Source organism: Triplophysa dalaica, chromosome 4, assembly GCF_015846415.1.
Source record: "Triplophysa dalaica isolate WHDGS20190420 chromosome 4, ASM1584641v1, whole genome shotgun sequence".
NCBI lineage: Eukaryota > Metazoa > Chordata > Actinopteri > Cypriniformes > Nemacheilidae > Triplophysa > Triplophysa dalaica.
The window spans coordinates 14,823,339-14,884,286 of NC_079545.1; the positions used below are offsets into that span (position 1 = coordinate 14,823,339).

At 39.0% G+C, this 60,948-nt stretch overlaps 1 protein-coding gene across 1 annotated transcript; it reads right to left on the reverse strand.

Annotated features, from left to right (window-relative positions):
* Positions 1-28,898: 28,898 nt before the first annotated feature.
* LOC130419534 (calcium-binding protein 7) lies at positions 28,899-60,522 on the reverse strand. The gene is made up of 5 exons (XM_056746354.1): positions 59,690-60,522; positions 39,722-39,865; positions 37,951-38,063; positions 36,608-36,758; positions 28,899-32,912 (listed from the first exon to the last, which is right to left on the reverse strand). Exons 1-5 carry the CDS (start codon positions 59,796-59,798, stop codon positions 32,782-32,784), a joined length of 648 nt encoding a protein of 215 aa, XP_056602332.1. The 5' UTR covers positions 59,799-60,522; the 3' UTR covers positions 28,899-32,781.
* Between the last annotated feature and the right edge of the window lie 426 nt (positions 60,523-60,948).

Here is a 60,948-nt window from a genome sequence, read left to right on the forward strand (position 1 = left end):
ATAAAAAAATGAAAACATATAATGTTTGTGCGGTATTAGTTTAAGCAGACTGTGTTTCTCTATTGTTGTGACTTAGATGAAGATCAGAACACATTTTATGACCAATTTATGAAGAAATCCAAGTAAGCCCAAAGGGTTCACATACTTTTTCTTTCAACTGTACATTAGATGTTCATAATTATGCAGGTACTTCTAAAAGCTGTGAATATATGTTTTCTATTTGTTCCACACAGTGAACCCAATAGAGTTATGGATCTTTCATTGAGATCTTTGGTAACCGTTTTAACCAAGGGTGTGAAAAATGTGTTGAACAAATGAAAAAGTGAAAAAGGCATTTGCAAGAGAAGACACATGCTGTTCTAAGAATGTGATGATGAAGACCAAGAGGATCCTAGTTTCATGTAATGTGATTCATGTTCATCGTAGGTCTTTTCCTACATTTTGCAGTCACACCATAGGACAAATTTGCATATTAATCAGTCAAGTTCCCATACACAACTGTTTTATTTTTCACTTTGTTTATTGATTTAATCATTAAATACAGCGTATCATTGCCATGTTTTATTAAAATAAGTTAAAACAGCCAACAGGAAATAAAAATAAAATATCTGTAGAGTCTGCATACTGAGATGCAACTCTTATTTTGACAACGGAGCAACTAAGGTTTATGCGTCTACACGCAATTACACCTCCATGCATCTAACGTCTGTACGCGTTACGTCTAAAGACATTTTTGATAAAACGGCATTTCATGGTTACAATACTGTCATGGTTCCACCTCTCCTTGTCAGGTATTTCTTGGTTTAGAGGTGGAATCATACAGAATCCTCTGTTTCATGTGAGGAGAGATATTTTTGACCCTTGCGGTCTTCCATACTCTCCTCAAGTCGCGTCATTGCCCAACCCTCCTGTTTCCTAGTTTGTGTTAATTACCTTCCCTATAAAGAGTCCTCATGTTTCTTTGTCGAGTTCCTCGTGCATTGTTTGAGGTACATGTTCTTGTACTCGTTCCTGTTAATGTTATGCCAAGTTGTTGTTCCTGTTTCCTGTTTCCAACGTGTCTTAGTAAGTGTTAGTTTATTGTGTCAAGTCTTTGTTTTCTTAGTTGAGTTAGTCCGTGTTCTTGTGTTGTTTTAGTTTACCCAGTCTTGTTTTCCCCATAGTGGGTTTTGCTTTGCCTTTTTGTCTTTGTTAAATAAATACATTTGTTAACCCCTTCATCCGCCTTGTCGTCTGCCTGCACTTGGGTTCTCACGCCATGTTTCACACCAGAGTTCATGACAGAATGCACGAGCCAGACAGAACCCAGCAGGCAGAGAGTTCCACCTCCTTGGCGGCTCTATGTTGCCGCCAAGCGCACGTACTATACGGCCTCCGGCAGAAGGGGTCCGACATAAGGGACTTTGCCTGGGAGTTCCTAGCCTCTGCGGGCAATTCAGGGTTCACCGAGGCGGAACTCAAAGTCATTTTCAACAGCTGCCTCGATGAACCCCTCAAGCCCTCAGAGGTAAGCATGCTGCGGCCCTTGGGTTTCACTGACCTTCTCCGGTACGCGATGCACCATGAGGAGAGCCGGGACCCTATCTCGCCGAGCACTTCACCACCCCTGGTTTCCACCCCGGAGGACCAGGTCCTGCGGATGGGGTTCGTGGGTCTCTCCTTGCCTCCGGTAGCCACTCAACCGCCCAACAGCCCTGCTGGCAAGTGGGGGAGAAAAAAGAGGCGACGTGTGGTTCCTAGTCCGGTGGTCCCGAGTCCGGTGGTCCCGAGTCCGGTGGTCCCGAGTCCGGTGGTCCCGAATCCAGAGGTGTCAAACCCCAAATATTTTTGGGGGGGGCGCCGTGGGGAGGTGACGGTCCGAGCGTCCAGCTCGGCCGCAGATTACTCCCAGGAGCCGGAACCAAGCCCGGTCCAGGAGCCGGAACCAAGCCCGGTCCAGGAGCCGGAACCAAGCCCGGTCCAGGAGCTGGAACCAAGCCCGGTCCAGGAGCCGGAACCAACCCCGGTCCAGGAGCCGGAACCAAGCCTGGTCCAGGAGCCGGAACCAAGTTTCCACCCCGGAGGACCAGGTCCTGCGGATGGGGTTCGTGGGTCTCTCCTTGCCTCCGGTAGCCACTCAACCGCCCAACAGCCCTGCTGGCAAGTGGGGGAGAAAAAAGAGGCGACGTGTGGTTCCGAGTCCGGTGGTCCCAAGTCCGGTGGTCCCGAGTCCGGTGGTCCCGAATCCAGAGGTGGCAAACCCCAAATATTTTTTGGGCGGGCGCCGTGGGGAGGTGACGGTCCGAGCGTCCAGCTCGGCCGCAGATTACTCCCAGGAGCCGGAACCAAGCCCGGTCCAGGAGCCGGAACCAACCCCGGTCCAGGAGCCGGAACCAAGCCCGGTCCAGGAGCCGGAACCAAGCCCGGTCCAGGAGCCGGAACCAAGCCCGGTCCAGGAGCCGGAACCAAGCCCGGTCCAGGAGCCGGAATCAAGCCCGGTCCAGGAGCCGGAACCAAGCCCGGCTGCCCAGCCGCCGCCGTCAAGCCCGGCTGCCCAGCCGCAGCCGTCAAGCCCGGCTGCCCAGCCGCCGCCGTCAAGCCCGGCTGCCCAGCCGCCGCCGTCAAGCCCGGCTGCCCAGCCGCCGTCAAGTCCGGCTGCCCAGCCGCCGTCAAGTCCGGCTGCCCAGTCACCCTAATCCCCTGATTGTTCTTGCCTGTCTGCCCCTAGTCTTGTTCTCCATGTTTTGTTTGGTCTTGTCTTTGTCCCAGTCTGCCTTGTCTTGTTCGTGCCTTTGAGGAGCATCAGGGTGCTGCTCCTTAAGGCGGGGGTTCTGTCATGGTTCCACCTCTCCTTGTCAGGTATTTCTTGGTTTAGAGGTGGAATCATACAGAATCCTCTGTTTCATGTGAGGAGAGATATTTTTGACCCTTGCGGTCTTCCATACTCTCCTCAAGTCGCGTCATTGCCCAACCCTCCTGTTTCCTAGTTTGTGTTAATTACCTTCCCTATAAAGAGTCCTCATGTTTCTTTGTCTCGTTGCTCGTGCATTGTTTGAGGTACATGTTCTTGTACTCGTTCCTGTTAATGTTATGCCAAGTTGTTGTTCCTGTTTCCTGTTTCCAACGTGTCTTAGTAAGTGTTAGTTTATTGTGTCAAGTCTTTGTTTTCTTAGTAGAGTCCGTGTTCTTGTGTTGTTTTAGTTTACCCAGTCTTGTTTTCCCCATAGTGGGTTTTGCTTTGCCTTTTTGTCTTTGTTAAATAAATACATTTGTTAACTCCTTCATCCGCCTTGTCGTCTGCCTGCACTTGGGTTCTCACGCCATGTCTCACACCAGAGTTCATGACAAATACGTGTTAGCAAAAATGAAAACAAATAACTTCACTGCCTCACGTGAATGACGTGTGATCTGCATGGACGCTTCACTGCCGCACGTGAATTACGCGACGTCTCATCTTCGTCTTGAATTCAATGCAATAAATAGCAGAATACAATAACAGTAAACACGTGGAGTGAGACGTTCAGTGAGACGAGTGTGTGCTGCAAAGTCTTTTTATTGGACCCTTCGGAACGCCATAGGATTGTGCTATCTGGGACGCAATCGAGAGCTAATAATAAAGACGTCACTTTCAGTGCAGACGTAATGACGCAATATTTAAGATACACAAGAACCAATGCGCTCTCAAAATCGCAGCTGACCTATCATTTTGTCGGGCGGTCATTTTTAAGGGTGCTTCCCAATATGCATCCTCGTTTACTCGCCCGGCGAGGATCGAGCATCCTGAAGGGATGGAGCAAAGACGCGAGGAAAGGAAACGTCTTGGTTACGTATTTAACCTCAGTTCCCTGATGGAGGGAACGAGACGTTGTGTCGAGAACGACAGATGGGGTTCGCCCTTGAGAACCAATCAACTCTGACAACTATAGAAAAGGCCAATGAAATTTGGCGAATTAAATTTGCATGCCGGGCTCCGCCGCCGGATATCCGGTATAATAGGAAGCCGGCGTGCAGCATTCATTTACCTCTTGTTCTGAAGAGCTTGAGAGCCTCTCACGACTGCAGCAGAATACGATACGTGTCTGTTGCATAAGGGACACAACGTCTCATTCCCTCCATTCAGGGAACTGAGGTTACATACGTAACAAAGACGTTCCCTTTCTGTCGGTCTCTCGACGTTGTGTCGAGAACGACAGATGGGGTTGCCTATGAAAAAAGCCACAACGCTGTATCGCGTCACAATCTCAGCGAACGCCCAGGTAACAAGCCTGGGCGTGTCAGCTCAAAGCTTTGTGAAACTGTAACCTTTCAGTGTGGTGGTCGGGGGGTCCCAGAGCTTTCTTGGAGAAAGATGGGTACAGTCCTGACCGGTAACTTTTCACAAACGGGGCCTTAGCTCTCTACTGACGAGAGGCCGTCCGGCTCGGGTTTACACCGGGTGAGCGCAACTCTTAATCAGAGAAGCCCTGCAGAGGCCACCTCCTACCCGTGGGGAGGAATATGGTGGATATAAGTATGGTCTCGTCCTTGGAGGAGAACGCATGGAACGTGCGGACTGGGTAGTTATTGCGAGGTGGAGGTCCACCTGGGGAAGCTCATGGGTTACCATGTGTGGGAACCATTATCATGAGGGTATAGAAGACGGAACAGCCCACGGGGGGGTGTTACTGGGTCTGATAGCACCAGGCCGGTTAGAACTATCTGTGATAGGTCCTATGGTGTCCCGGCCTAAGGGGGAAGGCTGCTCTGCCCAGCCAACCCCCAGGGGGTGCTTGCTTAGTGATGGATGGAATGCCTGTTCTTAACCACTGTCTGGGTAAGAAGGAAGGTTGGTGAGGTACCAATTTTCTTAGCCATGTGTTTGGGTAAGAAGAAAAGGTAGATAGCACACTGACACAACCTCTTGGAGGGTGGGAGGTGCTTTCGCAGGCATACGCCCCCCCGGATACCAGTCCTACATGTCGCCACGCAGGACGTGGGCTAACACCGGGTTTCCGCGAAGGTTGTTAACCCTTGCAAAGGTGTTTGGGCGTAGCCCAACCCGCAGTTCTACAGATGTCGAAGACACCAGGACGAGAAGAGGCACCGTCTAGAGGCGTGTAACCGGGTGGGTGTTCCAGAGGTCTGATCTGGGATGCCAGAACGTGTCCTTCCCCTGAGAGAGCAGGTCCTCTGTCAGGGGAAGGGTTCAGGGGGAGTCGCTGTCCACAGCATCAACTCTGAAGCCAACTGTGGTTAAACCAGTGCAGTGTAACCAAAAACCTTTGGTGCTCCTCTTCCCTGACCTGCAATGAGGCTCCTGGGGGGGAAGGTGTGGTTCCGCCCGTCAGCTGAGCGCCAGGGCATCCGTGCCGAGGTGGGCCTCGGTCAGGGAGTACCAAAGCAGACAATGGGTGGTGTTGCGGGAGGCAAAGAGGTCTATCTGTGCCTGTACGAACAGCACCCAAATGAGCTGGACCGGGGGTGGAGTCGCCACTCTCCGCAAGGCGTATACTGACGAGAGAGCGGGTCTGCTGTCTGGTTCAGTCTGCCTGGGATGTGTGTGGCCCGCAGGCTAACTCTACAGGAGGATGCGTCGGGCAAGTTGTGTTAGCTGCCGTGAGCGTGCGCAACTCTGGCAATGTACGCGACGGCTGTCGTGTTGTCCCTGAGGACCAACACTTGCTGGCCCTGCACTAGAGGCCAGAGCCTTCTCAGCGCAAGCCGCACAGCCCACAACTCTAGGCAATTGCATGCCAGCGCAGACGGGGGCCCGTCCAGCGCCCCGCTACTGCGTGCCCATTGCACATTGCACCCCACCCCTGCAGCGAAGCGTCCGTCGTCACCACGACGTGCCTCGTAACCTGCCCGAGGGGAACCCCGCCCGGAGGAAGGTCATGGAAGACCAAGGGGTTAGGGTGCGTCGGCAGCAGGGCGACATCACCATGCGCCTGCTGTCGGTGTGCCACACTGTCCTCGGAACTCGTCTCTGTAGCCAGTGCTGAAGCGGTCTCATGTGCATCAACCCGAGGGGTATTACCCCCGCGGAGGATGCCATGTGTCCCAAGAGCCTCCAGTTCAACACTGACTGGCCCGCGGCATCGCAAGCCTTCGACACCAGTGATGCCGAAGTCTTACGCGCTTTGGGCGGTAGGCGTGGCTGATTTCCTCCAGGTGGTAGCCGTCCGCGCCACGGCACGGCACCGCGGCCAGACGTTCCAACCGGGGGATCTCGACGTAGTCCTTGGCTGCCCCACCATCGAGGGAAGTAAGGGAGCCGGAGCTGGTTTCACTTGAACGGTCCGTAAGTGGAGCGTTCCAAGTTTTACACAGCTCCTCATGTACCTCCGGGAAAAACATGGCACCCGGGGTGGGCGCGGTTTGCACCGCGCTCTGACCTCATGAACCATACATCCCCGGGTTAGCATGGATGACATCACTTCTGCTTCCTCCTGAACTCGACCGTTGGGGGTGGAGCTTGGATTCGTCAGAGTCGGATGCCAGTCTCCCTCCGATGCTGCGAGCGACATCTCATCTACGTCACACATCGTTTCCGAGTGTGTGCGTGAGAATCCAAACGGTACGCCGGTTGGGGAACGTTCAGAAGAGCGAATCGGGGTGCGATCGGCCCGTGAGCACTTGGCTGGCGTGTTTACGTTCGCAGAGTTCCCATATCACTAACGCTGCTAACGTGGGTGGTCATCGGGGCCGTAGCCACAGATATCACAGCCCAGGTAGCAGACAAAATGGTGGCTGGTTCCCGTAGTGCGGGCAGATGTTTTAACGAACGCTGCTTCAGCGTGCTGGACACCCAGACGCCTAACGCAGCAATCGTGTCCATCCCCCACCTCGATGAGGGTGCCGCACCCAAGATGCCGCGCCGCACCAAAGACATGACGCGCTGGAGAATGCTCAGTCAGTCCTGAAAAAAATCTCTAACACCTCCGGAACCGCCGAAACACCCAGGGGAAGGTCGCTGCAGGTAGGGACAATCTGCTGCAAGACGTCATAGATCCCGCAATGTAGAAGAAGAAGAATTCATTGAATTCGTTCTGTTCGTAGTCATGAGCGAAGGCTCTGAAGAACAAAAGGTAAATGAATGCTGCACGCCGGCTTCGTTTTATACCGGATATCTGGGGGCGGAGCCCGGCATGCAAATTTCATTCGCCAAATTTCATTGGCCTTTTCTATAGTAGTCACAGTTGATTGTTTCTCAAGGGCGAACCCCATCTGTCGTTCTCGACACAACGTCGAGAGGCCGACAGAAAGATAACTAGGATGCTCAAATAAGAATTGAAAAGCACCTTAAATGAATGTTAAACCCGAAAGATCACATGACGTGAAGATTCACTGCAGATGGTGCTCATTTCAGTGTATTTTTCTGATAAAAATCGATCGTTTGACCTCTGTACACTTGCAATATTTTTACTTTTTGAAAAACATTTGTGTTTTAAATGCTGTGGATTATGTTATACAACAAAATAAATGGGTAACGTTGCTTGCTCTAAATTCTTGAATGGTGTAATTTGTAATGTAAATGCAGTTCTTTCTTTTTTTTCTTACTTACTGACTATTTTCAAGACTTAAGTTTAAAAAAAAGGATACTCTTCAGAGGATGTCAAAGTTCAATTTGACCCCAAACATAACAGGAGGGTAAAACACCTATTATTTTATTGGGAATTTTCACAAAATTGAGTTACAAAAATGTGTCATGTCTCTCCTATCACACTGCCATCTCACTTCGTTTAATACCATCATAGCTCAAATCAATAATTCATGTCCATTTATTTATTTGGTAAATCGCCATATAATGAGTGAGATAATGTTCAGCCAGCCGGTTAATAGCGCAAAATAAACCCTTTCAGTCTGAAACAAGACAGCATAGCTTCTCTTCAAGGTTTATTTTATGATTATGACCATCCGATTGCACAATATCCCGCCGAGATAATGACTGGACACCAATACCTTAATATATGATGCGGTAAAGAGGTCAATGTGACGAAAAAAATAAACCACCCACATTTCCAGCCATTCCAAGCATATTCACAGATCCACATAGTACAACAAAATCTGACTGAATTTAAACAAGCTATTGTCACAGTGGAGTAAAGCAGTCCCATTCCATTCTAAAGCGAAGGGAGCTCATCTCTGGCATTAGAATTGAGTCTCATTTAGCTATAGCTGCATCCACACATCCACTCTGCCCAGACACCAATTGAGAAAATCACATTTTCAATTTGTCTGGCCATTTGTGTCACCGGCAATTGTGAAAGAATCGAGCCCTAGAGGTGGTATAAGCGGCTGCTCTGGACGTTGATGAATTTGGCTTACCGGGGGTTTGTGTTTAATCTGGAGATTTTGTGACAGCCATGAGCGCTGGGCCTGTTAGTGAGCTTGCGCCACGGTTAATGACTTCAGCCTCACTCTTGACAAGCAGCTGAATAAAGACTGCATCTGACGCTCACTACAAGATGAGAAATGTTCCGGAAGCGTTCAGATGTCAATAAGAAACTTATTAGACTGAAAATGAGCGACACCAAATCTAAATGCATGATAATAATTTTAGCCATATCATTTGTCTCTCTGTCTGCCTGTCTCTGTCTGTCTGCATGTCTATCTATCTGTCTATCTACCAATCTCTGTGTCTGTCTGTCTGTGTCTGTCTTTATGTCTATCTATCTGTCTATCTACCAATCTCTTTGTGTGTCTGTCTGTGTATCTGACTGTCTGTAGGTCTATATATCTGTACATTCATCTACCAATCTCTGTCTGTCTGCCTGTCCACCAATCTCTTTGTCTTTATGCCTGTCCGTCCGTCTATTTAGTGAGATGGTGGTCTAGTGGGTTAAACCACTGAACTGGTAAATCAAAGGTTGCTGGTTTGATCCCAGAAGCCACCACCAGTGTGTCCTTGAGCAAGACACTTTACTCCATGTTGCTCCAGGGGGATTGTCCCTGTAATAAGTGCACTGTAAGTCGCTTTGGATAAAAGCGTCTGCCAAATGACTAAATTATTTATGTATCTGTCTATCCATATGTCTATCTATCAATCTCTTTGCCTGTCTGTCTGTTTGTCTATTCATGTATCGGTCAGTCTATTTATGTATCTATCTGTCTGTCTGTCTGTCTGTCTGTCTATCTACCAATCTCTTTGTATGCTTGTCTGTCTGTCTATTTATGTATCCGTCTGTCTATCTCTCTATCAATCAATCTCTCTGTCTGTCTGTCTACAATTTCATCCAACCAACCTTCCTTCTCAATATCCATCTATCTCCTGTTACAAGAACGAGTCAATTTTTCAACCTTAAAATAATCACTCTTAACTGGATGACTTTCACTGCCGCTGCTACCTAAGCAGCCCTCTATTTGGTGAAATCACACTTGTAACTTTGGTGTGCGGGCAAGTTCACAAGCCCATTTCACCACCTGCTTTACAGCATACGTCATGTTTTACTCATACCTTGGGTGACGTTTGCCAACATCTTACAATAAGACGAAACGATGTAGTTCAACACAAGTCTCCAAACCATCACCGTGACAGAGCCAGCAAATAAAACAAAGAGGAAAAGAGAGAGAGGGCTCGGACACAAGCCTGAACATGAATCAATATCTGACGGACTTACACTCGGTGACACGAGCTGCAAGAGGCAATGGGTTGCAAAATGGGTGGAGACCTAACGTTAGCTTTCCAGCTACTGGATTTGAAAGTCTTATAGGCCTATGTATTTTTTTTTCTTACTGTCCTTTACTTTTGAGCGTATTAGTAATTTGTCTGTGCTAAGGTTGTTTATTGGTTTAACGTTACTGGTTCACAATTTATAACCGTAAGGTAGACTACAGATAATCTAATGTTGCCGTGTCTCAACAGCTTACATGATCTTGCCTTATCATAAATTTAGTGTTATGCCTGTAGAATACCCTGCGGGAGCCAAAATAGTGTTTTAGAAATGCACAGTTTATGAAGTGACATGATGTAACAGTGGGCTCTGCCTAGTCAACAAATTAACATATATTGCGCTGCCCACATTTGGAATCTTATACAGGGACAGTATTCACTACATTGATAACAGACAATTGCGCTTATCAACCACATGGGGGAACCATACACCAAAACGGCTCGTTGTTGCTTTAAAGTTTGACATACACATATTTTCAAAAAGTAGGTCATATGCTAGGAACAATTCAACTAATATCTGTTTTCGGACATGTTAATGCAGGTTCTTGATTTACTCAACCGGTCCGAGACACACAACTGCAGGCAATTACTCACAGTTATAGCTTTATAACAAATGTTAAACAATGCCCAAATTTCTTAGTTAGTACACATGCATTACCAACAGGACATTATTTTAATGCCATATACTCCACTAACCAAATCTGCATAATACTAATCTTAGTTTACATAGACAAACTCCCAAGACAAAACACACGATATGTGTTGCACATAAATGAGCAGGTCTCTTCCCGGCGGTAAGGTTAGAGAGATGATTTTCAGTTCTAAGTATGCATCATATCAGTGCTGCAGTTTTAAGCTTAGATGGCCTAGATACTACAGATAAAAAAGATAATCTTGAATGCTGGGGATGAAACCTTTACACGCGTACAGAAGAAACTGTGTTTCATTCACAAAACAAATGCAGAACATGTTCAATGTTCAACATATACACACAAGCAAAACATTTTGGAAAATAGCACAATTTGATATTACGTAGTCAAATTGTGACACAATCTAATATATTAATACTTTAGTCTGTGAAAACAAGAAAATAAATTAGTAATGTTATGATATGATATGATAAATGATATGAAAAGTTAATGTATTCATTTAAATTAAATCAAATTAAATTACAGTTTATAGGAAGTAATTCATATTATTAATTAAATAAAAACATTTTTGACACAGGGCATGACATGCTGGCCGCTATTGTTTACAAATAGCAGCCGAACGCCATGACTTCAGATGCAGCGTCTGTGCAAATAGGCAGCCCAGTGAAACAGATAGGCAGCGTAACAGAAGTCTAATTGAATTATAAACAGAGAGCGTATTTGCAACAACTGATCACATATTTAGTGGTGCTTTGAAAATGCATCAGTATTATTGTTGTGCATACTTATTCTTCTGCTTCTTCTTCTTCTTTTTCTGCAAAAAATTCGGCACGCTACATGTCCCCTAGCTTTTGTCGTAGGCCCACAGCTGAGGGCTCAAAACGACTGGCCTGTATGGGCTACGACTCTTATATGCGATTGGGCAGAAGGTCTTCGATAAGGGGGCAAAAAAAATCTCTTTGATTTAACATGCCGTCCAACTTTAACAGGTCGTAGTTCCGAGCGAGAATTTCATAGTAACATGAGGAGCACATTTGAGGAGCCTATCATCCTCTGTAAGAACTTTGGAACTTTCATTGGTGTGTAAGTTGTTCCCCTGGGGTGTAAGATCCCCCAAAAGTTACCCATTGCCTTAACATGGGGCAGGAAACATGCCCGTATAAGTCGTCACAACTGTCATAACTGTCCCGTGTTGAATATCTTCGCAGTAGAACCACTTAGAGACAAGGGGGGGGTTAATTGACTCAGGCAACCAATCAGTATCACATGGTCAGTATGACGCAATGATGCCACGCCCCTAGGAACCATTTACAGAAACTTAGCAACCGCTCATAGACTCCCATTATAAAAGACCGAGGTGGATATCTCTGCAGCACAGTGCCGTAGAGACAAGGGGATTGGCTGAACTGACTTAGACAACCAATAGCAACCAAACAGGTTAGCCTATCAACCATTTAACAATACCTATATCTTTGCATCAGAATATCGTAGAGACTTGGGGGTTAGTTTATTTCACTCGTGGCTTGAAGCATCATCAATTGGCATCTGCCAGGCCATGCCGCTAGCAACCAAACAGGTTAGCATAGCAATCGTTTAGCAATTCCTATATCTAAGCATCAGAACATCGTAGAGACATGGGGGTTGGTTCATTTCACTCATAGCCTAGAGTATCTTTACTGGCTGATCCTAAGCCACGCCCCTAGCAATCAAACAGGTTAGCCTAGCAACCGTTTAGCAATACCTATATCTAAGCATCAGAACATTGTAGAGACATGGCATTTGGATAAACTCTTTTTTACGGTTTTCGGCGGTTTCCCACGAAGAACCACTCATATCTTCTTTAGAAAATGTACATTTCTAGTTTAAAACTATAATACTAATTTCTCGCTAGAAATGCAATCAAAAGTTATTGAAAGTGAAAGTTCATCTTACATTTATACAAAACTATGCTCCAACTGGCGTTTCAGCCGCCATTTTGTTTTTCGAGCTTGATCCTCCTCAACCAATCACCTCCCTTACATGCCGTTAAGGAAACGACACACTATTCGGTTGTCATTGGTTAGTTTTCCTCCATAGGATTAAAATGTAGCGACGCTAGCTGCTTCGAAACATGAAAAATGAAATTGCAAGTTAGGTTTACGTTAATGACGTCAAACAACTTTCTGTAAAATAGTACCTGACAGCTCAACTTTATTATTATTATAAACTTTTTGTTGCAAGTCAGAGTAAAACAGAACAATAATTTTTTTCATATACTTTATTTAAAAGAAATATAAAGATTGCGTTAACAAGTCAAATGTAAACTAGATTTAGAAGAAAATGATTCCACGATTTAACCAAATACTCAGTGATGTCAAACCTGTCAGGCAAGCAGCTTAATCTCTTCACACGACAAGCTCGTGTAATCTTGATACAAAGGAAGTGATGTGAGAGAGGCCAGAGGTGCTTTAATGCCACTGTGGCATCATATGTAATTAAACCTTTCTAGTTCCCTACAGCACCTGCCAACTCCTCACCTTCAGGCCAGAAGGAATCTAATTCGACACCCTTTTCTAGACACACCGGGGAGTTTGTTTTCTAAGTAGCTCTCAGCCCATACAGGAGCACTCGGAGAACTGTGACAATAGTTCAGAGGTCAGCCGAACAGGGAAATAAAGTAGGAAATCATTGAAAAGTTACATTCCTAATGTCAGATTGTCTTTCTCTCACACACTTTGATCTTTAAGCCCGGCTTTCTCATTTGTGACTAATTACATTTAGTAAAGAATACTATTCTTTAAATAGAAAAAAACATAGATTCATAAAAAGAAACAACGTAATAGCTTAAATTTTGTTTGCATGTTAACTTTAATTGCCAAACCTTAAAGTGGTATAAGTCAATGCTAAATGTTAGAACATACAGTAAGTCACGTTGATTGTCGCCGTTCCCCAAGCGTGTATATTTTAAACTATAATCGCACGGACATGTTTTTCTCCTTCCGTAATAAGTCAAATAAGTCACATCATGGATACGCCGAGCAGAATTAATTATAAAAGCTGGTTGCCTGGCCCAGCAGAAGAAACTAATTGAGTCATGGTAAGAATTGGAGAGGTCCTGTATGAATAATTAATGAGGGCTAGAGCCTGATTTCTTGCCATACGGTTGGCTTATTATCAATGCTGATGTGAGCCACATCCATTTATACGGAAAGTGAGAAAGGATGTACTCTTAAAGTCATTATGCACAACCTGAAGTCATGAAGTAAGAATGTGTCCCTTACCATCTGACCCTATAAGAAAATTAATCACTTAGCAGCTTACTTAGTTTATATTTATATCTTTCCATCCATCCATATATATACAATTGAAGAGTTTGGTTCCAAAACGCTATTAATCAAATTGGAATAATTTGGGTTAAAATGTGTTTTGTTTACAAAGAAAGTGGCAAGATGAAACCCACTATTTTCTATTTTCAAAGTTTCACATAGCATATTTAGGTTATAGTAATATAAAAAATTCAAATCCAGATTTAGATTTTAAAAGATTTATTATAAAAACAGTTCCCCTCCAAAATGCAATAAATTCATGACAATTTTTGGTCAAACTTTATTTTACAGTGACCGTGGTACAGTGTTATTATACATTTAGGTACTGAGTAATAATAATAACTACATGTACTTACTATAGGATTAAGATAATGTAGTTACATATAATTTTGCATATTGTATAGTAAATACTATAGTAAATACATGAACCTGCGTAACAAGGGCACTGTAAAATATATTGACATGAGTCAAATATCCAGAAATGCTGAAAAAGCAAAGATTGTGGAGGACCTGGGTGTTTTGAAGATCAGTGGACAGTCTAAAGACTCATGACAAACAAGAAACCCTTAAACAACTATGACTAAACATAAAAACTGGCATTCATTGTTTAGGAAACATCATACAGTATTAAGAATCAGGGATTTGTAAACTTTTGCCCTGGGATATTTTTAGAAATTCTGTTATTATTCTTCAGGGTGAACGTTATGTTAATATTTCTTTAGTGAAATAACTTGCTCAAGGCAGGATTAAATTAAAAATAAACCTTTGTTCCCAAAAATGCTTCAAAAAAATACTATTTTTCCAAATGTTTCAGCTTTTTACCGATTCTTTACCGGGTATGCACTTTTGAGCAAAACCTTACATATATACACATAGAGTTGGTTCCAAAATTAGATAACTCATGATAACTCATGTTTTTTTATTGTGCATTCCAATTAATTTCAATCGAACTGCAGTTGCTTTGTTTTGTGAAGCTGACGTCACACCCTTTGTTGCGGTGGCGCAGCCATCTTGGGCTAATGCTCCACTGCTATTATTGTTTTGATTTGTACCGTTACTTGTTTTTTCCTGAACGAATATGCGTAATGCTACTGCAGTTTTTAACACAGCAAGACCGACCTACCATAGTTCCCCTTCTGTCTGTCTCTCGACGTTGTGTCGAGAACGACAGATGGGGTTCGCCCTTGAGAACCAATCAACTCTGACTTCTATAAAAAAGGCAAATTAAATTTGGCGAATTAAATTTGCATGCCGGTCTCCGCCCCCGGATGTCCGGTATAAAAGGAAGCCGGCGTACAGCATTCATTTACCTTTAATTCTTCAGAGCCTTCGCTCATGACTACAAACAAAACGAATTCAACAAATTCTTCTTCTACATTGCTGGATCTACGATGTAGAGCAGCGGATCGCCCTACCTGTAGCGACCTTCCCCTGGGCGTCTCGGCGGTTCCGGAAGTGTTAGAGATTTTTTCTAAAAAGGTCCTTTTCAGGACTGAGCATTCTCCAGCGCGGCGTGTCCCTCTATTCTCTTGGGTGCGGTTCTCTCATCAAGGAGGGGGATGGACACGATAGCTGTGTCGTGTGTCTGGGCGTCGAGCACACTGAGGCAGCTTTCGTTGACACATCTTGCCCGCACTGCGGGCAGATGATCATACAGAAGTTGCAGTCACGGGTGGCTGTCCGCCAGCCCAAGGCGTTGAGAGAGCTCCACGAGGGTAAGGGTATAATGAAGGATCTCCGTGCTCCATGCTCACTCCTGGTAACCCAAGATCTTCCCCAGGTGGACCTCCATCTCGCGGTTAACTACTCGGCCCGCACGTTCCATGCGTTCTCCACCAAACTGGAAGGTTACAGTTTCGCGAAAGCTTCGAGATGACACGTCGAGGCCTGTTACCGTTGCTTCGCTAGAGATTGTGACGCGATACAGCGTTGTGGCGTTTTCCATAGGTAACCCCATCTGTCGTTCTCGACACAACGTCGAGAGACCGACAGAAAGGGAACGTCTTGGTTACGTCTGTAACCTCAGTTCCCTGATGGAGGGAACGAGACGTTGTGTCCCTTATGCCACAAACATGTATCGTATTCTGCTGCAGTCGTGAGAGGCTCTCAGGCTCTTCAGAACAATAGATAAATGAATGTTGCACGCCGGCTTCCTTTTAATTCCTTTTAAGTCTGTATCCACTGCGATCCACTGTAAAATGTTGAATGAATCCACATGTCATCACACAGTCTATTGACTAAACAAAAGTGTACCTAGAAGCTCTCCGTTTTTCAGACACTTCAGTATTTTTATTGCTAATTTAAAACACCTCGACGGTAGTGGTACCCCTCGGGTTGATGCACTTGAAACCGCTCCAAACACTGGCTACAGAGTAGAGTTCAGAGGAAAGCGTGGCACACTGGCAGTAGGCGGATGGTGATTACGCCTCTCTGCGGACGCACCCTAACCCCTTGGTCTTAAGCGGCACGCTCACCACCCGCCCGCGGGGGTGCAACCCCACCTGAAGGAAACTAGTCTCCACGCAGCCTCCTTGAGACCTTTTTCTCGGGAAGACATGTCGACAGACAACTTCCTGCAGGGTTGAGGGTGCAGTGTGCAATGGGAACACAGTGTCAAGGCGAGGACAGGGCCCCGCCTGTGCTGGCATATCAGTACCTAGAGTTGAACAAACGCTGGTCCGGTAGACAGTGGAGGAGACTTGGTTCACGGAGCCAAAGCTCTTGACAACAACTCTCCCCTGAGCGATTCCCCTGATGAAAGACCTGCTTTCTCAGTGGAAGGGCACATTATGGCATCCCAGTCCCCATGTCTGGCCCCTGGACAGGACGAGGAGATCCTGAGTTGGCTATCCCCCCTCCCTGTGGTGGAGACCATTACTCAGGCATTGGCCCCAGCAACCGGGCGGCTATACGCCTATAAGTGGCGCCCCTTCTTGTCCCTGTACTCTTTTTGGAGAGAAGACCCACGGAGGTGCTCGATCGGAACATGCTGTTCCTAAGGGACTGGAGACTAACCTCTCCCCCTCCACAGTGAAAGTGTTTGTAGCGTCCGTTCATCGCAACTCAGTGATGGAAAGTCTGTAGGGCAGCACGATCGCGCACCGTCCCCTCGTGGCGGGCCTTCCAGGCCCTTCGAGCCCTCAGAGCGGCCGCTCTTCCTCCTCAACACGATGAAGACGCTTCTCCTGTTGGAGCTCGTCTTCAAGAGGGTAGGAGACTTACAAGCATTTTCCGTGTCGCCTGATTGCCTAGAATTGGGGTCCGGTAAGTCTCACGCTAGCCTGAGACCCCGACCTGGCCACGCGCCCAAGGTTCCCACCACCTCATGTTGTCTCCAGCACGCCAGCTGTGCCTCTACTTGGACCGCACGAAGAGCTTAAGAGCTCTGATCAGCTCTTTGTCTGTTTCGGAGGGCACCAGGGAGGACTGTCTCCAAAACCATATCCTCATGAAATGGTTCCCACTCCTGGTAACCCAAGATCTTCCCCAGGTGGACCTCCACCTCATGGTTAACTACTCAGTCCGCACGTTCCATGCTTTCTCCACCAAAGACGAGACCATACCTATGTCCACCGTATTCCTCCACACGGGTAGGAGGTGGCCTCTGCAGCGCATCCCTAATTAAGGAAGTTGCGCTTACCCGGTGTAAATCCGAGCCGGACGGCCTCTCGCCAGTAGAGAGCTAAGGCCTCCGTCCGTGAAAGGTTACCGGTCAGGGCTGTACCCATCTTTCTCCAAGAAAGCTCTGGAACCCCTCAACCACCACACTGGAAGGTTACAGTTTCGCGAAAGCTTCGAGATGACACGTCCAGGCCTGTTACCGTTGCTCCCCTAGAGATTGTGACACGATACAGCATAGTGGCGTTCTCCACGGTAACCCCATATGTCGGTTCGACACAATGTCGAGAGTCCGACAGAAAGGGAACTTCTTGGTTACGTCTGTAACCTCAGTTCCCTGATGGAGGGGACGAGACGTTGTGTCTCTTATGCCACAACGCGTATCGCCCTCTGCAGCAGTTGTGAGAGGTTCACAGGCTCCTTATAACACAAGGTGAATGAATGAAGCAAGCCGGCTTCCCAAAGAGAAATTAACATTAACCACAAACTCTTTTTTCTTTACTGAAAAAACACTTAAAATAACACTACATTTCGAATTTGACTGCCTAAATGCAGTCTTATGCAAAGCATGCAGGGAACTGAAAATCCCCCTCAACCAATCATGTTGAATGAACCTGTTTATATTAAGAAAACTCGACAATAGGTCCAATATTATAGGGTTTTGCATTCTACTCAACAATGTTAAGTTGACCAGAAAAATTTGTAAAGTAAAGGTGACAGATCTAAACTTTTTGTATAAATAACATAGCTAACTTGGGTTAATTCAGTTACTTGCATTCTTTATGTTCTGTGAATAAGGACGGGTTTAGTAAAACTAACAGCTGTAACAGTTCATTTTTTGAGTGTGACACGCAAAGCGAAACGCGCACTTGACTGATCAAAAAGTGAAGCTTCATTTCTCACAGTCACACGATTTCTCCGTTAACAACATAGGCTTTGAATCAAGGCTTCATCTAGCATGCCCACATGCTCTGAAGCCGTGGTTCAAATGTCACATCACTGGATTTTAATATTAATTTGTATACTATTGCCCAAGGGATGTATATCCCTGTTTTGAAAATTGTTCTGGTTCCCCATGTGGGGGATATTATTGCTGCACTCCTGATCTGTCCGTCCAAGTCTGCATGGACAGGCAGAGAGTTTGCCAAGAACAGTTTCCTTCAACCTGCTATCGTTTAAATCTTTTGACGGTAGTGGTCCTGACAGAAATATATACAGTATATATACATACCCAAAGGTCTATATATTTATACTATATGTGTAAACTAATTTCTAAGAATTTATTAATTCTCGTTAATAATAACAATATTTAAACAACAACTTAGCAACCACAGAGCAACCCATTTAACACTTGGAGAGGGAATATGCTTATTTGAGCGCGATCAGTGATTTTTGTTTACGGTGGATAAATCATCAGTCATACCTTTTGTGGAGTCCAGATGGTGGTATCGGCTTATTTCATTGTGGCCAGGTGAGCCTTTGAGGGACATGGGGAGTTAAAATGTAATCTAGATGTAATTTGGAGTATGAGAAATGAAATTGTTCAATGCTCCTGGGGCCTTTCGTGCCAGTTGGACTTGACAGATTTGCACGCACACGCACACGCACACATAGTCCTGTTTAAAATGGGAAACATCTCCTCTACATAGCAAAATGCATCCAGAAACCTGAAAGAGAGAGAGAGAGTTTATAATGGCATAGAAGATTCCATAATTGCACCTCAGCGCATTATCAAATATTAATCAAATCTTGGCATCTCCTTCACAAATGCTATCTACATTCAAATCAGATGAACTTACTTGAGAAACGTCGTGCAGATGGATAATCTCTTCTTCATTTGTCGCACGTTTGTGACGGGCCGCTGATTGCTGCTTTCCTTGACAATGTCACAATGTCTCCTGTCTCATTCATGTGATTAAAAACTTTTGAATTGGGGAAGAAGGAAGGTTAGAGTTTGAGAAATGGACAAAAATTGGTAAACAGTCACAAGCCCAGTTAATCCATCGTCAACTGTAGAGATAAAATTCAAACGCATGAAACTATATCAAGACGTTAAATACAAGATGATTCAATATTATCATTGGAAACAGATGAGTGAATTCATTGACATCATGACCTGATAGATATTACAACTCCATTGTTTTTATTTTACATCTTTATTTAAGTATTTACTGAAGTATAATTATAGAGATGTTAAACAAAAGATGTTGAACTGTCAATGTTTATTTCTGCAGGGAATGAACAGAGTTTGCATTAAGTACGAGGGTCCTTATTACATCGTAACCTTCCGAGCCATTGTTTTAAATAATATTCAAAGAGTTTTTGTATTTAGTGTTTTGAAAAGGGTGAAGATTTGATATGATCATAACTTATTTTAAATTAAAAGGTTGAATCTTCTATAACTAGTGTATTCTCTAAAAAATAAAGATGCTAAAGAAAAGGTGTATTGTATTTAGAAAATGTCATCAGTTTAATGTTCAAATTTAATAGTCATTACATGAATTAAAGAATTAAATAAAAATATATATCAATAAAAAATATTAAGTAATTTTCAGAATTAGTATGGGTATTCACAGATATCACCCTGAATAGTCAGGTATCGGTACCATTTGAGAAATTCAGTATGGGTGCATCTCAATTACAACTTTTTTACTGCCTTTAAGAAGAAACACTGATGATGTCTCAAAAAAATTACAGGAAAATTACAAATTACAGAAAATTGCAGTTTATTTTTAAAAAATTGCCAAAAACTGTTTAATTACAGAAAAAGACAGTAAATTAACAAGAAAAATGGGAAAACTATTAAATATATATCCTGTATCCTGCACAGTATATTTTTGTCAATAAAGCTGACAGAAAATGTTAGTTTTTTTACATAATTAATTTTAAAGTGATCGTGAAATTACAATAATTGTGTGTACATTTCGTGTATAAGGATAAAATATTATTTGGTTACCTGCCTCAGGAATTGTTAATCTCAGATGTGTAGAGACCCCTTACGCATCAAACTAAAAAAAGACTCTTTCTATACCACAGAGAGCAAGAGAGATCAGGTGTTAACCCCACATGGATTTCTCCATCCATGTTAGCAAGAGCAAATAACCATTTGCAGAGACACAAGTCGAGTCCTCGCGGACGAGGAGAGTTCATGTTCTTCTTGACGTGTGCACCGACAGAACAACCCTTCTTCCGAGCATTTTGAACTGCATAGCTGAGTATCCTGAAGATGCTGACTTTGTCTTTGAAGGGTATTTATGTCAGGTTCAAATCTTAGACTGAAGAGGCAACATGGCCTTCCATGTGAAGGGGAACACATGAGTAGGATCAAGACTTTAAAATATTCCAACATGTTAAGAATTCTGATGACATATTTGTCTGTTACTCTTTCCATTGAATTTTATATAAACAACATATTCACTGTATGTGTATTTACTGACAATTTCCGTAACAACACCCATTGAGGCTTAATAGTAAGGATGGGTATTGTTAAGATTTTATCGATATCGATACCGGTACTTATCATTACTGTTAGCGATACTACGCTCTATAATTTGATGTGTAAAGATGTTAAACACTTTAAGTTTCTTTATTACAGCTGCTTTAGAACTTGCTTCTGATCAAACATGACAAAACGTATGTGTTCCTTAGCATACCACTTACGGCATTTAGCATGTGCATAACAGCACATCATAATGTAATTCAACATATTTAATATTTTTTTTAATTATATGTACAATTTTTTTATAATTTTACTAGCACATTTACTTCAATTTACTAACGTAAGTAGATATAATTATATAAAAAACTTGTTCTCAAATAAAGGACTTTTATTTTGATCGGTTGCTGCAAAGGGGTGTTTGACGGAAGCTTCATCGTTGTGAAATCATGCCACTCTTTCACTCATAAACACGCAAAACAAGCAGATTACAAATACATCGCGGAAGTCATAATGACAGGCAGCAGCCTCTAATTCGCCATTTAACACCCGAATACACAGAGATGAAACAACACAAGTATCGATAATAGTATCGTTTGTCATGAAGCTTATCGATACTCTGGTATCGACCCAATGATGTACCGGTCCAAAAAAGTAACGATTCTCGGTACCCATCCCTACTTATTAGTTCTTTAATGAACATGTACCATTCGTTTATGCTGCTTTGTACCCAACTTTAATTTTGATTTCTAAATCCAGTTTACCTACAAAAGCCTTCTGGGTCACACTGGGTTGCCATGTTTTTGTAACAAAACCCGACCAATGGTCAGTCAAAACTAGCCCAAACACCAACCTAAATTATGCAACTCTCATACACAATATACAGTGTATATGTATTTTACAGAAACTGTTATGCATTTGAAACTTCAATCAATAAAATAACTGTACAGTAGTAATCAATGAAATAGCATATTGACATGAATAAAATCAACATCTTACCCCAATTTACAGGTGATGAACAAAATACTTTAGGAAAGTGGTTATTCAAGTTTCTATAACTATTTTAATTAACTATTTACAGACTTACACTTATGACACAGAAGAACTATTTTTGGTTCCACAAAGACCCATTTCTCTCTTACGATTAAAAAAAATCTGAAGAACCTTTTTCGCCACACTTTTTTAAGGTACTTTATGGAACCATTTAGAAACAAAGGTTCTTCTTCGGCATTGTGAAGCACCTTTATTTTTAAGTTCTGTTTGACAATTTCTTCTAAAATTAACATATTATCAGGCTCCTACGTTTAGGTTCAGTGATTTCATTTTAATGCAATGAATATGTCCTCTTTGCCATCAATTTTTCTATTAAAAGTAATTTTACTTTAAAGCCTGATAAGAAAAATCTCAGACAGCAGAGGCTATTGTATCTAAAGTCTTTATATATACACTCACCTAAAGGATTATTAGGAACACCATACTAATACTGTGTTTGACCCCCTTTCGCCTTCAGAACTGCCTTAATTCTACGTGGCATTGATTCAACAAGGTGCTGAAAGCATTCTTTAGAAATGTTTGCCCATATTGATAGGATAGCATCTTCCAGTTGATGGAGATTTGTGGGATGCACGAAGCTCCCGTTCCACCACATCCCAAAGATGCTCTATTGGGTGGAGATCTGGTGACTGTGGGTGCCATTTTAGTACAGTGAAGTCATTGTCATGTTCGAGAAACCAATTTGAAATGATTCGAGCTTTGTGACATGGTGCATTATCTTGCTGGAAGTAGCCATCAGAGGATGGGTAAATGGTGGTCATTAAGGGATGGACATGGTCAGAAACAATGCTCAGGTAGGCCGTTGCATTTAAACGATGCCCAATTGGCACTAAGGGGCCTAAAGTGTGCCAAGAAAACATCCCCCACACCATTACACCACCACCATAATTGCATTAATGAGAAATTGAATAGGTGTTCCTAATAATCCTTTAGGTGAGTGTACGTATATTGTTTGTATACTTACATATATGTTATCTACTTGTTTATTTTATTCATACAAACCCCTGTATTGTATATAGTTAATGTTTGTCGTTCATGTTTTATGATAAATAATCATTATTAAAAATGATGCCACGTGTAGACATAATGTGGAATGGGGCTTTGGATTCTCAAAGTTCAAGTCCTGGCTTGTGGTCCTTTTAACATTTTATCAACTTTTATCATATTTTTTTACAAGCCATCTCCATGCACAGGCAGTAAACCGTAAGAGAGAGTTCCAGACACTGCACACATACTGTCAATGATGTACTGTAATGGTTTGTTGATTGTGCTCATAAATTTTCATTTAAAGCAAGTTTGAAGTCTGATGATGGATGACATGCCTACATGTCCTCAAGAATTCTTAAATCACAGAGAAAGACATATCCTACAATATTTAATAGTCCATACCCAGTGCTGCAATTGGAGAAAGTGGTATATATTTTAAAGGGCCAATTCTATTCAATTCTTCAAATTCTTATGCCTAATCGCTTATTGCCCTACCATGTTATATGTGAAAATTAGTATGTGGAGTTAGCATGTAAATTACTTCAGCATGCAAAATAAACTAAAATAACATGCAAGAAATCAGATGGTCTACTGCTTCTGTCAAGATTGTTCTGTATGCAATGAATTGACTCTTTTCTATCCCATAAGGCCACGGGAGCTGAGGAAACTTTAGATAATGAATACAGGAAAAATGTGAACAAAGGGATTTGGGAACCAATACATTTTCTTCAATTTTATTTGTCATTTGTTATTTGTTATTTTGCAGTATTACACAAACTTAATATCTTTATATGTTGTTTTTATTATTTCAAATGTTACATTTTTAATGCCCAGCTTTGTTTGGTTTCTGAAGTGCTGAATTTGGTCATTTTGGTCAAGATATACATTGGTGTATATCTTTTATATATTTCTTTAGAGTTCTTGTCTTCCTCGATTTACTGTTTATTCCCCTTCCTGTATCCATCCATTACATGTTACCATTTCCCATTTCTCTGTCTTTCTTCCTTAGCAATGTGTTCCTCTTGAAAATATGGATTTGCCTATTTCTATTTCTCCCCAGCTTCTGCACACGGGTCCTACCAAATGGATTTTGAAGTATTTCCACTTATCTGTTCCTGACATTGAGTTTGCTTGCAACTTCATGTTCGACTAGAGGGAACATTTCTGATGTTACTCTTGGATATTAAGAATGGAAAAATGTGTCAGTATTACCTGCGGCCGCTACTTCACCTTACAGCAGATGCGATTGACACTGGCCCGAGGCGTATAACAAAGTACATATAAGCATCCAACTAATTTCCAATGCATAAAAAACCCCTGATTGCTTTTTTGTGATTGTTTCAAGTCACAGACTGTATACACTGCTATGTCATACATAATTATTGTTGTTTTTTTGTACTGCTTTAGCTTTTTGTAAACAGCCGCATCTCTTATTGATTGACAAAATAAATTATTAATATAAACGATAGCTTTTCTTGTTAGATTTGTTCCTGTCCTGTCACACAAACTGCAGAAACAGGCACCAACCTCATTGCTATTCTTCACGCTAACTCTGCCACCTTTTTATTTATTTCCTTTTGAATTCTTTGATTTAATTTTTGTATTGTTTTGTTACTTGTCTGGCGAACCTCGGCTCAGGAGCTTTAAATGAACAAACCACGTGAATTAGAAAACATTTACAGCCTTGACGTCTGTTTTATGTCTCAACTTTTCCAAATCCCTGAAGATCAATTCAGAGCATTTCTGGCAAAAAAATCTCAGGATTTGAAAAAAGTATAAGCCTGAATGGGGCATGAAAATAATTTTTTTTTATTGTCTTCTCTTCAGGTCCACTTTTAATGCTAGTCGAGGTTTCTTTCACTCAAAAGTTTTATCAAATGTCTTTTCGAATCCTACGGGTTCTTTCTGGATTTCTTAAATAAGTGAAACATAAAAGAAGTTACGTATTTTAAAAAATATCTCAGTGGTTTTGTGTCCATATAATGAAAGTCCCTGGGGGGCAATATTTTTTTGGGTATCAACGTTCTTTAGAATATCTCTTTTGTGTTTAGCAGAAAAAAGTCATACAGATTTAGAATGGCATGGGGGTGAATAAATGATGAAAGAATTTTCATTTTTCATCCCTTCAACGCATACCTAACCAAAAATGCCTCTCCTAAAACATTGAAAGTATATCAGAAACAAAAGTCACACATTCAAATACAATTTCCAGACCTTCACTGACAGATGACAAAAAGGAAATATCATTCTGGGAAAAGGAAACATGCAGGAAGATCAGCACGGCATAGCCTGAGGGACGGTGTGGCACAACACCAGAATGTCAATTGGTACTATTTAGTATTAAAAGTACAATACACGTCTTGGCAATGTTGTAAATTGTTGTTAACAGTCCTAATGCAAATACATTTTCTTGTCTTTTCATTGAATGCACATAGGGATTAAAACTATTTTGGCTTATAAATTTTAAATTGATAAATTCCATATACCACAAAAACAAAATCTACAACCGAATGGGATAAGATAAACAGCTTTGTCTTCCAGATTCGCCCTGAGCTGCATGATTTGATTCCTCATGATGCATTTGTCTCCTGTATGCCGCAGAAATAATCTGGCAGCTCAGGTGCTTTGTTGGAAGAGCAGCTGGCACTGAAAACAAAAAAAGTATATTTTTCAAGACCGCAACTCAGCAGACACAATGTAATCAAATGTTCACTAATACTGTTTGAGTAGCATTCACCTGCTGTTTTTCTCATCCTGGAGGGTCTCTAGTGTATATCTGTCCTTTATTACAGAGGCATTTGAAATATTTCAGAGAACATCCTCTGTTGTTTCAAGAAAAAGATGATTTTTTCATCGGCACATACCTTAGCGTCCTAATGATATCTGAATTGCCATAGCCTGAAATTAAGCAAAATGTAAAGCAAATTTTGAAGCAGCAAGAACACAACACCATCAGATGAGATTATTTTTATATCTCAATTAATTCTCTGAGATTAAAGGGAGAACAAATGGAAATTTTTGTATAAATCTCATCTGTGTCTGAAATATTTCTCCTGAGAAAATTGAATCAAAAATCTCATAAATGTCTCCATTAGAGTTTTATAAGACATCTCAACAATGTTTACAAACTGAGCTTAGATTTGCCAAGTCTGCAATGGGCTTTTTTCTCGTTTCTGGGTTTCTCAGCAGCGTAAATCATCATAGTTGGATAAACATCTATTGCGGTGAATGGTAGACTACCACAAATTTATTTTTTGAATTCTCATTTGCTCAAATAGCAAAAGAAAGACTCAACAAAATGACAAAAACAGAGGGAGTCTGCTAATACGGCAGTCAAAAGAGAGAATGATGTCATATTTACGGTAGACGCTGCATGAGAAACACCCTCTCATTACATTACCTGTAGTTTTTTGTAATTTGATGCAAAGGTAATGTGATACAAAGTATAGAGTTGTAAACATAAAAATAAAAAAATCGCTGAATGCGCAATCACAGGCTTGTAAAAAAGGTCCATATCAATTACATTGAAAAATAATTAAATTATATATTCACTAATGGTTCAGTTATTTCCAGTTTAAGAGGGTTTTGGGGAAAAAAACATTTCCCAAAAACTTATCATGATCATAATGCAGAATTAAAAAAACATTATCAATTAAATAAATTTTTATAATGAATTCAAAAAGCAAAAAATATGATATGTTGTTTAGTGTAAACTGGAACAGTTACGCATTGTGTACGACAAGATTGATTATGAGAATAATGGGGCCTTTTGATTACTATTTAGCCCCCAAACCATTCAAGATAACAATGATTTATGTTACAGTGCAGAAAATATGTGTTTTCTATAGCCTGCAGGAGAGAAATGAGACAAGAAAGGAACCCCATGGAGGATTAATATCATTTCTACACCAGTCTGCCCCAGTCTCTAATCTGAAATCTAACTGTGGCTGAAAAAAACACCAGACATGAATGGATTCTTACTAGCCTGCAGTAATAAAACCAGATGCCCGTGATATCCCATCAGGTTTATTTATTTACAGTAGTTTACAGTTTCAATAGCTCATGGCTGAGCTTCTGATGGTTTGCTCTCAGTATCAGTGGAATGAATGATGTTCTAGCTAGCACCTGCGAGGAAAACGCATGCAGTCATTTTTACCCATCTTGCAACAGGGCCGTTCTGGTTCACAGAGAATATTGTACAAGACATTTCCAAGCTACTTTCGCCTAACAGAGAAATATTACTAGCATCATTAAGATTTTATCATCAGAAATGTCTACCAATGGCTTCCGTGGATGGAGGTATTGATTTTTTCAAACCTTTATAGTTGTAATCCCAAACTACCTCATCAGAGGAAGAAATGAGAGCAATATTATAATTCTGGCCGTACTGAAGGTGCGTCCCAGTATTTGGGGTCAGAACACACAGATCCATAGCTATTCCACTGGAGATCTGTGGAAGTCTCTGATGAAGATCTCTGTTATTGTTTAATAGTATTCTTCAGCAGTGTTTTTTCATGTTTGATAGATTACTGGATGTCATGAGCATTTGTGTGATGCATAGTAAATTACGTCCATCAATTAAAGCAACAAAAAAATTATATTGAACATTGCCATTGTTCATCATGCTAAAAACACTAAAAACATTGTTAAGCCAACGCACACCAACCAGTAGCTTGCGCAAGCATCCATCACACTAAGGGTAAAAATCTGAATTTGAAAGTCAGATTTTTGCATTAAGCCATTTAGAAAGTTGCCACCCTTGAGAATGACAGTGAGGAAACAAGAACGAAAAGACTGCTTCCTCCTTTAACTGCCTTTGATATTGATGCTTCTGTTCATTTGTTGTTTATCACAATGGACTTTACAGCAGGATTGATTCAGGAGCTTCTCTAAAGCTTTACAAACTGACAGAAGCATCTTAATTGTGGACGGATCACAGCTAGTTATAAGAAACTAATTTGTTCCATGTAAACCTTTGTCTAATCTTTCAGATTAAAGTTATTGCGGCCTCAATTTGTTTGTCCTGATATTTAATTGTCGGTTTGTTCTCCATGATCAGACAGGCAGCAAATAAGATGCCTAATGCTACGAATTCTATTGTAATCCTCCGTTCTTTTCAAAAGCATTAGTTATTTTGTGTATTATTATGTTTATGTTTAAACCGTTTAAAATTTGGGAATCAAATTATGTACTCTATGGAGAGGAATAACATATACTGTATATACATATGTACTGTATATATATATATATATATATATATTTAAATATATGAAGAGTTTGGTTCCAAAATAAGTTATCATGTTTTTCTTGTGTTTTCATGTGTTAGTTAGCTGTATTTTTGGAGTAATTATGGCTTAAATCAAAACAAACCAACTGCAGTTTGACTTATATTAATCGGAATGCCCAATAAATAGAGAGAGAGAGAGAAAGAGACAAAATGAAAAAAGTGCGGTCTGATATTTTTCTTGTAAAATAATTATTTTTAACAGGCTTTGATCTTTATATTAAAAGTTATTTCTCTTTAATAGCAAGAAGAATGTATTCACTATTATTAAGGGGAAATGACTGAAACATTACAATGATAAATTATGATCATCTACATAGCTATTTATACAGTATATCTTTGTTAATTCCAAAGACATAGGAAATAAAAAGCTGCTACATAATAGTATTGATTTGAAAGGATTTTCATTGTCTACCTACATTGCTGCTTTAGTCGATTTTGATTTATATATTTCAGCACTGACTGCACCGTTTTACTTGAGTGAATGGCAAATGAATACAATTCGATTGCAATACCTCAGACAGACACTTTCAACATATCACACATAACCTGATGACTGTTCTGACAAATCACCGTCTTAATGGAGTCCTGCTTCATTCCAGACCAGACCTTCACTTCTAGAACATCAAAACCTATTTTTATTGACATCGACTTTTTCAATTGATCAATCTTTCAGAAGGGTCGAGTCACAGAGAAAAGAGTGAGCAAGTGAGATACATACATCGAATGCACAAAGGGAATGGAAATACTGTGGGGTCTGACTCTTGGTTTGGAGTATGCTAGGAAGCTAGAATTAAGAAAGTAATAACATTTTATATCTAGAATCCCCCCTCTCTCAAAATTTGCAGTAAACATTATGTCACACTGTTTGTTTGCAAATGTGTGGTTTGGTATTATCTTTATTAATCTGAAACACAGTATGATGTCACAGAAGGATACATACATTTTGTGCACTCAGTAAATCACAGTTCAAGATGTAAAATGAAAGTGTGACGTCGCATTGATAAACATACGTATATGGCACATTGATTATTCACAATCAAAAATACTTTATCTCGAACAGCAGTTTATATTCAGACCTGATTGCAATATCTTAGAAATGTCAGTACTGTAAACAATATTTCATGATCTTTAAAAAAACAGTAAGATAAAGTAAAAAATGTCACAGAGCAACATTCAAAATACACACACGTCGATCGTAAACAGGCCAAATACTCAGTTACGTAAGAGAGAATGTTTTGTGCATGTTTTTTTAGAAATGCTCAAAAACGCTGCTCACATCTTTCCATTCCATTTTCTACCGCTATGTTATATGTTATATATTGCCATCTCTTTAACAAAAATAATAATGCTCTACATGTATCGATTCAGTCGTACAAACATAAACATCTTAATAATTCATGTCATACAAAAAAGTCCGGCTCTGATAAAAATGACTTGAATGTGAAATTAGGAAAAATCTATTTTAAAGTGCTCTATACACATATTAAATTAATAAATAGGAATAAATAACTCTTTGCACTTCACAATCTTGAACAAACCAGCGCTCTCTTTAAAATTCACAGTTATATATTATCAACACAGATTTTCTAGTTCTTTCATGTATTGCTTTAATGTTTACACAACATTACCCTTCGTAAGGAAGAGGATGCAAACAACACACCTCATAAAAAAGTTTTTTTCATGTTGTAATGTTACATACTAATATATATATATTTATATATGTGTGTTTGTGTGTTTTAAAACATTTACAATGTATATGAACCCTTGCTTTAATGTTCCATTAAAAATGGGACTTTAGATTCATAAACCACTGTCCCCATCTAACAGGCATTGATGACTACACATAATTTGCACTTTTGATGTAAAATGTCTCATAAAGAAGTTGGTTTTAAACAAAATATACATGCTCTGGAGACATCATGCAAAGCTACATCGGGAAGGCATCTGTTTGCATTCATTGTCTTGGTTCATTTGCCAGCTTCTCAAAAAAGAAACAAGTTTTGTGCATACACTTTGCTAAACTTTTATGCAAAGAAAAAACTTATTGATAAACCCAAAACTTGAGCAATCCTCATTTTCTGTTGTGTTTCTTTAAACTTTATACAGGATGATGAATAAGACTTATAAATCTCTCTGGGTGTTGTGCTACTTCTTCGATGTTTGTTGTTTAACTCAGTGACCTTCCTGTGGCCCTAGGACATATGATTAACGTTCCCATTAATAGTAATAGTAACTTACCCCTATGTAATGGGGAAACCTGCACACCGTTGTCCTGTGACTCTTCTTGGGGTGATTAATCGATTGTAGTGGATGTTCTTTTGTCCATTGCATATTTCATATATTTCACCCACACATTCAAAAATAAGTTCTCATGATGCCATACCTAACATCTACTGTAAATCAATTCAGGCTGTGGGCAGAGTCTTAAAATTAATATTACCCTTTAAAATGGCATTTTTACAGAATGGCACACCTGTTAAATATTCAAACCCTCACATTCATTTCTCATTTTGTAAAAAATTATTCACAGTTATTTATGCAATCATCAAGTTAAATGGTTTACTCATTAATTTTCTGGTGCGTAGGACCGATCTGAAAATTGGGGGGACACATACAACCGCAGAAAAAATATTAAGTGACCACTCCAAAACTGTTTCAGTTTTTTTCTGAATTAACTAACTAAAGTGTTTAAAGGGATGGTTCAACCAAAAATGAAAATTCTGATAAAATTCTGTAAAAAAATATTATTATTATTATTTATTTATACAGGTTTGGAACAACTAAAGGGTAAGTGAATGATGACAGACATTTTTATTTTCGGTTAAAACATCCCTAATCATTTTTGTTTGACTGTGGGAACTAGAGACTTCTTTTCTTACAAATTCCAAATGACAAAAGTTTTTAATTTGGATTATTTTGCATAAAATTAAATCAGGATGAACTGGAAAAATGAACATAAAGATGCACTGTTTGCAGATCTTGAAAACCGCATATTTAAATGACACAATTCTAATGTTTTTACACGTATTTTAGGATTATAAATATATACAAAATGTGATATATAATTTTTTTGTACATGAATGAATGCTCTCATTCTTCTATGTGTTTTTGTTCAAATTTAACAGACACTGGACTTGCCACAGTAGATGCAGAAACGCATTTGAAAGGCAAAACTGGAGTGGTCTCTTAATTTTTTCTTGATGTTTTTTCGATCATCTCATGAATATGTAACATTCAGCAGTTCTTGCTCAAGGGCAGGTAAATTTACCATTTGCAGCACCATTTAGTTCACCATGTAGGTTTCTGTGTGTTATGAATCTTGTCAATTTTTAATTTAAACACTTAAAAGTCAGGCTACATTTATTTCATAACAGTGTTTGAGAAAGGGGCGGATTCAGATAACTCCATAAGTGTCCCCCTCAGTTCCAAAGGTTGCTACGCCTCTGTATTTTTCCCAGTAAAATCACAAAATCATATTTTCACAAATCCAACATTTGTTATGAAAGAAAGACACAATTTTAAAACAGAATTGATGTAGCCACAGTGTTTGCTTACAGGCTACATGAGTATGCATACTCCTTACACTGCAAACAAATGAAAACCACATTATCATCCAGTTAGGTTTGGCGATAAGCATAAACAAATATCGATTTGGTTTTGAAAGTAACCATTAAAGCTGAAGTGTGGAATTTTGTTCTTAAATCACAATTTCTGCTATCCGAGCTTAAAATGAAGAGAAAGATGCAATGTATTTATAGGCTGATATTCAAGACAAGTACAACAGTGCAATGCAACACACTTGCACCCAATGAGTTTGGACTGGGACTGTAGGTTTGGGCTGATTCAGTTTCCAGTTGGTGACAGCAGTGGTGCAGAATTATATACTTGAGTTTTAAATTATGTCCTGATATGTCAAAAAAATCAAATCTTCCTTTTCTAACATGATCATTTGGTATCATTCATGAAAATGAAATCCAAAAGCTTCTATGTCATATCTATATGATAGCTACAGTGCAAATCTTTGCGAAAGCACAACAGTTACGTTTGCACTGGCAAGTGTCGATCATTCATGTGTCAACCTGAAAATGCATTGTGTATTTCAGGTGAAAAAACTATTTTAATTCACATAAAAACAGTATTTCACTAGTGGACAAACATCATTTTTGGGGGGCTTCATGCCATTTGGATCACATGAAGTACAACAAGAATCTTCTCAGGCATGTGCAACAAGGTAAGAACCCACGATAACACAAGACGACATGACATGAGCATGCGCTAAACAGCCCTTAATCTCATGCAAAGGGGTCAGTATACTGGATGTTTGGAAGACGTTTTGTCATCCAACTCTTCACATATGTGAGACGTGACTTTGAAGGTAAAACTTTGCGCTGGGATCTGATATATACTTGAGCTCTACTTGACGAATCATTCAGACGATTGTACATGCATCGTCATGCATTGAAGAGTAGGATCCTGGGTTGGAGAAGTCCATGTGACTTTATTCACCCAAAACATGAAGGGGATATATTTTGGAGGTTTCCAGGTCAGGTAATGCTACATGTTGAAATCTCTCTTCCTTTTTTATTTTTTTTGTGTGCATGTTCAGTAAGTTAGCAATGCATGTGCGTAACAACTGTCCGTAGAAGCTTTTTTTTTATCTTGAAATCAACAGAGACTCAAAAATTGAATGTGACGTAAAATGAACGGCTCCGCTGCAGCAGTTTGTGTGTGTGTATGTCTTTTTTTTTACCTTTTTTGCCATTTCTATCATTGGTGGATGATATATCATTCTATTTTGTGATTGGTCCATTCGGTCACTTCATGCCGCTTCGAAGCACCTGATTGGCTGCGATGAGCATGACACTGATGATGAAAGCAATCGCAAAGGCGCAGATGAGACTTTTCCGTACGCACGTTTGCTTCACCTGCTGAGTCGGACTCTCGGCTGAGGAAATAGAGAGATGAAAATGGGTAGATCAGGAGACATATGAAGGTAAGATAAAGTTTAAGAGTAATTTGTATTTCGTTCTCGTCATTCTGTAACCTCGGATGTCCACATTTTGTTCAGGAAATGGAAAAAAAACATTAAACTTTTTAAATATAGTGTCAAAGTTGACAAGCGCTTTTTAATACATTTTACTGGTTAGATATTTGCAAAACCCAGTGACAAACATATAGGGTTACTAATGCTAATGATTAATAGCAAAAAATAAAAGTCACAAAATATGGAGATAATGGTTTTAGAAAGACAGCAGCGATTTCAAACACTTAATTTGCTAAAACAAGTTAGTCATTGCTAGTCATTGAAATTAACTAAAGCACTATCACAAAAGCATTGTGAGCTGCACACCTACAAGTAGGCAAGATCTTTATACATCAAAGGAACATTGCTGATAAAAAAAAACATTCCAAACAATAGGCGGCAAAATCATAATGGCATATGCAAAATTAGTCAAGATTTAAAGCAGAATCACATTCAAGTGTGTAGCTACAGCTGATCTGAGGCGGGCATCTAATCACAAAGTCATGGGAAATATTCTTAGGCTGCATCCCAATTTGCCTACTTATAATTTGTCCTTTAAGTGTAATGGAAAAGTACAGTATATACATTTTAGTGCGTAGAAAAACTGGGGGCACATATTAACCCGAAAGGGAAGTGGCCGTTGTTGCCTAGACGACACTGTAATCTTTAACAATAAAGTTAATCAATCAACTGTCACACACTTGCATCCTTTTTTATTTTGTACATAATGTTTACTGTATACTTACATTTATAAATTAAGCAAAGCATATTTTATTTAAAGGAGTCATATGGTGTGAATATGTGTTTTTCACTGTGCACTTGGTGTGTTATAAGTTGCCCATGCATGTATAAGACATGTAAAATTGAAAGATGTAAGTTTCCGAAACAAATTATGCATTCCATCTAAATGCCTCATGTAACCACACCCCCACAAATCTCCGTCAGTTTGTGGTATGTTTGACTAAGACCGCCCAAATGTAAACGCAAGTAAGGTGGGCGTACCTGTCAGTACAATTGCTATGGAACCTGATTCGTTACATTTCCATCACTAGCTTGCAGTATGCGACCAATCATTACGCACTGGTTAACTGGCCAATCATTACACTTCTTACTTTTTAGAGCGATGAGCTTTGTAAAAAATCTGAGCGTTTCGGAGAGGCGGGGCAAAGGGGGATACAAACGTTCAGGGTATGTGGAAAATACAGCATTTTTTAATCTTAAATCGTGTATATTCACTACATTTCATCTAAAACAAAGAATAATATTTGTTTTAGCCATATCATTTGACCCCTTTAATTTAATTAATGAAGTGTCGCGACACTAAACTCCGCCCTCTTGCAGTGAGTTGTGTGTAATATCAGCTGTTAAGTGTCCATGGATTCACACTTTATCAAAGGAAACAGTTGACCATTCGGGTACTTTGAGAAAACTCATTTCAGCATACTATGATTTGGGCCATACTAATAATAATTTTGAATACTCGGACAACGTTGGTTTCAGCGCCATAGACAAGCATTGTATAATTCAAAGCTCTTATTGTTTTTACGGGGTTTAAGCCAGAGGCAGATGCAGCAAGTAGATGATAGGTGGGCCTGTAAAATTGTGAATGGGCTGGAATAATTCGAATCACCCTTTTAACTGGTGTAATTTTTAAGAAAAATGTATGGATCTGATGTATTCTGTACCATTGTGACGTCAAATTCACTTCACTAAATGTTGGTATGGCAAGTTCAATTGAGTTTATTCAATCTAACAATACATGATTCTAGTTTTGACAGATAAGAATAAGACAAAACTGCACCCACCAACCCATTTAAAAATCTAAAAAAAGATGATCAATTGGATTAAAAAATAACCATATACATGTAGGCAGCTTCAATAATGAATTTAAGAGTATCAAAAAAATGGGGTTAAGAGTCTGCAAAACAAAAAAGAACGGAATTACACATAAATCCCATACATTAGTAAAGTCTGTTTTTTTTTACTAACACAAGGCCTACAGTGTAATTAAACCTCAAAGCGTAATTAAAATAATAGCTATCCCCAATAAAAGTAATGAATTTTCTTTTCTTTTTGTATTTAAAAATATTTTTATACTAACAAAGGAATATAACTTAGAGGATCAGAAGCGAAGAAATCAACTGAGTAATGCTAAGAAAGTGCAGAGTCAGAGGTCATAAAGGTTGGAAAGTCACAGGACGTATGAAACCAGGGGACAGTTCAGGACCTAGGTCATGTTTTTTTAAACTGTCGCATGAATAGCCATGTTTACATAATCATAGAAAGAGAATCTACAGACACCAATATTAGTGCGCAGCGTAAGGGCCGTGATGTAACTGACATCGTTTGAGAGCATTCTTAAAGTTCAAAAGATATTTATTTTGATATATACAAAATGTAGAATTTAGGGTAAAAATAATATATAAAATAATATGAAAAACTATTTTCTTGACTCTGACCGGGTGGGCCAGCTGTCAATCTGAGTAGACCTAGGCCCTTAGCTCTATGCCTGGTTTAAGCTACGAAAATGTTAAAACTCTGATTCTAGGTTTCCTGAGAGGATGTAGAATGTCATTTATTTTATTCCATTTGCTAATCCTTTGCTAAAGACTGAGCAAAATGTAGGTGCAGCAACCTGGTTAAACCCCAATCTCCAAAGAAGACGGTTGTCATACTCTCATTAACTTTAAGAACATTAACGTGATCATGTGCTTTAGCAAGTTAAAACTTTCTAAAAATGGTAAAGTTAGCGAGTCCAGGCTAACATACAAACCTAAATAGCGTTCATTGCAGGTCGAAAGCTCATAAACGAATGTCAGTGTCTCTCCATTTTAAACTGGTTCAATGTAAATTAATTTAATCTTACCCTGCGGTACATGAACAGTTTAGTCATTTGCGATCATAACGACTGGCTTTTCCCACTTGCATTGTAATCTGTAAACCCTCGCTTCCCATCTTGTTATCATGTTTATTTTGAAATCTTTTATATATCCCTCCATGATTGAAGTTTCGCTAGAATGCACATCCCAATGAGAGTGTGTGCGAAATGTGTGAAAAAACTCTTGGGACAAGGCTTTCACACAGACAGCTCTTATTGTAAGGCATTAGGGAACTCTGAGCTAGCGACAGTATCTAAGGGGGGCGGGGTTTAGCCATATGTCAATTGTTGATAAAAAGGCATTTCACAAAAAAATCATGTGTGTATAAATGGTAATGGATCTGAATGCAAAATCTAATTACAATGATAATATTCATGCGCAACATATTATTTGTTACTATGAATTATCATTAGTAAAAAACTGAATCAAATCTAAATAGTTATATTTGCCACTAACCAGACCGATCAACCAATACTGAACGGAAAGTAACTTTGGGCCAGGTGTGTGTGGTCTGATGAAAATGTCTATAGTGAGACGCTCGCTCTAAACTCACAAACAAATTTAAACTGTGAATCTGTCTGTGTTTTCCGCACTGCGGAAATCATAGGACCTTATATACTCCTAACAATAATGATCATGATAATGAAACATAACATTTAGTGTAAGTCAATGTAAACGTTTAACCGTGCAAGTCAGATCGGCAAATCAAAAAACAAACAAAAAACGGAAAAAACTTACTGTCAATGTCAACTTGGCAGTCCTCAGGATTTTCAATATGGTTCTCCTCCGTCATGATTATATTCTCTATGTCTTTCATAGACAAGTGGTCACAGAATGTGTCGTACAAAAGTCTCTTTAGTTCTTCAACGGTCAGTTTCTGCATGTCACACTAAAAACAACAGAGCAGAACTGCATTTCATCTTTCTTTCACAAATGCTTTCTTCAATCTGCCTTAAAAACACCTTTGCATACAATTTGCTTTGAAATAACACAAACTAATTAATCCTGCATAAGATCACGATAGTGTGTTTAGAGAGTAAACAGGGTTAACTTAGAGGTCACGTTGCACAAACATTTGTATGGTAATTGCACTGTGAGATGTTTAAAAGAGAGATCCCAGCAGCAGTTTGGGGTCAAGTGCACTGCTCAAAGCAGCACCAGCAGTGAGCTGTTATTTCAGAAGCACACCCTTCGGGAGAGTCACCATATGGCTCTAACAAATGATATTCAGTGTTACCCGCTCAGAGACCTGCTGCGGAAGAGACTCATGAAATCTATTAATGAAACTTGCTTAGAAGTGATCATCTGACATAATAAAACATCTGCGCTGGATCCTATTCACATTATTGCTTTTAATTGAATATGTTCCTTTAGTGTGATTAGAAAAATTAATGATACTACCATGTGAATACAGACCTAAAATTGATGAATAGAACTGCGAAAAGGGCTTTAAAGAAAAATCACAAGTGAGATCTCTTTAATATTTCAATTACTTCTCCTAGACATAATTGAGATTATTCCATTCCATTTTCTACCGCTTATCCGAACTACCTCGGGTCACGGGGAGCCTGCGCCTATCTCAGGAGTCATAGGGCATCAAGGCAGGATACACCCTGGATGGAGTGCTAATTGAGATTATATGGAGAGTAAAATTAAAGTTTTGCTCAAGTCTTCTGCATCTCAGATATTTTTCCTGAGAAAAAGAGGAGTTTTAGCAGAGATCTCAAAAATGTCTCAAACTGAGCTCAGTTTTGTCAAGTCAAAAGTCAATTTTATTAAAGATCTCAATATATGAACACAAATATTTCTCATCAAATGTACCCAAATCAAGACTATTTTACCACTTCAACATATTCTTCATGTATTTTAAGAACTGTTTAATTTCATTTTTAATTTTAATTAAATTGTATTTCTCCTAAGGAATTCTACATTTTAGTGAAGTGAAGCCCTCAAGGCTTTTTGAGGAATGTTTTATGAATATCTGTTTCTAATCCAGATTTAGTCTTTGTGCGCGACAGACAGAAACGGCAGACATGGCGTCTCCTGTCACTTGAAATAAGACCGAAGTGGCTAATAATCACCTTCCAGAACACAGAGTCAAAATCGGTTCCGTTGAATTTGTCAGGCATTCCGGCAGCGGTGAGTTTGGGTCCCAGGAGGGTGACGAATTCCTCGAAATCCACTTGGCCGTCTCCTAAAAAAGACACTATGAAATATTAGAGATGCACTAGCTCTGTATGAAATCTTGGTTATCAAAATGGCCCTGGTAAATATAATTTCACTATTATTTTCAATATAAATAAGGTCAAAATTTGATCATATGGGGTATTTCCTAAACCATCATGGGATTTATATTTTGTCTTTGAAATGCCAGATACAAAGTTTTGTTGTTTAATTAATTAATTCAATATTTATTTATATTTAATACAATTTCACTAACAAATTTTTCAAATTATGCACAATGGTTGAAGAACACTACGTTGTTTACATTGTTCTAATCTTTTCAAAATATTTATGTAAATGACAATTTTATTAAACTTTTAAACAGTGTTGATCACGGGCGTCGCTAGCACTATTTATTCCGATTGTTTTTAATCTAGCCTTGAATGTTTGGCCTGGAAATATAATAAAAGGGAATTCAGTAACTGGTTGTTTAAAATTGGCTGCTGATACTGTTGTACACGATGCTTACTGCAGCTTCCCTCCTCACGCGTCGAGTCTGGCACACACACAGGCACGCACGCAGGCACATACTCACCCCACGTAACTGATTTCAACCTATCCTAGAACATATCCATGCAGTTGAGCTGCTCAACAAAATAAAATATAACAGTGAGGGCAGAGAAGACTACAGAACGGCGATGGCGTGTGCTAAAAAACAAACAAATTTCTTCCATTTTGAAAGAAGACTGGAAGTAAACTTTACAAGAAAGAAGTAACTTTAGTTTGCGAGAACATACACGGAGTCGAAAATGTACACCTAGGCGTAAATCATCATCCGAAAATCCGGGTTATCCCAACAAGCCCACACAGTTTTTCATGATTCTGCTATTGCTGCATTATCTTAATCTTATTCAATGCAAAGATAGCAAAAAAATTATATCAATTTGTGATGCATTATTCTTATGAGGATAATACACATATGTTGCCTTTTGCGCATTTGAGGTCAGTGAGTGGTCTGCGTGACATAAATAGCTAAACATAGATAAACGATGGGTCAGATGTATAAAGTTACATATGATTATTTGTGTTTGATAATTAATATTGAATAAATGTGTTCGTGCAAATCATATTTTCCTTGAGAAGAATACATTTAAATTGATGTGATTATTTTGTGTTTGCTAATAAACTATATTGCATAAAAAAGTTCATGCAAAGCGTTTTCCTAGAAAGGACTACCCCTTACAACCTAATCCAAATTCCCTACATTAGCCCCTAATGTTTTCGGCTCAGTCCCTGATGGTTTTATATCCTAGATAGGCCCCTGATGTTGGACCGGGTAGCTGCTTACACAAATTAAAAGGACAGTTAACCTAAAAAAATAATAATACTTATACTCCTTAATAAATATATTAATATTGAAATCAATTATATTTTAAATAATATAATAAAATGTTATATTTACAAACTTTACTAGATTTTGTTTATTATAAAATGTTTTAACTAATTTTGTGTTTTCTGTGTATACTATTTTGACTTGAAGTAATGACAACTGCAGACCTTCAGTTTCTTCACAACTGTACTAATGAAAAAACATCACAAATTAGTCTTATAGTAACTGAGAATAAAAATAAAATAAACTTTTGGGTAAACTAAAGTCCAGTTTCCAAAAAAAAACATATGTTTTCTCACCATCCATGTCGAGTCTTTGAATGATGACCTCTAGCTCGACCTCATTGGGCATGTACCCTAGGGAACGCATGGCCATGCCAAGTTCCTGCTTTGAAATGAATCCATTTCCATCTCTGTCAAACACTTTAAACGCCTCACGGATTTCTAAGGAACAAAATCACAAACATTAATTTAGTGACAACACACATTCAGTTTAAGATCTTTGAAGAAATGTTGCCGTTGTGATGCTTAGAACGGTTTACATACTTTCAATAAAAATACGAAGTATGGAATAATTTCTCCGCAACAATAAAACAGATGGATATTTAAATAATCACAGCAAAGTGACTTGAGATTGACTTGAAATGACAGAGGTTTTAAGGCCAATACATTTTTTTCCATCACAAACGTTCACTTTCTGCTCCTTACTCTTCTATTGGATTGGTTCAAAATGAAAAAAACAGAAAAGTTTCTCTACACATTCAAATGCTGCATTGCATACTGTATGGTTGGTTGAAAATCCCATATGCCCATATATGGAATATACATCACCATCAAGTCATTTTCAATTTTCCACTTGTCATGCCATAATGTCATATTCGTCATGATGTCAGATATTACTATAAATCCAGATACGTATTCAACATTGTGTGAACAGAAGTATTTGGTTATGTGCTTTGCTAACTGTGATGTAGGATTGATAAATGGCTATTTGGATGTGGAGAGCAAACAAAACAGCACTCTAGATCTATTGCTCCCCTGAGTAAAGGAAATTAGCCAGGAAATATGAGAAGAAATGAAACTTCTGCTGTCCAAATATGCCGACTTCAACAGATGGGGAAGTCAACTTTATCGTTTTTGTTACAAAGGAAGTAAGCAGATTTCACATAAAAATTGAGAGGTTTACAAGAAAGGCAAGATGGCACAGAGACACTCCTGATAATATGTGTCCGTGTTGACCGTCTGAATAAAAGTTTGTGTTAACATAATATATGTCTGTGTATTGTGCATATTACTTTTTTAACATATACACATGCAGGCATATATTTAAGAAAAATAAAAAATATATATCTTATAATGTAAACTTACCGATAAATTTTCTGAAAATGAGATTTATAAATCATCTGAAAGCTGAATTAATAAGATTTAATTTTAAAATCTTTTGTAAGGATAGAACAATATTTGGTTAAGATACAACTATTTGAAAATCTGGAATCAAAAGGAGCAAACGAATGAAAAAGTCGCTTTTAAAGTTGTCCAGCTAGGAAAAAAAGCTGGGAAAAAAAAGATACACAATTCCAAATTCATAAATATTACATGGACTTTTATTCTAGATGCGACTAATCATATGACAGCACAAATTTTTATATTTAAATATTATATGTATAGTAATATTTATATTTAATATATTTTAAAATTGTAATTAATTAATTTACAATATTAAGTAACAAGAAATTACTTAATAATGGTAATTAGTTGAACATTGTGAAGGACAATTACAGTAATATTCTGCTTCAGCGGCTGTTTCTTACATTGAAGAAATAAGCTAAAGTTTCGTGACAACCCAGGCCAAAATAATTGATTGACACACAGGTAATTTCTGCAATGCAAAGGTGATCATTTACACAACTTTTTACCAGACTCAGCATGTGTTTACGAATACACCTGAGAAATCCAGGAGTGGACGTATAACAGAAAAATGCATTTTCCTTAGATTTTTGGCAGACATATTTTAAAACTGCATCTAGCTCACAATAAATCAAATTTAATGGAGAAGATGCTAAAACAAATACATGATGATGTGGTTTAGAACAAAAAATCTTGCACTTTGCATTAATAACTTATGATGAAGAGGACAGTCAAACATATCTCTGGTCAGTTTAAGATCGTGCATAAAATATGAATGATTGGAAATGTGGAAAACTAAAGCTCTATGGACTCAAGGATGTTCATTGTGACTCTGCTGTGGGGAAACCACCCCAGCCTGTTGCTAAGCAACTGCACAACTGTTCCAATCCACATTAGTATTGGATGGATTTGGACTACACCCCATTCTTGCTTTTCAAGGTAGATCAAGAAGTTGTATCCGTTCATAAATGTGACAGCTGTGTTTTCAACAGCAGGGTTTCAAAACAAATGCTTTTCAGAATAGTCAAACATTGCAAAGCTGCATATTATCAGGGACCAGGCACGTGTACAGGGCTCAACCTTCTGCAGAGCACATGCCCTTTTTGCCCTTACACTCCGAAGTGCCTTTTATGATGCTGTCTTGTTTTTATTAAATCAGTACTATTGGTATTCCCTTTACGTCTGTCTGCCTGTTTTACAAATATTAAGCCAATGGTAAGCTTAAAAAAGAGCCTGTGACTATATCTTGTAGAATACGCATACACACAAAATGTCAGTAAAAGATCATGGCTCCACCACTCTTGACTAAACTGCAGTTCTTTCCACAGCAGCTGAACGTCTTGCAAGGATAATGTTGTCATTAAATAAATAAGATCTTGTTGTTTGAACAAGCAAGCGTTTTCTTTACGCAAGAAACATTATGTCTAAAATGTTCATTTTTATGAATTTGAGGTCTGCATTTGAGTATGACCCAAAGTCACTGAGTGATCCTCGTCACCTTGGTAAAATATATCTATGAAATTTTTTTTTTGAGTTATGATTGATGATACACTTAATTTAGTAATAAATCGTATGGTTGCATGGTTAATTCATGTTCACGCTGTAAAACTTGGATTAGGAAGCAGCTTGAAACCATCTTTTTTATATTTAATCAGAACTTGTATCATGTACAATTTCACCATGTGATGGGCTTTCCCAGATGGCATCACATTTTCACAAAATCTTTAAAAATCTTTAACGCAATTAACGCTCTAATTCATGTAAAAGCCTATAAACCATTTGGACGTGATTTTAAACGGTTGCTTTGATGCGTACAGTATAAATACTAGCTTTGTGGCGCAATGCAACAGCATTTCCTTCTAGTGTATACATGGGCCTGCGTCACTGATCTCTGTCAGAATGTGTCAGACAGCGCACCAGTATTATGTTCTCATTCGTGCTTGAATGAACAAAAACACAAAAGATCATGAGTTAAAGTACATTTTGTTTAGTATTTTTGTTACCACAAAGCAAATTGGGAACGTGTCAGATCTTTGGAGAGCGTCCGCTCTAAAAGGCGCCATATTCTTAAACTTGCTGCTGTGACTCCTGTCACTAATGATAATCTAAGAACAAAGGAAAAGAAGAAATCAATATTTTTTATTGCTTTAATGAGTATTCTTCTGTATTTCATTTATAATTTAGCAAGACTTTTAAGTGTTTGAGAATTTCATTCTCTTTATATGTTCTACCTGTTAGACTCTCTGTTATTAACAGTGAGTTAATCTAAAACTTTTGAGACTTTTATTTTGTTTGATTTCATTTGTTATTAAAATATGATAAAGGAGGGGTGCCTTTTTTCAGTTTCAGCACATGCCCCTCAAAGGTTCTGTGCACAGCCCTGTCAGTGACTATAAAATATTCATTATTCAACTTTGTCAACTAGGTAATTCTGAACAGTGAATGTTTTATTTATCGTTTTGTTCACACTCAGCCAAGAACCATCACGCCTTGACCCGCCTGTGGATGAATTTGCATAATTATGACTTTTAGTCCACCGCTCATGAAATGTTCATTTAAATACAATTATGGTTTCTTTTGTTCTGGAAAAGACACGGAAGATGTTGTCTTTTTGTTTTATCTTTTATGGCTTTGTTGCACAACGTCACAAAAAACTCCAGATGTTTTAAGTATCGTGGATAAAACAAACAGGGACAATTAACATCATTGTTAAAAAAATTGCCAGATGCTGTGACACATATTTTCCTTTTCACAAATTTGTAAATCTATACATTTTGGGGCCTTTTTTGAGTTTGCATGTAATCTAGTGAGAATTTCTGGTGTTTTTATACATTGATATGTCAATTAAGCACTTCTATCAATTTATTGTTGTTTATTTGTATCTCAAACCACATTGGGGACATCTAGGGACCTTAAAAATATTTTGCCTGCTCTGTCAGCATTTGATGTTTGTCTCTGAATGCATTTTGATAATTATAAAAAAGAAAAATGTTTGGCTTATATTATATAACTGTCATCTCTTCTTTATGCAAGGACAGTCACAGTTTTTTCACTAAGAGAGAACGATGGGTACATCATAGTCCAGGACAGCGAGCAACTACAAAGAGAGATGAATTAAAAACTCCTTCAAAGAGCGCCAATTATTATTTTTCCAGAATTAACCTTCTTTGAAAGATTAAGCTCATATAGATATCCTAAATTGCAGAGAGAGAGAGAGAGAGAGAGAGAGCATACCCAAACTTCTGGTTCTACAGTAATATAACAGATAAATTACTCACATGACTGTCACGTGGGTAAAATATATGATGACCTGATCTGATTATTGTGTTTAATTTTAGAGCTTTATTATATTAGTAATCCTAGTTTTGAATATAAGGACAGTCTTGATTTATAATATAATGTCCACAAAAAGACATTATATAAAGTAAAATTCTGCTCTAAAAATTCTGCTCTTTACAGATGATAAACAGAAACGGACGCTAACAATATGGTCAAATGACAACAAGCACCTCTCTGCATTTAAAGTAGCATCTCACGTTCTGCTTCATGTCATAAAAGAACCAACACTGTTTGGGGTCAGGTCAGTCCAGCGAATGGCTGACATTTGGTCCCATTCCCCCCGATCCCATTTTTCAACCTTTAGTGAGTGTGTAATGTTGCTGTTAAAACAGCATAAACAGTTCCTGTAAAATGATCAAGCTCAAAGTTCAGTGCCAAGCGAAATATTGTCTTTAACAGAATTCGCTTTTCAAGGACTACATAGAACGGCTGGAATCGGACTTCAGCCCTCTACTTCCCGGGTACATGATGTCACTATTCCGCGTGCTTTTAATAACCTTCACTGAAAAGACGAAAGGCCTTCCTTAGAGGAGAGGAAGAGCCACTGGAGTAGTGTTTGGTTATCAGAGATTGCAAACATTTGACTGAGCTTCGCACTAAACTACTTTCACTTTCATCACAGTCCTACAGCTGGTAATAAAAATTCAGCAAAACACATTCTTAGATAACCAACGGCCAAATAACAGCTTCCATGACTTTAACATAGGGTGTGAAAACTGTTCTGTGTAATACACTGATATTGTGTGTGTGTGTGCGTGCATACCTCTTAAACACTACTAGGAAACGTCCTTTGAAGACCTGCTTGCAAATGTCTCCTGGTCAATCTGCTTGTTTTATTATCCAACTGGGGTCCAATATAAAAAGGCAAAACGAATGCTTCTGTTATTAGTGTTAATTAATTTAACCGGTCTGACGCCATTCAGTCCGGTGTCATTTCCCTTGCCATAGTAGGAAAAATATTGGGATCTCTAACAAATATTGACATTTGCACATGCACAAGTAAAACTCCGTTACACCTTGATAGATCCGCATGTTTTTAGCTGATAATGTAAAGTTGACGCCATTGTTACCGTTTATTGCTAAAAGCCAAAGTTTATGAATACACGTGCACTGAGAGAGGGGCCGACCAATCACAAAAGCCTGAGAAGCGGAAGCTCGCTGATATGGTATGGGTGGGACATCTTCTCACACACTCACTCTAAGCGGGGAACCAATCATGACAGACCTGGTCAGCTTTACCAATCAGAGCGTTTCAGATGGAGAGACTTTACATAGACCGGAAGAAATCCAGTCGTTTTGTTAGAACAGGGAGAGCCATGAACAATAGACTTGAAAAGTGTGAAATATGCGGGTTTTTTTTAAGAAACATTGTTAAACACCCAAAAAACATAATTAAAGCCTCAAATACAGCAAAAGACTGGGTCCTTTAAACATCTTATTTTTTCCAACACTGAAATAATAACACAAACGTTCTATTATTTAAAATGTATAATGGTCAATGTCAGAGAATTGACACTGAATGACGTTTTCCACATTTCTTGAACTTCGGGCGCTTCTTCTGCTTCTCTCCCATTGAATTACCGTGCGGTCAGCCAGTGGTATGCTAACTGAAGGCACCCGAGTAAACATACGTTCCACTTCTTGCAGCATGCGCAGGCTGCGCAGACAGCGTATGACATTGCAGAACTGCGATTGCCCTGTGATCTTAAATTACTTTTGTGAGACTTGGAAATCTCACTTGGATAGAGTCCGCATCGATCCAGGAAGTCGAATATACTTTTCCCTATAAGGGAAAATCAGCCGACATTTATGCAAAATAATATTTTTTAATTTTTAAATATATTTTATTTACGAAGTTTAGGTCATCACAGAGGGCCTAGCGGATTTTTGCTAGAGGATTAAACTATATTTAAGGCTCACAACAAAATCTCCAGTGTTAAAAAAGGTCAGATTAACTCTCACAGTGTATATATAATCCACACTTCGATAGAGATAGAGATTTTGCTGTGTGTAATTATAATGAATTTTCCCTTTTTAAGTTATCTTTATGCGCAGGGCTCTTTGCTTAATAATACAATGTTGATGTAAAAAAAGTTAATACTTGTGCATTTTTAAACATTTAATGACCTGGGGACAGAAATGTCACCCTGTCATGACAAAATACGGTATTTGAAAATATGAGAATACAAATGAGATTCGAAGCTATTTTAGAGAATAAGATGTTGTGTTAAATGTTTCTCATGATTGCTTTTACTTACCTCTCATAGAGCTATCATGTGACTTCAGAAAGCATTATGATAGTTACAAAAATTGTGAAATAAGGAAATAATGTTAGCAAATAACGATTTTGGGTGAACTGAACCTATCCTAAAGTGTCCAAGAAATGAATTATTGAAACATTTATACTGCCTCAATTATGACATCCAAAAAGTGCTCGGATTAAATTCTGCAATCCTTCTCAAATACCCTCTGCCGACCCTTTGGTGTTGTGGTACTGATATGGAACCTCGGTGTTTAATCCCTTTGTCCTTTTAAAAGTCCCGAGAGCTTGAAAGCGCTTGCAGGATCTCTATCATCTAAAGCCCAGGTGCTTCGAACACACGCTGAAGCCTGTTTGATGTATGAAGGTGCAGTTGCACTTCAAAGCTCCAATGTCTTCTCACAGTTTTCATGGACATGCTTTTAAGAGAGGAAGACATAAATATGCACGTATGGGGTTAAAGAACTACCTTCAACACACACCTTTAACTTTCTTTCACATTTACATATTTGGCGGACGCTTTTATCCAAAGCGACTTACATTGCATTACACTATACATTTGTTTCTGACTATCCCTTTGATCGAACCCATGACCTTAACATTGCTAGCGCCATACTCTAACCACTGAGCCACAGGAAAGCATCCATTCTTTCAAATGCACTTACAAACAAATAAACAACAAGCTTAATATGATGCATTATGTGTGCATGTGTGTTACATAGATAGAGACAGATGTAGACACTGGATTTTCTAATTAGATGTTATCATGTCCTGTATGAAAAGATCATTAGAAAACAATATGAACATTCCCCGCAATACTTTTAATGACTCTTCTCACTCATTCATGTCAGTTATATCCCATAATCTTTCATTTCCCATGTGTAGATCTGTCAGATGCGATCTGCCCCATCCAAAACAGGCCCCATCCATCAGAAAAGCTCTTGATATAAAATTCTTAAAATCACTCTCTCAAACTTTGTGGTTTGACGATGAGAGTGTAGCTTTATGTTTGTGTGTCCTACAGACTATTTTAAAACATCTATTGCAGGCTTAATCCATCTTGTGTGGTGGGAAGACCCCGCAGACGTGAATATTACAGTAACCATATTTTAACAAGACTCCAGAGTATTCACAAAAGCATTTATTACAGGACCAGACCACTGTGTTGGGGGGGATATGCACTCATTTAACATTCTTATGCTGGAAACCTCAAGAGGAGGCTAAATAACACAGGTTTTAAGGATTTGAAAAAGCGATACCATTTGCCTTCAAGTCACCCGAATAACCCTTACAAAAATGTATTGTGGTTTTATTAGGAAAGTAAGGTTAACATGTGTTTTGGCAGATTTATATAATTTTATCATTTACATATATCACTGCTGTCTTTCTTAAAGTTTGTTTCTGCATAATTTGATCTGCAATAATTAATCATTATTATTAGTCACGCTTTATGTTTGCTCTATGTTATGATTTGCAAATATCGAACCAATAAAAAGTGTTAAAAATCTGCTTGTCAACTTTGACAACAACGCAGTTTTTAGTCATTTAAAAAGTTCAGTGTTTCAGCAAATTTGGACATCTGAGGTTTTAGAAGGATAGCGACGATAGTATAGATTTTTATATATAGATTTATATATATATATATATATATATATATATATTTATATATATTTAGTATATATACTATAGATAAGGATGCCCCGCACAGCTGGCACTCATTCGGTCTCGAACCACGGTCTCGCCCCGCCTACTCCACTACAGACACTTACTTGCTTAATAAATTAATTTTTTTGTGACAATCTGTATGCCAAAATGTATTTTACTATAAGCATGAGTATACACAATATAACACCGACCCTCATTACAGCATACTGTAGATACACTGTACAGTAAGAAATATGAATAAAAAAACACTTTCAGGAAATTTGGATCACCACACATTCAAGTTCATGTTTTTATAAGACTACGCTGAAAGTGACATTGGCAGAGCTGAACTAAATGAGATTAGCATTTGTTCATTCTGGCCCTGATAATTGCAGCATGACAGCAGTCTGACTGCGGGAAAGCAGATGTCTGCATTCATTGTCATATGTTCACAAAAGAATGCTCATCTGCCGTGTAAAAAATTGCTCCTAAAATTTTTCACAAGATTTGAGAGAGCGAGTGAGAGAACGAGAGAGATAAAAGTTTTGACACACCGCAGACATCCCTGTGTGATGCTTGCCTGTCTTTTGACATCTTCAGAATCAGTGTACTGCCAGCCGTCCTCATTTTAAACCTTGCTCTGAGAATCCCGGGGAAAATTGCAAATTCCTCTCTGCTCAACACAGTTTTCACTTAAGCGTATGTTTTGAGAGAGCTGCTTTTGACCTATATGAACTTACGCCCCCATTACGCCTACCGTCACAGTTAAGCCCAACCTTACGAAGGCGAATGTTATTCACAAAGCGCATGCAGACGAACGTTCATCTGGATAAACTCCTAAAGCAGCGATCATGTATAATCCTTGTAAACGTAAACAATATCACTTGTCATGATACACAAATGACATACGAATACATTCACAAGTGCAATAAAACAATACCCTGCATTCACATGGGCGTCTGTTCAACACTTGTCATTTACTTTTAATGGGTGATGTCATATGTTGTTGAAACTGAATCGCATAAGATCGCCTTATTCAAATAACCTATAGCAGGTGCTAGCCAATTGCGATCATGCATGACCGGAGAACAATGTGATTGGCTGTTGAAACATTGAAGGTCGGCCACGCTGAAGACATACCCTCCATCAAGCGTTGACCTTGACGCCCCGTGTGAATGCAGGCTTACTGCTGCCTTGTATATACCCTCACCTTAAGTACAGTTTAAGTACACACACAAGTTTTATTAAGAATCATTTAGTAAAGTTTAGGAAATGTTTATTATGTTCTTATATTTACTAGTAAGTATATTAATATCAATCTCCTAGTAGTATACTTGTAAGTGTACTATACAGTACTACTGTGGACTACTTTGGCCCACTTAAAAAGGTAAGTTTTAAGTATACTTTAAGTCAAACAGTGTAGTACACTTTGTAAACCCAACTACAGTTTACAACAGTGTGTATGTAAAAAAGTATAGGCTACTTTGACAAAACAGTGAACACAACTACAACCCAAGTTCACTTTGAATACTGCATTACTTATAAGTATTTCTATCAAAAGATTGGCCAAACATTCTTAAACTTTAATATAGTATAAGTAAAGCATATTTAAGTGTATTTTTTTTAAAATACTTTCTGATTTTTTGTTGAAAAGGAACATGCCGCTTAATTTCATATACTGTAACTTTAAGAAGGATACATTTCTTTTTACATATATTTTATTTAAAAACGTTTTTTCCACATTCTGTTGTTATAAACATCTGCAGTTTAATTTGGTTTGTTGTACTATTAGACAATACAATACATTACAGAAGATTGTGGTAATGCTGAAAAAAGCATGAGAATAGTATTTCAATCCCATCTCCAAACGTAAGTGTTTTATGGGGTGGCAATGTGGTATGAATTTGTAAGTTGTGAATTATAGAAAAACATACGATTAGAAATGGAGGAAAAAGGTTCATGTCTAACCCTGTCCCATCCACAACCTTCACAGGGGAAAGGTCAAACAAATTTATATGAATTAGCCACCAATTTGCTAACATGTTAAATATAACAACTTGCTAAAAAATATGGGAGTATGCATGCACTTTTTAATATTCTATGTACATAAAGCTCCTCTGTCCTAAATCGTGTTGAAAGTTGCTGGTGTAGTGCTGTGGAAGGGCAGGCTGTTGGAGACACACACTCTCAGGCTAATTTTCAATTAGTAACATACCCACCTGGTGAGAAGTAGAGGAGGGTTCTGCTCCAACGCTTTTCCAAAATGTTCTTCCAAGCCCCCTATTTTTCAAAAATAATGCCATTTTGTTTAAGGGCATTTGTGATGGGGAGATAAAAACTGGGTGTTTTGGACTGTAATGGACAGGATCCTGTGACTAGACTGTTATTAGACATTGTGATGGCATCAGCATTCAAAGCTGTCAGTACATAAAGTGTGCTTTTAGCGCTTTTTTGTTTGTTTGAAAACATTTATATGTCCAATATCGACATGTAGTGCTCTAAAACTAGAACACTTGCATGCATGCACAGTTTTGGGTTGCAAGTGCAGTTTTTCCCATTGGATTTTGACAGACTTGTGGCGCTGGTGACGTCACAGACTAATTAGCATATGTGTGTCATCATCACGTCATGTTAGTGTTAGCACTTATCTGTTTTTCTTCTTCTCTCTTATCTGTCACATAATACTGTATTTTACAATGGGAGTCCACCAGCAGTCACTTTAAAAATCAGACTGATTTATAAACGCAACATCATCGGACAAAATCACAATACAGTACATCTACATTAAAGAGAAAACAAACCACTCCACCGAGGCTGCGTTGCCATCGGTCAGAGAGGCACTGCGGCTAGCTAAGGCAGAATCTAAATCCTCGGCCCTGATTCTGCTAAACCTATCTGCAACGTTTGACACTGTGAATCTCCAGATACTGCTAGCAACCCTGTCATTGCTAGGAATCTCAGGCACTCCTCTCCACTGGTTCAAATCCTACCTCTCCGGCAGATCCTTCAGTGTGTCATGGAGGGGCTCGCTGTCCACTGCTCACCACATGATCACTGGGGTCCCTCAAGGATTGGTTCTTTGACCGCTGCTTTTTTCCATCTTCACAACATCCTTGGGACCCATCATACAGGCACATGGCTTCTTGTATCACTGTTATGCTGACGACACCCAGATGTATATCTTGTTTCACCCAGATGATACCACTGTAGCAGCTCGCATCACAGCATGCCTCAAGGACATCTCAGCTTGGATGAAAGCACATCACCTCCAGCTGAACACTGCCAAGACGGAACTACTCGTGTTTCCGGCACACCCCATGGTGCAACACGATCTCACCATCCATCTTGGCAATACCACAATCACTCCTTCCAAAACAGCCAGGAACCTTGGAGCCATATTTGATTAACTGCTGTCCTTCAATGATCACATTGCAAAGACAACGCGGTCATGCCGATATGCCTTTTTCAACATTAGGAAGGTTAGACCCTATCTCACTGAGAGTGCGGCACAATTCCTTGTCCAGGCCCTGGTAATCTCAAGGTTGGACTACTGCAATGCTCTCCTTGCTGGTCTTCCTGCAAAGGCTATCAAACCCCTCCGGCTGGTTCAGATCACAGCAGCACGCCTCGTCTTCCAACAGCCCAAAAGGGCTCATGTGACACCCCTTTTCATCTCTCTCCTCTGGCTACCGGTCGAAGCCTGTATCAGATTCAAGTCACTAATACTTCCCTACAGGACTATCATTGGATCTGCACCGGCTTACTTTCACACCCTCCTGCACTCCTACACCCCATCAAGATCCCTGCGTTCAGCAAACCAGCGCCGTCTTGTATTGCCTTCCAATAAAAGCAGTAAATCGCTTTCCCACTCATTCTCATTCACAACTCCTTCATGGTGGAACAGTATTCCTAACTCGGTCCGGTCAACCACATCTCTCATAACATTCAAATAACTACTTAAAACCCATTTCTTCCATGAATACTTGACAGACAAATAAAAAAATAAAAAAAATAACCCTTTCTCTCAACAGGTAGTGGTCTAGCTTTTGTTGAAAGCAGTAACTTTGTATTGGCACCTACTGTATTATTGCTCCTGTATGATATACCGCTTATTGCTCCCTTAACTTTTAAGATACTTTGGATAAAAGCGTTTGCTAAACAGTGGCGGAGCTAGAGTTTAATTTATGGGGTGGCAAGGGGGTGGCCAAGAAAATTTCAGGGGGTCCACAGACCACGGCAGAAAATGTGTGTGTAACCCTGACCTGTGACATATGTACAGTATACAAAACAGCTGCACAACTTAATGGCATTAATTTAATTCGGAATGTATTTGGATTAAATACATTATAAAATATAAATAATGAAAATGTTGAAATAATAGTTTAACCATGATAACTTGCTTAATTTAAACAGGAGCAAAGCAGCACCAGAGGTGTCTTTTAAGTGATGTGGATCAGAGCATCTTACATGTTTGATAAAACATATACTCATTCTATGGGACTGCAAGATTATAACAAAATCATTGCTGCGGATTATTGCCCCTTGATGTTTATTGATCTAGATTATTACTTTCAGATAGTATTAAATTGTTCATGATTACAAGATACAAAACAAGCTGAGAAGCGTTTATGAATTATTGAATTGCTGTTTTATTGCTGTTTTAATTCTCTAAATCTAAGGAACATAAACATCAGTTATTCAAACGGGAAATATATAGAAAACAAACAAAGAACATTAAACATCATAAAGCCAAAAGCCTCGCTATACATTATCCCGCTGATTACATGGCTACCTACCAAATAAATAAATAATTTGACACAACATATTGATTTAAAAGGGAGTTTACTGATTTAAAAACTATTTATATTGCTTCCGCTAAAGAAAATAGTCCGTTCGGTCTCTACGGTTAGAATCCTGCGTCCATGGCAACGCTCTGTCTTTCATGACAACGGTCTGTTATACTAAGATTAGTGCTGCATTACACGTGCCAATATGAATAAGCCTACCTAATGTCTGTGATTGTTGCTGAACATTTGCTAATGACATGTTTTAAGCATATTCACGCAGGCGTTACAGTATTAGTCAGTCAGTTTCACGACTAGTAATGCTCATGAAGTATTAATGCTAAGCACAACGTCTCCCTTACTTCCCGATAAAACACTACTTCGTTTAATTTAATACCAATAAAAGCCGTACATACCAGCAAAATGCTCTTCATCTATCCTGTGTGCTGTCGGCGTAGTTTTGGAGCCGTTTGGAGCACGTCACGAAGGTGCTGCGTGTCAGCTTAACCAATGAAAAGTGTAGCAGCAACAAGCACGCTGCGGCTGCACGCTTGTGCGTGCTGCGTAAGGATGCAGTCACGTCCGCTGGGAGATTTGGGAAATGTTCGTAAAAATCTAACAGTCTTATGTTTCAGCGGGGTGGCAACAGGGGTGAGAAGGACTTCGTCTGGGGTGGCAATTGCCACCCCAACTAGCCCTCTGGCTCCGCCACTGTTGCTAAATGTCTAAATTCCATTCCATTTTCTACCGCTTATCCAAACTACCTCGGGTCACGGGAGCCTGCGCCTATCTCAGGAGTCATCGGGCATCAAGGCAGGATAGACCCTGGATGGAGTGTAAATGTCAAAATGTAAAATGTAAATGTAAAGACCGGCTATATGTTTGCCCCTCCTTGATAATGTGTTGCTATTTTAAGAACCCTTCTTTGATTTCAAATGCAATCCTGCTCAGGTACATCCATTGTTTGGTAAACGCTGACGTAAAGGTACATCATTTCTTAATTATGTTTATTTTTTTAGATTGATTTATTTGTTTTTATTGTATCTTTAGTAATTCAGTTTGATTTACATTAAAAAGTTTCTCACTGCCAACATTTCTCAGATGACAGTTTCAATCCGTTTCCCTTGCCTCTATATTGAAAATCTGTTGCTGTATGTTTACGTGGGTTAAACTCAAATGATTTCAAATTTAAATTAGAATTATTAGAAGTTTATTGTTGCCAATCACGGAAATGTTAGGAAATTGTTTATGCACTTGCTCAATATAATATATTGATAACTTTTTATTATTGGATTGCAGATTAATATTTGTCAGTTGGCTAATGTTGATGGGTGGAGGATTTGTTTATTTATATTGTTGTAACTCCAAAGGTGAAATATGGATTACAGCCTACATGTCCAGACAGCCCAATTGTCGTATTTGGTCGAGATCAAACTTGCCATTTTAATCTGAATCTATTCATGTCTTTATGAAATTCCTAATGAGATGCTAACAACATCAGTACCGTTGCAGGCTTGTTTGCATCTGATAGCATCTCAAAAACACATGTGGTTTGCAAGCGAGTGTGTTAAAGACCACATGAGAGCTCATTATCTATTACACACTGTTACCATATGCCAGAATAAAGATAAGGCTAAACTTTACAGTGTAGAGTACAGGTGGTTACTCTGTGGATATTTGTGTGTAAAGTGTTTTATTTATGTCTGGATAGACTCATATTCTATCCATATTACCATGTGGATAGCTTACAAATTGCCAACAAATCTTATTTACTATGTGTACATTTTTAGAGGCATACAAATCTTCACACATCCACTTAGGATTTATGTGGCATTGAAAATAGCACAATAGCACATTTATGAATGTTTGTGCATTTATTTCATCAGTAATGTGGTGCTTTGTTGGCCAGCCTTCCTCTGTGTACGATCCAACACTTCATACTGTACTATGAATTTTAGCATTTGAAGTACTTTTTACTGTGTGATTAGAATTGCTTTGAAAGAAACATCTTACCAAATTATCAAATCCAAATGATTCATAGCAATGAGTTACAACCAAAGGCTCACTCCACTGCTCACCCCTCCCTTTCAAAGTACTACGGATAGTATTAGCTAGATAGAAATAGCTCATTCTAAGCTATTAAAGGAGTCATATGACACGGCTAAAACAAATATTTTCGATTGTTTTAGATGTAATGCAATGTGTATGCACGATTTAAGGTTAAAACGCTGTATTTTCCACTAACGTGCATCTTTGTATCTCCTCTTTGTCCCGCCTCTCTGAGACACGCAGATCTTTAACAAAGCGCATTGCTCTGAAAAGCAAAGTGTGCTATGATCTTAGTGTTTTTCTGTCAAAAAGATTACACACTCGACCTTTAAGTAAGCCTGAAAAGAAGAAACTGAAAAAAGGTAAATGTTTTATGGACTTTCTCAGTTATTCAATAGAACTGTAGGAGCCATGTGTTGAGGTGAATGTCATGTGACGAGTGTAACGAGTTTAAACACCTGTTGTATTACGTGTTTGCTAAGAAAGATTGGGGTGAGTGCACTTTTTTTTTGTTTACCTTATGGTACTTCTTATGTTCATCATGATTCATAAATCTGAAGATGTAAGTATTAAGATGATTGGCGAGTCAGGAAGTACCTCACTCAGCTCCTTAGCATTTTTGGTTTTATTTATGCCGCTGCAAGAATGTTCAGTAAATTTATCAGTTCCTGCATTTGCATTCATTTACTTAGTTGACACTTTATCCAAAGTGATTTACAAGTGCTCAACATTTTGCCTAAAAGAGCCAAAAGAAATCAAGAAAGCTTTCCTGTAGCTCAGTGGTATGAACAAGGTTGTGGGTTCGATTCCAGGGGATTGCATATGCCTAAGTATAAATGTATAGGATATCGAAATGTAAGCAAAATGCATAGATGTATAGAAAGAAAATTATTTATGTGAAATCCACAAAAGATCAACTTTTTTTGAGAACAGGAGAAGTCAAAATGATGTAAAAGTGGATTTTACCAATAATTCCAGTCGAATCCCTGACTGTCTGTTCTATTTAACTTCATTAGACCAGAAACCAGCACTTTTAAAATGAAAAGACCTTAAATGTAGACAACCCATGATCTCTAGCTTGTAGACAAAGCCACACACCAACAGGCCAACATACTTTAATCCTGCTCTAGAATCAAGTCTGTTCACTAATGGATAAGATTTAGGATAAGACTTCCACAATATGAAAGACATATGAAAGATGTTATTTTGTGAAACCCTGCCGGAGGAGTTGGAACAGTAAGAAATATGATGGAGCAAGCGGAAGCTGAACTTGGCTAGTATAAGGTTTGTTTGCTCTGTTGTTTGTCTGTGGGTGAGACACCTTGGAGTGAATCACTCCTCTGTTTGTGTGTCTTTTTCTAAACCTGCCAAACTATCATTTGATCTCTCTTTACCAGCACACCGAGAGCAAACAGACTACAGCAAAAATTGGATTTCTCTCACTTCATGCTGAATTTAAGGAAACTGTGATGCTGCTCCTGACGGTGGCCAATGTAAGGAAAATAACTGAATAAATCTGTTTTATTTCAATGAAAACACTTATCATAGTGCTTTACAGGAACAGTCCACCCAAAAATGATTCACACACACAGTTCCAAACTTGTATGACCATTTTAATACAGCGGAAAAAAAAGATTTTAAGAGTTCCCATGTCTACAGAATGGAGCTTTTGTGTTTCAAAAAGCACCATATGACTATGTTTCTATATGTTTTCTATAGTTAAAACTCTAACGGCCGGGCCACACATACTCTGTGCGCAGTACGTATGCGGTGCGTATAGCAACACGTATGCAGTACAGACAAATAGTTTTAAAATAACTTACCATACATTTCTGTGGCCAATGAAACTGCCTCCCACGCTTTGTCTTTCGCATTCAGGTCTTTATATAAATAGTCCTGGGCGTCACAGCTCTTTGTACTTTTATACTTCGATAATTAGTCGCGTGTCATCCATCGCGCTACTGTCTTGTTCATTCTGGACCCCCTGCTTGTCACGTGATTGTCACTATCTGCATGCACTTTCCCATGCAATATAAAAACTGTAGGATATCCTGGTAACTGTTTTGCTTTTATTGCATAATTAAACAAATAACATAAATAAAAAACTGCAGTAAACTTCATTTTCAAACTTCCTGTTCATTTTGAGCATGATACGTGTGCTATCACTTTAAAACACTGATAAATGAAAACCCACACAAGTTTGAAACTACACGAGGGTTTGCAAATAATTGGGGAATTTTCAGTTTTTGTCTAACCATCAGTTTAAATGCCTGAAACTCCAGGCACAATGCAGTTTTACATTTCAGATGCATGGGCTCTCTAAATTAGAATGGATTTTGATTGGCTGTCAATGTTTTGTCATGAATGGACTGAACAAAAATGTACAGTATGTAAAATCTTTAAGTTCCTAACATCTTTTTGCTTTGCACGATGTATCAGAGACAAATATCACACAATAAATTGAGGGGTTATATCATTTTGAACTTTAAATAGGTTTACTTCAAGAAGCACTGACGTATCTCAGGGCTATGCACAGGTCCTGCTTCATGAGCGAGGTACATGCAGGTTTAGAAAACAGGCACTTTATCATAAAATTACCTAAAGCGTTCTTATAAACATCGTTTGCAACATTATCAGGAAAGCCATCCTATACAATTTACAAGCTAATAAAGATTTTTTTGCAAAGGCAATGAAGTCAAATTTGGGAATGCAATATGATGTAAATCAGCTTTAGTGCATGCTCCTGATTACAGCTTAGACTATTTTTACTCATACCTTGAACACTAAAAACTAATAGAAATGCACATACAATGCCCCTTAGGCTTCCAAGTGCAAAATTGTCATCATCATTTGGTTTGTTTTTACAAAGACTTGGGAACATATGGCCCATCTAACATTAATTTCAGCTATGGAAAGGAAGAATTTTTCGATCCACAGGCTTTGTGTAAAACATCATCAGTCCAGCATGTGAGGTTTGAAAATCTTTGATCAGAAGAGGCTGGCGTTCTCTAACAGAATGCACCCTTACTTTCCCTGTGACAATGAGCTGTGTGATGAAATCCATCCATAGCACCAAATCTAATCACTGCGTTATTACCTCCTGCCAACCTCTTCTGATGACAATCCAGACATGTCTGATGTCTGATTGTCAAGCGTGTGGTGTTTGGTTTAGAGGGCAGTTAATGTCTGTATAAATTCCTCCGTGCGGAAAACCCTAAAAATTAATTTCACTCTAACACCGTTGAGCATTTGCAGGTTTTTTGTTCAGATTTAACCAAAAAAGTTACGTATTGTTGCTTTAAAGGAATTAAACCTTGAGTAAAGAGACATTATCAGTGGGTTAAGATGTTGAGTGTGTGAGCATGCAGTGTTGAGATAATGTTTTTCGATGAACCCTACCTCAAGCGTTTTTACTGAGTAAGATAAATGAATTCCTCGAGCTTGCGCTTCGTTTTTGAATGGGGCTAAATTTATGATTAAATCAAAGATTGCCAGCCAAAATAAGGAGGCACGAATCTAGCTCCTAAATTAAGCCAGGGTTTCATGCCCCCGGCGTGTTACACATCAGCAAGTTCAAAGCAAAATTCGGCTCTGATTCAAGATTCACTTATAAACAACCAAACATAGGATGAGAATAACGTGACCTATTTTATCATCATGACGCAAATGTCTTATTTTTCTGTCCAACAGGAGCAACCTGTGTTGAGGTATGCTTATCTTTGTTTTGTGGAGTATTTGCTGAGAAAACGTGTGCAAAGACAGAAATGGTGCAGGGATCATACCTGACACCTGATGCTATACGGCAGATTTTGTAAAAATGTCACAAAATTTATCCAGTATGATCAAAGATGACTACTTGTGGCACAAAAAAACCTACACCTATACAGTACATGACCTTTCAATAATCGTCCTTTATTTGTCACCATTTCATCATGCATTTTTTAATACAGAGTATCTAGATGGAGGTTTTCTAGAGTTATGGGTGTATGTATCTTATTTAACCAGATTTACACTGCTTCCTGGTAGAAAACTCTCCTTATAAATGAAATTGTAATGCAGTTCTCTAAGGCACTTAAACTGAATAAGTTAAAACTAAATCACTCTGGACAAAATTCACAACTGGGACACTTTGAGTAGGACCCATAATTGTATTTATCTGCTCTATCAAGATAAACTATGTAAATCAATAGCTCAACAAATAAAAGGGATTAAAAGTAAAAACTGTTTGTGCTGTATTGTGAGACGTATGTAAATTTCGATTACACCTTGCACTTCTGGCTAGACCTAATCTACATTTCGTTACACTGTACTTGCATATGTGTAATGACAATAAAGTTGAATCTAATCTAATTATTGCAACACTTGTACATTACGCATTGAAGATTCACATCGGCAAGGGTCTTAATTTCAGAATAACATTCAAATATTTTCTACTGCTTCATAACAGACCCACTCTCCATAAACCATGGGTCTTCTATGCCCTGATATATTCTCACTGTGAGACTGTAGGCTACACGAGATTTCCACGCGTTTAAGTGGACTCTCCATGTGGCTGGATCCTGCAAACATTTACAAACCAGCGTTTGCAGCAAACAAAACATTAGGTCAAAATTGTCTTTCTTTCTATATCTGTGTCATCCCCCAATAATATGCACAAAACATTTCCAACGACTATTTAGGAACCAATTGCTACCCAAGAAAGACTGGTCATTGAGTGTTCATACCTACCTAAACACAACATCAATATAAAAAAAATAACTGTTGCATCAGGAGACTTTTACTAACCTTCAACCTCATCCTCGGGAAGGTTGACCGGTGCCCGGTATGAAAGGATATCTGGAATAGTGCATACCCCCCGGTACATCAAAGTGGAAGTCACCGGGTGCATAGGCATTTCTGCGGTCTGTGTCGGACAGCACTTGTGTATCGATCCTCATATATGATTTACAGTCCAGAACGCAACTTTTCATTTGGCTGGAAAAGCCTTCGTTCATTCGATCAGACTGAATCCCTCACTGGAGAAGACGCGCTTAAATCTGTGATCTTATATAGGAGAGAGAATTCCATGGAAAGGTCCGATAGCACTCTCGCAGCGCGCGCAATTGCGCATCCCTCTCCAAGAAACCAGGTTTAGGAATTCACAAATATTCGCAGGTCACAGCGATTCGATGCTTTGGATCTTAAATTAGGAGAAATCCACAATGTATCTAAGCTCTAAAGCTAATTGTAAGACAAAGGAGAAATTAATTACGGAGGGTCCATCGCAGACGCGCACGCATCCTACAAACACGCATTTTATCACTGCGACAAAAGTACGCGCGCGGTGGCGATGTTACTGTTCCTTAAGCGAATCGATCGATTCTACCTCCAGTTCGTTAGGCAGACGTCTTCATCTTATTGTTTTCGCGTAAACCGCGTCTCAAAAAGCGCAGTCGAGCTTCAAGGATTGCATGCACTTGTTGGATACAGAGTGCCACATGTTTAAGAAATTCGCTCTACGCGTGTAGAGGTTGGAGATAAAGGTGTTTCCCTTGAAATGAAATAAAAACAAAAGAATCACTATGGAACAAGGCAAAATAAAGCCTCAGAACGCGGGGTTCCCTTGAGATTTATCAATATTTAGTTTGAGCCAGAGCAGCTGCTCCTCTCTATAAGAGGTATTTCCCATCCGCGCTCTGCAGGTGTTGGGGGCGTTAACACAGGACGCGTAATAGCATTCAAACAGTTAAACGCAGCATAAGGAATCTGAACGCGGGAAAATTGTGTTTCTTTTTCAAAAGTTGAATGGTTTTGACACGCACATCAACAAATTTACAAAAACGGACGCAAGAATGCGCATCTTTTAAATGCCCATTTGAAATAAGCAAGAAAAGGTTTAACATTCAAAAACAGCAAAATATACCACAAAGGAATATAAGGGAAGTGTTTAAGATCTTAAAGTGTAGACTTGAAACGACTGTTTTAAAATTGATATGTAGTCTTTTTTTTAATCCCACACTTCATCTTTAAATCAGGACGCACGAGAACGCAATGTCCCTTAAAAC

Coding starts and splice junctions, on each gene's coding strand:
- LOC130419534 (XM_056746354.1), bottom strand. CDS start 59,798: ATGCCTATGCACCCGGTGACTTCCACTTTGATGTACCGGGGGGTATGC. Junction 38,064..39,721: donor TCAAAGACTCGACATGGATG/GTGAGAAAACAT, acceptor TGTCTTTTTTAG/GAGACGGCCAAGTGGATTTC. Junction 36,759..37,950: donor TTGACTCTGTGTTCTGGAAG/GTGATTATTAGC, acceptor TGTTGTTTTTAG/TGTGACATGCAGAAACTGAC.